The following is a 72,089-nucleotide window of genomic DNA, read 5'->3' on the forward strand; positions in this document are numbered from 1 at the left end:
CAGACCATTCGGTCTCTGGTCCAGCTCTGCCTTTCCCTGCCCTAAACCAGCACACTGGTCTCTGTACACAATCTCCAGTAAATCAGCCGTGAGCAGTTGTGAACCTGGAGAGAGACAGGGACTCTGATTTTCACTCTTCTTGAGAATTTATGGGCTTCATTGAATCAGTTCTGCTGTTTACCAGCCAGTTATTGTCTGAGTACAAGACCCCCAAAAGGGAGACAAAGACGGTTTTTAAAATACTCTTACCACAACAAACTAGCCACATCCTCTCTACAGTGTGCAACTCAGATGAAGTGACTGACACCAAGCCATGTAAAGTCATTGGAACAAAGCTGCACAGATGGTTTTTGTACAGCTCCTCAATGTCTTTCTCACACTGTGCTGGTCTCAGGGCGCAGAGATACACAGCCGTGTCTCCCACAGCAAGATTTGAAATGGTGAGGGTTGTAGATGTTTTCTCTGCAGTGGAACTAAAACGAGCTTTAGCAAACTCTGCAGTGTTAGTGTCACCTCTATATTTTCGGGCTCCTCTTAGCAGAATGTATTGAGGTGGCTGGTCTGAATACTGACGGTACCAGTAGAGATAAACATATTCATCACTGGTGTCATAAGAGCAGTTCAGAGTCACTGATTCTCCTTCTTTCCTGTAGACCTGTGTCTGTAGAGGAGTGATAGAGTCTTCAGCTGTCATGGCTGAGAAGACAGAGAAAAAATAGTGAAACGTCATTAACAATTTCAAGAAAAGTCTTGAATACTAATAATCACGCAATATCAAAAGATTGAAATACCTGATGGAATAATGAACATCAAGATGAAAAGTAATTTCTCCATGCGGAACTGAAAGGTACTTTGAGAGCAGAACAGAATTTATACTTCTTAACTCTCTGTTACTCTTCCTCAGAGCAGACTGAATTACATGTACAGAGTATCTGTGTGACATGTTAAACGTCACATGTCTGAAAACGACTCAGGATCCCCCAGTGTTGAAGAGTGTTTCCTGTTTCACTGCTCTTCAGATGACTGTGCACAGGAATAAACACACTGAGACCTGATGCTCTTGTGACAGATTGACTCTTGTGTTTTTGAGCTCTTGATTATGAATCAGCGCATCTTGCTAAAACAACAAAATGTTTCACTGACTAGCTCACCAACGTCCCAATGTGCTTCAATTTAATTACCATTTAACATTGGTATTACAGTACATGACAGAGGAAAACTTTAATTGGGGTTTTTTATTATATTGTCATGCAGCTTTGATATGTGTTATGGTGGTAACGTTTTGCGTAAAAATGTGAAAGCTGTGGTCTTTAGAAATAAAAATCTTTTAAGGAGTTGTTTTTGAAGTGTGGCCAGCCAGTCCTTGAAGGAGCTGTAGTAACGCCATCCTGCCACCTGAGGGCGCCAACGTGCTGTATGAGCAGCACTGAAGAGTGCTTGTGGCAGCTGAAGGCTGCTGAAAGAGCAGCAGAGAGCTGTGGAGCAGGAGGAGCTGGTGTGGAAGATCAAGAAGCCTGAGTCCCAGAGCCAGCTCAGAGCAGGCAGGCTGGGAACACAGGGGCAGAGCGAGGCGCTGGCTTTGGTCAGGGAACAGGGCCTGCTGGGATCCTGAGAGACCCTGGAGGTGAAGGAGACGTGGCCGCCAGTGTCCCAGGCGTTCCTGGAGGTGGGGGAGAGGTAAATGAGGACTCACTGTAGCCTGAGCCTTTAGAAGAGGAAGACTGCAGATCCACTCTGCTGTCCTGACTTTAGACTCCATAGAAGAAGAGTTCTGACAGCATGTCTGAAAAACACTGGAGAATAAGGGGGGCTGTCAGAAGGTCTTGGGCATCTACCTCAAGCCCCACACATAAAGTAGGGGGAAGGGAGCTGTGAGGACTTGTTTTCACCTATATTCCCTGCTGATATTCACACGTGAAGACAGCTCACCAACATAAACATTGTTTTTCCTATCAGTTCTTCAATGTGAAATTAACCTTTACTTGTTCCTAACCATCAGAACATTGAACATTTAAGGGGGAGTGGACAGTGTTTGTGGTAGAGTGGTAGTGAACTAGCTTTGTCTGTCCTCTGGGATGAGAGCACAAGATGAGAGCAGTGCATCTGGTATGTGGCGAGTGGAGAGAGCTGTTTTTGAGTCCCACACGATTTCACTAATATTGATTTCCTGAAATCTGACTGCTGACAGTCTCTGATCTACTCTGGAGCTCTTTCCATTGCACTCCACTGTAGTGATGTGAAAGAGGGTTTATTAAACCTTAGCACAACCTTCACTCAGATCCAAACAATATCAAAACCTTAAAGCTGATCAATGTGCAATCGGAAGAATTATAATGATTTGTCCAAATTAAACATGATCATGACGCCATGATTAAGTGGTACTGTGTACTGACACCATTTCCCTTACTGATACACCTGTGCCTTTCCCTGCCCTAAAACAGGACATACGTCTCTCTACACAATATCCAGTAAAACAGCCATGAGCACTTGTGGAGACCTTATAGTCTTCACTCCACCTCTCAATGGCTGTATTGAACTATTTCTTCACTTTACCAGTCTGTTAGTTCTCGTCAGTTATTGTCTCAGAACTGTTTTCCAAAGTCAAGGATTTTTTTCTCTCAAAACATTCTTACCCCCACAATCTAACCACATCCTCTATAACCTCGATAACTGAACACATTTTAACTCAAAAGAAGTGAGTGACATGCTAAGTCATGGGAATAAAGCCAGTTTTACACAGGTGGTTTTTGTACAGCTCCTCCATATCTGTCTCACAGTGTGCTGCTCTCAGAGCACAGAGATACACAGCTGTGTCTCCCACAGTAGGACTTGAAATGGTGAGGGTTGTAAATGTTCTCTCTGCAATGGAACTAAAATGTCCTTTAGCGAAGTCTGCAGTGTGAGCAGAACCACTATAAGACCGGGCTCCTCTTCGCAGTATGTATTGAGGTGGCTGGTCTGAATACTGACGGTACCAGTAGAGATAAACATATTCAGTGGTGCTGTTATAGGAGCAGCTCAGAGTCACTGATTCTCCTTCTTTCCTAGAGACTCGTGTCTGCAGAGAAATGACAGAGTCTTCAGCTGTCATGGCTGGGAAGGGAGACAAAACGAACAAAGAAATTGTTAAAACTCAGAAAAAATTTCGGGCAGCATCTTGAAGACTAATCATCTGAGTAGGTCAAAAGATTGAAATACCTGCTGGTATAATGAAAATCGAGACGAAAAGTAATTGCTCCATGCAGAAGTGAAAGTTTCTTCTTTACTTTCTTAGTTACTTCTAGAAACAAATTGAATTTATTTTCCTTGACTCTCTGTTTCTTCTCCTGAGAGCTGACTGAATGAAATGTACAGAGTGTCTGTATGACATGTTAAACGTCACATCTATGAAAACCACTCAGGAGCTGGCAGTGTTGAAGAGGGTTTCCTGTTCCACTGCTCTTCAGAAGTAGACTGTGTATTGTCTCAATGTATTTACACAACTGCCTTGGCCAAGAAACAGATCATCAAAAGAGTATCCTAGTTGTTTGACTTAAGTTGGGTTAAATAAAGTTACTGTTCATTAAATCACCCATGATACATCAACTGTGACCAGAACATGTTTATTGAGGACATTAAGCCTGTCTCCATTGGAATGAACAGACAGGCAAGAAATACACACAAAGACAGGAAAGAGCAGGAGGAAACAGAGGCTTAGGAATATTAGTCTTTCCACAGCTCATCAAGGCATTCCTAATTGTGTCATTAAAGAGCTCGGATGCTGCACAATACCAACATAATAAACAATCCTGTGTTCCTCAAATGGACTTTTCTGCAACTTCCAATTGCCCACAGCAGTCCCACAGTTCAGGCCTTTCATCCTAGATGAGGCCATTGTTCTCTCAGCTTCTCTCTATGATGTTTTTCCACCAGTTCTGAGTTGGTGGTTTCTATTTTTGGGGGGTCGAATCTCCCTTATCTTTTGGCCAGGGCCTGAAGAACGTGGGTTATTATTTTGTGTCTACAATCTGGCTTTAGTTATAGACAGTTAGACAGTACTCCCACAAAACAGAGATATTCTTTAAGCAGGTTTAGTTGACTGTAAGTAAAATACTGTCTCACTGTAATAATCTAACCACATCCTTTAAAATCTGGAAGAGATCAAATAACTCAATGGAAGTGAGTGGGAGTCTGCCATCTTCAGCCACAGAAACAAAGCCAGCTGTTCACAGATGGTTTTTGTACAACTCCTCAATGTCTTTCTCACACTGTGCTGGTCTCATGGCACAGTGATACTCAGCTGTGTCTCCCACCATGAGACTAGAAATAGTGAGGGTTGTAGATGTTCTCTCTGCAGTGGAACTAAAACGATCTTTAGCAAAGTCTGCAGTGTTGGTTCTACCACTATATGATCGAGCTCCTCTTAGTAGTATGTATTGAGGTGCCTGGTCTGAATACTGACGGTACCAGTAGAGATAAACATATTCATTACTGGTTTCGTAAAAGCAGCTCAGAGTCACTGATTCTCCTTCTTTCCCAGAGACCTGTGTCTGTAGAGGAGTGATAGAGTCTTCCGCTGTCACGACTGAGAAGAGAGAGAAAAAATAGTGAAACTTCATTAACAATTTCAAGAGAAGTCTAGAATAATCACAGTAATCCCGCTATATCAAAAGGTTTAAATACCTGCTGGAAGAATGAACATCAAGGTGAAAATTGACTTCTCCATGAGGAACTGAAAAGCACTTGAAGAATGAAGAAAAGGAAAATAAATTAACTCTCTGTTTCTTCTCCTCAGAGGAGACTGAATTAAATCTGCATGTACAAGAGTGTCTGTGTGACATGTAAAACGTCACGTCTAAGAAAACCACTCAGGATCCTCCAGTGTCGAAGAGTGTTTCCTGTTCTACTCCTTTTCTAAAGGAAGACAAGATTGTGTTTTCTCTATCAGGAATTTACCTACATTGGTAAATACACAAATGTATATGCGTTACATTATTAATGTAATACCTATCTTAATACCCATACTAATGTCCTCAGATGGACTTTTTTGCAACATCCTGTCTAATTGCCCGAAGCAGCCCAACAATTGAGACCATTCATGCCAGGTGATGTCATTTTTCTTTAACCTTTTCTGTGATTTTACCAATTTTGAATCAATTCTCAATTAGTAGGATTCAATTCAATAGACACCAATTGGTAGAACTGGCTTGGGGTGGTACTGTATAACCTGGGTGATTATTCAATGTCTATAACTTGGCTGTAGTAATAGTCTATTATCTTCCTAGAACAAACTCCCAAAGAACAGAAACAGAAATTAGAAACTAAAGGGAAACTTTACGAGGTTCAATAGTCTTTAAGTTAAATATTGTCTCACTGTAATAATCTAAACACATCCTTTAAAATCTGTGAGAGTTAAAATAACTCAATTGAAGCGACTGGGAGTCGGCCATCTTCAGCCACAGAAGCAAAGCCAGCTGTTCACAGACAGGTTTTTGTACAGCTCCTCGATGTCTTTCTCACACTCTGCTGCTCTCAGAGCTGTGTCTCCCACAGTAAGGCTTGAAATGGTGAGGGTTGTAGGTGTTCTGTTTGCAGTGGAACTAAAATGAGCTTTAGCAAATTCAGCAGTGTCTGCCAAAGCACTATAAGACCGGGCTCCTTTTCTCAGTATGTATTGAGGTGGCTGGTCTGAATACTGACGGTACCAGAAGACATAAACATATTCACTGCTACTGACATAGGAGCAGCTCAGAGTCACAGAAGCAGGACTGACTACAACATGTTGTACTTACTGGAAGTCTACTGTGTGACAACGACTTGGAGAAGCTTCTGCAAAGAGCTCTATTTTATGCTGAACTACCTCTGCTTTAACTCAGGAAATTAAATTTGTATTTTTGTGCATCTTGAGCACTACAAGATGATAAAGCAGGAAGCAGTTCATCAATGGGCTTCTCTAATGAGGCCGCTTGGAGGACATTAACGTGAGTCTCACTCCATAGCACCTAACAGGAGAACAGGGCCAGTGATGACAGCGGACAACTGATGTCTGGATCACAGGAAAAATCTCTCAGACATGACAATAGGCTGATCAGTGCTGATTCTCTCCTACTGTAGATCAAGACATGGGTTTTCCTTGGCTGCTGTTTGAATACAGCATAATGTGCTTGAAGCAATGCTGTACTAATTCCATTAACACCTGCTCTTATTTTCTATTATACAATACATTCTTCTCTCTGGTTGATGGTGGGAGGGGGGTGGGGGTTTAAATTAATCTCCCACTACCACACTATCAGGATTCTGTTATAGTGGTTAAACTTCTGGAAGGAAGTGGCACCACAAGAAGCTTGATTGGGGTTTGATTAAACACCTCTTTTACCCTGGAGGTTTTTGTAAAGGTGAGACGATTGTCTGTATCACTGTGCTGGGATCAATGGCGCAGTAGTAGACAGCAGAATCAGCAACAGTTGGCTTTATTGTCAGTGATCCAGTCTTTCCTGATGTGTCTAGAAAATACTTGAATTTATTGGAACCACCTCCATATGTGCCAGAGCTTCTGAGTCGATCTATGTACTGTAAAGTCTGCAGATGGGATTGCTTGTACCAGAGCATAGCATAAAAGCTGCTAGTTTTATAATCACATCGGATAAGGAGTGATTCTCCTTCTGTAATCACTCTGGCATCAGGGGTCTGGATCACTTCATCTGCGCTGCATACGCCTAGAAGAGAAATAATCAAACAAGAAATAAAGACGTTGTAGGGGTAGGGTAAAATATTATATAATCTGGTAAAACACTTACTTGGTATAATGAACCAGACAGCTAAGCAGATGAACATTTCATAACCAAAGAGAAAATCCATGAGTTCTTTTCTCTTGCTCTCTCAATTTCAATAGTTCATCACAAGCTTTGCCTTGTCTCTTAAATCCCTAGTCAGGGTGTGTCATGTGTGATATGTTAGGCAGAGAGACAGAGGCAGTGTCTTTCATCTGAGTAAACTTTTTCAACTGTTCACCAGTCACGTCACTATACCATTTCCTGAATTTAAGTTAGACTTCAAATAATTATGTAAATTTGTCCTCTGTTTGCATCACAAAAAATACCTTTCAAAATTGTCTTACCTCAACAATACTCTAACCACTTCCCTTCAGACGTGTAACTGAAAAAATACAGCAATACTTCAAAAACAGAGGCTGGAATCTTGCCATGTGAAGTCATTTGAACAAAGACGGTTTTTCACAGACAGATTTTTGCACGGCTCCTCAGTATCTTTCTCACAGTGTGCTGCTCTCAGAGCACAGAGATACACAGCTGTGTCTCCCACAGTAAGATCTGAAATGGTGAGGGTTGTAAATGTTCTGTCTGTAGTGGAACTAAAACGATCTTTAGCAAAGTCTGCAGTGTGAGCAGAACCACTAAAAGACCGGGCTCCCTTTTGCAGTATGTATTGAGGTGGCTGGTCTGAATACTGACGGTACCAGTAGAGATAAACATAATCATCACTGGTGTCATAAGAGCACCTCAGCGTCACTGATTCCCCTTCTTTCCTGGACACCTTTGTCAGTAAAGAAGAGACTAAGTCTTCAGCTGTCATGCCTGAGGAAGGAGACAAAATAGAAATATGTTGAAACTTCAGGATCAATTTCAAGCAACAACTTGAATACTAATAATGTGATCACGGCAAAAGATTTAAATACTGTACCTGCTGGAATAATGAACATCAAGATGAAAAGTATTTTCTCCATGCAGTAGTGAAAGTTACTTTGAGGACAGAACAGAATTTATGTTCTTTAACTCTTTGCTTCTTTTCTTGAGGGCAGACTGAATTATATCTACATGTGCAGAGTGTCAGTTTGACGTGTTAAACGTCACATCTATGAAAGCCACTCCGGATCCTTCAGTGTTGAAGAGTGTTTCCCGTTCCCCACCTCAAAAGAAGTTGACTGGTTTCATTTAACTCTACACTGGAATAAACAGACACTGAGGCCTGATTTTCCTTTTACTGATTGATTTTAACACTGTTATTCTTAATGAGTTCCATAAGATAGTTGCAGTCTATGTTATACTGGTGGGGTTTTTCTTAGAAATACTGTATATAAGCTGTATTGTATACTGAAAAATTACACTACCATTGGGTACAATTACATTTTCACTTTGATATTGTTACAGTTCTTGGAAGTGGCCACTGAGATGTCTTAAGAATCTAGACAATGGTCAAAGCCTGGCCAGTATCAACTTCTGCACTTCTCAGGAGCAAAGCATTGATCAAAGCAATCTGGTGGTTTACGTTAATTAAGTTCTTGGTAAATCAAGAAGGAAGGAAAGACATGGGATGGACTGAAGGACAAAAACAGAAGAGAGAAGGAGAGCCAGGCAAGAGGATCTGGTTTGGATCAACCATAAAGTCAGAATTTGGTTATTAACCTTGTTAAGAGATGTTGCCAATCTGATATTTTTAGAAAACTTGGGTTTCCTGTATAGAGAATCCCTAGGTTAAAAACAGCCTCTCCTGGTTAGTGGATGCATTTTTAGGATCCACTAACCAGGAGAGGTTTCAAAAAAAGACCGAACTTCAACATAGTCTGTCTCACCACAACAATTATCTAACCACATCCTTTAAAATGTGTAATCAAACAAATGATAACTTAACAGAAGTAACCATGTTAAGGGAACAAAGCCAGTTTTGCACAGATGGTTTTTGTTCAGCCTCTCAATGTCTGTCTCAGACTGTGCTGGTCTCAGAGCACAGAGATACACAGCTGTGTCTCCCACAGCAAGATCTGAAATGGTGAGGGTTGTAAATGTTCTCTCTGAAGTGGAACTAAAACGCCCTTTAGCGAAGCCTGCAGTGTTAGAATAACGACTATTAGAACGGGCTCCTTTTTGCAGTATGTATTGAGGTGGCTGGTCTGAATACTGACGGTACCAGTAGAGATAAACATTTTCACTGCTGGTTTCATAAGAGCAGCTCAGAGTCACTGATTCTCCTTCTTTCCCAGAGACTCGTGTCTGTAGAGGAGTGATAGAGTCTTCAGCTGTCATGGCTGAAAGGTAAGAGAAAAATGAAAAGAACTGTGAAAGGTCAGGAACAATTTCAAGAAATAGACTTGAATACTAATAATCACGCAATATCAAAAGCTGTAAATACCTGTTGGGACAATGAACATCAAGATGAAAAGTAATTTCTCCATGCGGATCTGGTCTGAAAATGTATTTTCCTTAGCTCTCTCTCCTTTTGTTAAAGCAGATTGAATTAAATCTACATGTACAGAGTGTCTGTATGACCTGTTAAACGTCACATCTATGAAAACCACTCAGGAGCCGGCAGTGCTGAAGAGTGTTTCCTGTTCCACTGCTCTTCGGAAGCTGACATACTGTATAACTGTGCAATGAAATAAAAAAAAACTTTGAAATACAGTACCTTTGCAGATTGACTCTATCCTGTGGTGTTGAACTGTTGTTTATCAATCTAAAACCACAGACCTTCTCAATGATATCTCTGTCCCATTGGAATTTATTTTTCTTAAAACTTTGTTAAAAACAACAGAGAGGAAATCTTCTCATTTTGGAGCTCCTGTGAGCTTCTGTGAAGCAGTTTCAGTCTGTGGTGTAGAGGTGTCTTCTTCATAAGTGAATACACTGTAGCATATATTAAAAAAAAGTTTTAAGGTCAATATTTTAAGAAATCGATCTCAATTATTTGTAAAAACTGTTACTAAACTGTAGAAAAAATTAACGCTAAGAAGTACACTAAAATTGCCTTTAAAGTTAATTTAATATAGTATATAATTATAATATACTGTATAGTATATACTGTAATAGCAACAATAATAGATTTTAAACAGTAAACTCCCAATGTTAATCTATTCATTTACTTATCACTTTATAATACAGGGCCACAGGGTATTTTGTACCTAAAATTAAATTTTCAGTTTGACTTTAAAGAATAAATTATATTTACATATTAATTTTCTAATGCCATGTTCTCGATTTTAATTTGTGTTGAAGTTTTCAAATCTGTTGTATTTCTATACACCTTTCAGGCTTAACATTAGTTTCTGTGCTCTTATTTAATCACACTATGAACTTAGCTATTAAATACAGCTTTGGATCCTTCAGTCTAATACTTTTGAAGGGTCTTGGGGGCCCTCTAGTGGTGAACGGAGGAATATTTTCTTCCACTGTGTCACACCCACAAGACAGCACCATTACAGAGTGGCAAGAAGTCATAAAGAAGCCATTTGCTTACCGAGGCTTTTAAGATAGAAAAGATAAGATCACTTTATTGGCCATATACAATTTCTTGCATTAGGAATTTGTATTTTCGCATGCCCCAACTTGCTCTCCATGAGACACACAGACAGGGAGAGAAGCTTGGGGTCAGAGCGCAGGGTCGGCCATTTATACAGCACCCCTGGTGCAGCTGGGGTTAAGGGCCTTGCTCAGGGGCCCAACGGAATAATATTCCTCTGCCAGCCACGGGATACGGCCCGGCAACCTTTCAGCCACAGGCACAGATCCTGAGCCACAGAGCCACCATACTGCCCAAAGGAGAATTCATGCTGTGACCAATATGGTATGAACCGATCAGAGCAAGAAAAGGTGTTCAAATGCTGTGTACACTTAAAAAAAGCACTGACCAATGTAAGCAATGAACAAGGAGACCAATGTCTTTTGAGGACAATACGGCCAACAACAGTGAGATCGAGTTTGGCACTATAGGGTGTCATTGTACATGATACATGATACAAGCTATAATCCACAAGGTGTGTGCTACTGGTGTGGATAAAAAGATAAAAAATCTTTTCAACCTGCAAACTGTATTTCGACTCACATGAACTTGTGAGCTTTCTAGGGAGAGACTAGGAGAGAGACTCTTGGAGATGGGGTGGGGAGACAGGTTTTTGTTCTGTGTGAGCTACAGTCTCACACACTGTGGGGCTCAGAGCACAGAAGTATGTGGCAGAGTCAGACAGCGCAGCTGCAGATATTTTCAGGTCGTAGGTCTTCTCTGTGCCTTTTGTGCCGGGTTCTGCAGAGAAACGTTTAAATCTTGGATCTGGAACAGAGTATGTACCGAGCATATGTTGTGGAGCTTGGCCGTTTTTCTGTATGTACCAAAATAAGCCTGGAGAACCCGTTGCCTCATACTGACATTGAATGGTGGTGTTTTCATTTTCTTTAACTAGAACTGGAGTCTGAGGCTGAGTCACTTTGTCAGCTTGTACCATACCTAGAGAACAAACAGAAGAAGGAAAATGCAATTAGCTTCATTTACAAAACTGTTTAAATTAAAGCAAGTGTATCTGCACTTTAACATGTGCAGATTGGTATTTGCTTGAGGTATAACGTGATATTACAACAGGTTAAGTAATTCTTGTGATGGGAATTAACATTACGAAAATACTAAACCTAAAATAACTCACACACAGTAAGTCCTGTTAAGTTATCTTCTATATTTATGTACACGTATTTATGTTTAAAGAAATAACTGAAGAAATCTGACTTACTTATTAGCACACAATTTAAAGCGAAGAACAAGGCACTCATTTCTCCTCTTCTGTGATTCTGAACGCAGTTAGAGTATAAAACACTCTAGTCAGTTTTGCGAGTAGCTCCAAGACAAATGTCTTTCTTACCCCACCTCCCTCACACCCCACGCTGCCCCACCCCTTTCAGAAAGGGGGTGTTTCATCATTTCTACATAGAAAGGTGATTAGAAAAAAAGAGATCCAAATTTTGGTGAGACACTACCATCTAGAGTTCATGATGTTCGGAAAGTACACGTTACATAGCGTAGTTCTGGACCCTATGCAGACGGTATAATCTGGAAGTAAGTGGAAAAGGACGACGGAGAGGAGACGACGAGGATCAGTAGGGGTTGACAGATGGGGGGGGGGGCTGACGATGGTGAACTGGTGCTCGGGGGGCGTAGCCAGGGTGAACAAGTCCAAGGAGTCGAGGGGGGAAATCCCGGGCGAAGTCCAAAAGTCCAAACGGGGTGATCCAGCTGAGACGTGACAAAACAGAGTTATAAACCGGAATGGGATCCGATACAGGGATGGGGAATTAAAAACGGGGATGACGAGGCCAGGCGCTTTGAGCCCCGGACTCAGCTGGTTGGGGACGTCGATAGGAGGCCTGTGCCCTCAAGCCGCGGGCGTAGGGTGACTTGACGGTAGGCGGGCCTCCCGGCGACCGCGTTCCAATGCAGAGCCAGGAATAGCGAGAGCGCCCAGCTTAAATAAGGAGGGGCAGGATTGGAGGCAGGTGCACATAAACAACTAAAATGTGAAAGAGCCGGAGCGCCCTTAAGAGGAGGGATTACGATCATGACAGTACGCTGCATAATGCTCTCCCACTGTTTGTGGGAATACTGCAGTATGTTTCATTTGCTAGATGGTCAAGAGTATCATATGATAAGTAATCCAATAAAATGCAAGCTACTGCTACTGGGATTTACTGTATGGTATGGTACAGCGCTATCGCCAAATCTGTAATGTAATTCTGATCCTGACCCGCTGTTTGAAATTATACAGTTATTGTAGGTTATTGAATTTGTGAAGCCTTTTTCAGGAACTGAATAATCTAGGATCTTCATTTATAGATGATGACATATGCTGAAATCATGAAGTGGAACCTGTAGTTTCTGGCAGGTGTGCTGCTGGTCCCAAGGTGTTTTCTTTGCAGGATTCAATGAAAGGTTTAGTTTACATTAATTATGTCTCAAACAGATGTGCACTGCATTCGTATAAAACAGTCACACATTTACCGGAAATCTAACCACACAATCCAGTATGGGGGCTGACACTTGATAAAGACAAGAATCTCCTTTTGATCTCTCAACCCTCACTGGAACTCAGCCCAGTGTAGGAATGTGAGTTTTTGTACAGCTTCTCAATGGCTTTTCTGCACTGTGCTGCTCCCAGAGCGCAGAAGTAAACCGCTGAGTCACTCAGGCTGAGCTTGGAAATCGTGAGGGTGGTGGAGCTCCCAGCTACAGCAGAGCTGAAACGGCCTTTAGCGAAGTCCGCAGTGTGCTCTCCTCTCCATGCACCACCTTCTTTATACAGAATGTATTGCAGTGGGATGTGAGGATACTGACGGTACCAGTCCAGACGATAACCAGCACTGCTTGTGGAGAAAGAACATTGAAGAGTCACTGATCCCTCTTCCTCCCCAGAGACCTTTGTCCGCTGAGGAGAGATGGAGTCACAGTGTACAGCAGCTGAAAAAGAATAGAAATTGCAATATGTAATTGTAATGCTACTGAATACAACAGCAAATACGAATCAGACTTATAATTAATGTACTGTAATATGTGAAGAGTACCTGGTGAGAAAATTAAAGTAATACAAATCACCAATAGAACTTCCATTTGAAGAGTGAAAGTGTCACTGCTGAAGGCAGGAGGAGGTGTTTCTGAGCCTGAGCCCTGTTAGAGAATGCAGGCAGACCTAGTTCATCCACAGTGTCTTTGTCACAGGTCTTCACTGTTAGCCAATCAGAAGCCCAGCTCTCTCTTCACTGTCTTATGATTCATGAGAACAGCTGGTCTGACTCTGGGCTGTCTGCTGTAGCTGTTTGTCACTGGTTTGCTAATAACTGAACACCTTTGGCATTGTAACGGCACTCATAGTGGCCAACATAAGAATATGAAAACTGTCATAAGATCAAATGGGTATAGAATGCATTGTTGTAGAACATTCCTAAAGAATTTAGAACATTGCTAAGATGATGCAGTTACTGCCCTCTGATTCTGAAGGAAATCCACAATACTCCCTGGAAATGAGCTACAATGTTTAGAGAAAACTTGTTTACCTCCCCAGTGCACACCAGAGTAACTCAGGTGAGGTTAATGCCTCTGTAACTCTACAGTTTGTGCCCTCTGTGGCACTGATGTTAGTCAAATTTCATGTTAAGTGGTGTCTGCCCATTCCATGCTTTTGTCTGAGGTCTTTCACATTTCCTTGGCCACCCTATTTTTGTTGTCCTGCAGCTTGAACTATTTTGCTTACTTAATTTAGAATTTAAACTGCTGATGATGTTACAAATAAGGAGGGTGTTGTATAGAGATAAAAGCTAATACTAATACACACCCCAATTTTTAATGCCAGATCATATGCACCCTAATGTCAGGAACGAGAACTGCTGCAGCAGATCAAACGGTTTCTTTGTTTCCTGGCACAGTGAAATAACAGAGCGATGAAGAGGCACACAAAAAACACAAATATTTATTACAACACTAATAAAGCACATGAATAGTGAAGAAACCGATATTTCAATTTATTTACAAATTACTTGCAGAGTCCCTGAGTCCAGACCATCTATAGTCCAGCGCTACCCTTATTTGGGTAATAAACATGGGCATTGGCGTCGGTCCCATCGACATGTTTCTTGACGAGATTCAGCGTGATGCACAATCGAATAAGTACAGGTTGTGCAGTAGACGTTTCACACCAGAAATGTCCGATCGTGATCTGCATGCTGTGTTAATAAGTAAGTTGTATTTGTCGGCGAAATCGCCTCAAAGAGGATATGCTGAATTCAATTCAATTGCACTCATTCAAAACAGCTGTTCAAGTGGCGGCAAGAACTATTGTACAGCAAGTCCTTCCAAAATATAAGTCCTGCTAGAAGTTTTCTTCTGGAGGTGATTTACCATAAAATAACCAGCAATATAAACGTTGGAGCACTTTTGCGAAATTTGAAAATGAATGAGTGTATTTCAGTTGGTTGACAGGTTGCTCTTTTTTTGCAATACTTAGATAAAGTATTCAAAACACATGTTGCCTTGTATGTATCGGTTCCTTGACAATATCTAAAATAAACATACTGTAGTAGCAAAATTCGCTTGCTCTAAAGCAGGTTTGCAATGCAACAGGAACGTTTTCGTGTTACCGGAAGTTTTTTTTGCCTCGTTCTGAATCTCGGACAATGACGGCAATATGGTGCTGCGCATTCATAGAAACTCATATGTGATGTAAATTGGAGGTTGTACACCTTACCGTGTACGTCGCAGTTTATTTGTGGTTTGAAATGCACTTAACATTGCCGATTCATCCTAACACCAAATGTAAAAATAGTGTCTACCGAGGTTTAATTGCCTACCGAGGTTGTAACACAGTCTAGAATACAGACGTCCCTTCTAGAAGCGAGTTTGAGACTCCTGTTCTAATGGTTTCCTTTTATTTTTATCCTCATTGTATTCTTAAAGGATCAGAAAAGCCTCTTCATGAATTTCCTAGGTTTTGATGCCACCTGCTGTTTTTCTACAGATACTTTATATCCTCTTTAGTGACGAGAAATTACAAGTTCTTTATTTACCAGTCGTCTATAATGTTTATGCTTCTTAGAATGTTTGAGACCCCTGCTGTTGTTTTTTTTCTGATTTTCTGACCTTTCAGTTTGCAGGACTGAGCCAGTTATGGTTCTATTTAGCCGTGATCAATATGACTGACACACACCTGATCCAGGAGACATGAAAGCAAAATCAGAAAATATTCTGTACTTCCACGCCGTGAATTAAGATTTTGAGAAAGTGAATATTCACTAAAATGCTCTTGGCATTTACCTACAGTAAAACCGGGCAATTGTTTTATTAGCCATTTTTTCTCATAAGCACCAACGCATAGGTACAAAACAAAATGAGAGTGAAGATTAGGTAATTGTATTTACTGTAGCATGCTGTAACCACAATCAGAGCAGCAATCTCACCACGGTATTGCTGCAGTTTGTAACTTGACAAAGTAACTCAGAAGCCTTTTTCATCTTCCAAAACCCATTGAAACGCAGCCAGTTTTTAAGGAAGGAGTTTTTGTTCAGCCTCTCTATGTCTCTGTGACACTGTGCTTCCCACAGAGCGCAGTAATAGATGGCTGTGTCTCCCAGGGTAAGACCTGTGATGGTGAGTGTGGTGGAGTATCTTTCTGCAGTAGAACTAAAACGTCTTTTAGCGAAGTCTGCAGTGATAGTACCACTATTAGAACGGGCTCCTTTTCTCAGTATGTATTGAAGTGGCTGGTCTGAAGACTGACGGTACCAGAAGAGATAAATGTCGTTACTGCTGGAATCATAAGAGCAGGTCAGAGTCACTGAGTCCCCTTCATTCCCAGAGAGATCTGCCTCTTGAGAGGTGATGGAGTCACCAGCTGCCATGGCTGGAAAAAAAAAGAAAAAATATATTGTGGAAGTGAAAAGGAAAGCAAAGAAAATTGTTTTCTCAATAACAGTGTAATAACAATAATCACAATCCTAGAGTACAGAAGAAACACTACCTCCACTGATGATGAAAATCAAAATGTAAAGTGGTTTCTCCATGAACAGGTAAGTGATCAGCATTTCTTTTGCAAGACAGTTTGTTTCACAGGCATCTGAAGAGTTTCTCTCTCGAGTGTAAAAATAAAATCACATCTATAAAAACCACGCAGGAACTTCCAGTGACGCGCGCTGTCAGAATGTGCTCTGTCTGGAAGAAGGCGTTTCTAGTGCCAGTTCTCTTGTGAAGCAGACTAACACTGCAGCTCCATTTTCCAATACAAGAGTGGGCAGAACTGATACAGTATGTCCGTTATTTGCTTAAGCATTCACTGAACATATTTTTCTTGTGATCATCTGACCTCAAGGCTACAGGAATTCAGCAGTGTTTTGTGTTGCAGTGAAACCATCTGCAAAAGTTGTTTATGAATAAAAAGAAAGTTCTTTAAGCTCTATCGGCAAGGACAGTAAGTTTTTGCACTCTTTGGTTACTTCAGTATGCTTTTTAAATTATGGTGACCAGACCAGAACACCATACTCTCAATGAAGTCGGGCTAGTGCATTGTAAGGCTTGAGCACAACCTGCATGGCTTTCAAATCCACACTTATTGCCATACCAAAGATTCTGTTTCCTTTTCAATTAGTGCCATACATTACCTTGATGAGGACATTGAAAGATCCTTTTCTTGTGTAGCTACCTGGAGCTCTGAATTAAGCACCATTTGTATTTACAGTTTATATCTTAGGTACAGTTCACTATCTACAGTACATGCAAAGCTACACTTGTCTACTTTAAACATCACCTGCCAGATTCTGGCCCACTAATGAATTGTATCGGAATCTATTGGAATTTCACCTGCTGTTTCCACAGTGTTGTTCCTCCTAATCCTCCTAAGTTGGTGTCACGTCTGTTACATCTTCTAACTGTGCTGGAATCTAGCTCATTGATATGAATTAGGAAGGACAGTGATCCTCGCACACTAGTACAGCTCCCCGTGGTGCTGCAATAATCTCATCATCCCACTTTGAGTATTCACCTTTTATCTGTACTTTCTGTTTCCTATTTAATAAGCAATTCTCAGTCTAAACACTCACATTTACCTGAATACTTCCCGCCCGAAACCCAACGATGAATATTTTATAATGAACATTACCAAAAATGTTCTGAAAATATAAATATGTATCATATGCTCCGTTTTTAACCAGTACTGCTTTCCTCTTATATTTTTCTCATGCGATTGATAAAATCAGGTGTGCCATGGCTTTCTGGACAGGAAACTGGGCTTGTTTGTTCGTCTCTGTGAAAGTGAATTAGTAATTAATAAGTAATTACAACGAGTAATTGTTTTCTCTTGTGTTTTGCCTTGGATGATTGTGATTTCGATGAATGCCCAGATTTGACATTAATCGGAACGATTGAGTGTCGTTGTTATTCCAACTGGTCTTATGATAATAACTGTGCAATACAATAACTGTATTACACGTTATTGTATTGCATTCTTATTTTTCAAATGCATACCTCCCTGTAGATAAATTCTCCAAATTCCCAAACATACTAATTCCCCAAATAGTAAAACAGGAAGCTTTGAGGTGAATTCTTAAATGCTAGACTAAGACTTAATTGTAGAAACTTGAACAACCTGAACTATTATTACAGAGCTGACAAGCTGAGAGAAAGCATAACGGCACTACCATAAAGCACATCGACAGATCACAAATAAGAAAACTTAACTGGTTGCAGTGAAGTCCAAATGATGGCACAGGAATTTCTCAGGGCTCAATTCTAAAGGGTGGAAGTAAACTCAAGAGCACTGCTGGAAAAAGAAATATCTTTCCGATCTGTAAACTGTATTACAACTCACATAGACTTGAGAGATTTTTTGGGAGAGACTAGAAGAGAGGCTGACTCTTGGGGATGGGCTGGAGAGACAGGTTTTTGTTCTGTGTGAGCTACAGTCTCACACACTGTGGGGCTCAGAGCACAGAAGTATGTGGCAGAGTCAGACAGCGCAGCTGCAGATATTTTCAGATTGTAGGTCTTCTCTGTGCCTTTTGTGTTGAGTTCTGCAGAGAAACGTTTAAATCTTGGATCTGGAACAGAGTATGTACCGAGCATATGTTGTGGAGCTTGGTTGTTTTTCTGTATGTACCAGAAGAGGTAAGAAGTCAATGCTGTCTCATACTGACATTGAATGGTGGTGTTTTCATTTTCTTTAACTAGAACTGGAGTCTGAGGCTGAGTCACTTTGTCAGCTTGTACCATACCTAGAGAACAAACAGAAGGAAAATTAGTTTCATTTAAAAAACAGATTAAATGTAAACATGTGTATATGCACAGCTTAACTTGTATAGGTTATGATTTCCCTTGGTATAATGTGAAAATTTCTAATTTCTAATTTAAGCAATTCATGTGATGGGAATTAAGGGCATGGGAAAAAGAAACCTAATAAACACCCAGACAGTCCTGTTAAGTAATTATTTATAATAATGTATAAGTAGTTAAATTTGAAGTAATTTCTATTTGAAGAACTACGACCTACCCATAAGCACATAAATGAAAAAGAACGAAACAATCATTTCTCTGTTTCCTTGACTCTGCATGCAGTCATTTAACACTCCAGACAGTTCTGCGAGGAACTCTGTGAGGAACATGTCTCTTTCACCTCCTCCTGTGCAGATCACGCTCCCCACCCCTTTCAGAAAGGAGGCGTTTCATCATTTCTCTTTAAGAACTGCTCCAACAGAGCTCCCCAAACAAATATCAAGAAAACTAACTTGCGGTGGCACAAATAATTAAAAAGAAGTTTTCTCTATTCTCTCATTCCTCACCTGAACTGTATTCCAACTATTTTGAGTTTGGTATTGTTCTTTTTTTTAATGTATCTATTTCGCAGATACGTGCATCAAGGGCAACATTAAGTACTTTATAAGGTTTTAAGTGCATGTACATTGTGACAGTAAATAAGATCAGATCAGATCTACTCCAAACAAGGCAGATTAATGAGGGATGGGGGCACTTGTACTCTTCATGGGATGGACAATCTTCACAGCCCTGACGTGTTCTCTGAAGCGGTCTCCGAGTCTCCTTCCTGTTTCACCAATGTAGATGGCTGGGCATTTACTGCAAGAGATACAGTAAATAAGGTTGCTGGAGGTACAAGATGCTGTCTGGGTGATCCGGAATTGTCCTGAGGGGCCTTGAATGAGTGTGGTGGTGGCTGTGTACTTGCAGGTGATACAGCGAACTCATACATCAGAAAGACCACCGAAACTAAAATTATTCTGCAGTTAGGATCACACATTCTCCCTTCCCTTAACGACAGATTACTGTTCTTTTAAATTTTCTCCATTCATTGGAAGTTTCATTTCACACCTCTCTGCACCCATTCTGACTTCACACCTCTTGATTGGCCTCTCTTTCTGTCCCCTGCTCCCGCCTCTCACTCCTCCTCCCTCCCAACCTTTGTTCTCCAGCTACTTTACCTTTGCCTACTGCCCTGTCTCTCTCACACCTGAAGAAGGCTCCACGGCCGAAACGTTGTGTTCTCTTTCTTCTTTTTTTCAGCATGGAATAAACCTATTACTTGTTCCTTTGCAGCCTACGCATGCTGACGCAGCTACCCACCTGAATTGCAATTTGATGGCAACTTCTAAATTATACTGCATTCCCTTTGAGAAAGAAATTGAAATACTAGCTCACTAGACCAGAAGAGAAAATTGGATTGCATTTCATCTCTCTAGGTCGCCTCCACCAGGCGTGATGGTGATTCTGGTTATAGACTGCCACCTAGAGTTCATTACATTCGTCAGTGCAGAGTGTAATGCTCTCCTTCTCTCTGTGCGAATATGTTTCAATTGCTTAACGACAGGAATATCATATCATATGCAATTTAATAAAATGCTACTGCGATTTACTACACAGTGTGGTACAGAAAAGCAGCTTAGTAAAAACATCTGTAACAGAATTCTGTGCCCCGAACAGTCATTTTAAATTCTAGGAATGTAAGTGAATTTGTGAAGCCTTTTTAGGAACGATGTTATTATCAGTTCAAATAGTCTGTCATGTAATGTATTAATGAAAATAACACACTATCAGAAATCAGGTTTTGTAAAGTCGGATGTTGAATTTGATTGTTCGACAATCTACTGTACAGTAGGTAAATATTCCTAATGAATAGAAATATTTGTCGAGAAAAAGGGGTGCAAAATATTTAAGCCAAAGATGTAGCCGTAAACAAAAAGCAGTTTTATAAAGTAGTTTATTTTATGAAGAAATTGTATTCTTGACCAGTGGTTTAAGTATTTTAGCTAATTATATTAATTTTTAAATTTAGTGATATAATACAAAATGTGATTAAGCTCTTGTACTGTGAGGCAAATGTACAAAAGAATAATTTTGTTAAATTACTTTGGGTTTGCTTTATTATTATTGTATCAGTATTGATTGATTTGTGCTATTAGGGACACTAGTTGGAGTGTATTATACTGTATATACTCAATTCAACTGTCAGGGTATTATATTGGAATATGAATATACATATGAAAGCACACTTACAGGTAGGGTTTAGAAAAATGGTACAATATACTGTATGGTAAACACTCGAGAATTTGTATATTGTCAACTTTATTTTATTTACAATAGATATTTTGAAAATGGTATACTCACAATACCAAATTTACTCATTGCTAAAATATACGCGTTTCAGTAGAAAATGAAGAATAACATGGGAAATGTTTTCGACAAGATGGAAATGGGTAATTTAAAAACTGCCTGATGCTCCCCATGACACATCGCATCAGACCGGCTGTAGAGTTTTTGCTGAGCTCACACGGCTTCTCAGCGGCTGTGGGACTCACAGCACAGAAGTAAACTGCTCGGTCCCTCAGATCCACCTTCTGGATCGCGAGTTTAGTTGAAGTTCCTTTGTCATCGCTGTCCATCTCGAAACGTCCAGGAACGCGACTGTAAGAGTGAACTAAGACCTCCGGGGACCGATCTGGTTGCTGCCTGTACCAGAATAACGGATCGTTAGTTGTTATGTTTTGAGTGCATGAGATCTCTGCGTCCTCTCCCTCTGCTGCCTCGATAACGGGTCTCTGAAAGACTTGAGAGTCCGAATAGCGACCTGAAATGACAAGAAAAAACACAAACATTACAAACGTGAAGAAAAGAGAGTAAGACATGAAGACAAAACTGGGGTTAGAAAAAATAATGTACCTACATATTGCAAGTAAACCAAGTAGTACTTGTAGCTTCATTGTACAGTGTGTGAGCTGTGTTTCCCAGTAATGATGAGCAGAGACGTGTAAAGTCTTTTAATGTGACCGAATTCGGAGCGGGAGGGGCTGCTGACGATTCAGGTGGTTGGTCTTCATTGATTGACACGTCTCCTCAGTGTCATTCCTGGTGCGATCTGCATGACAGAGCGACGAATGTGCGCGAAGACTGTAAACATACTGTAGAAACAGACATTATTCAATTACTGTACTACAATGTAACTAAGTTTATTATTATTTTTTGCCTGATGTTTTGATCAAATGTAACATGCAACCGTTCGCAATTTTCATTATGTTATTTTTTTGTATTGCATTGGCGAGAAAAAATACATGGAAAATTAAGTTTTGAATGAATGCGGTTTGTATTCTTCTGCAGAAATAGCTGTCTGAAACGACGAAATTTGTAGTTAGCATGTGCTAGAAATGTTTCTTTCCTCACGGGTGCTGTAGGTTTATGTTTGAAGTTCAGTATTTTATCGTTATTGTTATTTAATGATCAAGTCCTTTGAAATAACGTAATTTATCATTTGCGTCTTTACATTCGTTTTTTAAATTTTCATTTTCAGCTCCTGTAATGTAATGTGCTTGAAGCCACCAAACTTTGTCTTTGGGCTTGACGGCTGAAGAATGTTGTGTCTCTTTTTTTTCTGCATGGAATAAACCTTTACCTATTAGTTTTTTTCTGTTGACAACTAACGCCTCGATTAATCTGCATTTCCAGTAGATTTTTCGAAATGTTGAATTTGCACCAGATGGTGGCGTTCTTGTACTACTTTTGTCTCTGATAATACGAAATCTAAAGAGTGGGTGTAAAGAAAGATGAAGGCACTGAAATCATTCGTATATCATTCGTGTTTCAGAATCCCATCTCCTGTATCCTCCTGTATCTCCTGTATCCTTTAGAACAGTTAATAGGATCCCATCAGAGAGTAGAGATTTATTCATCTTGACTGTTTCTAGCCCCTTAAACACTTACTGTATGTCTCTTATTTGCTATTAGTATTAAATATATTAGTATTAGTGTTTATACACCTTTGTTATATTCATTAAATATATCAGCTATTTTTCTTTCTTTATCTACCATTTTCCTACTATTACCCTGGAAGCATTTTATTTTATCTTTCACTCTTTATTGCTGTCATAAATTCATTTTTATTATTAATTTATTTTTTATTTTTGCCTCAATTGATCAATTCTTTTAGACCATAACTAGCAAAGTTCATCTCATTAGCAATACTCCAGCTGTTAAATTTGTCTTAAAGTCCATTTTCTGAATAGATTTTGTGATATTTGGTGATGGAGAGAATATGTTTAAATTCTGTGTTATTAAACCCATTGATTAAATAAGAATTTGGAAATCATGTTTAATCTAGTCTGTCATACAGTAGGTACAGTATGTTTCTGGAATACGAATGAGTTTGAGAGAGAATGTACTGTGTTAACAACCAAAAAAATGAGAGGGGCTGTGAAGGTTATCTTGTGTTTTAATCTCTTGTACAAAATACATGAACTCTGATGTTTTAATATACTGGTAACTAGATTATCAGCACCTGATACTGTTACTGTCAGCACCTTCCCTGACTGTGTTCTGTACTCATATTCACTCACTGCACACACGCTGTATGAGATCTAACACTGACAGAGGGGGTGGAGAGGAGTGTTAGAACTGTAACTATAACTGAGGGTTTTTGTCACATCTCCCCATAGAGCTGAAACACTGTGCCTCCACAGCGCAGAAATAGGTCCCTGAGTCTTCCAGCTGAGAGCTGCTGATCTTCAAAACCCCAGAGCTGCTGCTCTTATCCAGTGAACCACTGAACTGGTTCTCTGTGCTCTTGTCTCCTCTTATGATCAGAACATTTTGTGGGCTGGTGTTGGGCTGCTGTCTGTACCAGTGCATGTAGAAGACATTAGAGATGGTGAAGGTACAGTGGATGGTTACTGCTTGTCCTTCAGTCTGGGTCACAAAGGGAGTCTGCGATACTTGTTCTTGAGAGCTCACACCTGTTTCACAGAGAGATGCACACGTGATATCATTATTACCATTTACAAAGACCTCAGTTTTGCTACAGTACATGTCCTGCTGATGCCCAAACACAAATTAACAGAGCATATGGTAAATTTCATTTGCTTATCAACTCTTCAGTCTGTTTGTAGTTAACATAGCTTTGGATACACTTCTATAATCACAGTCTATGAAAGTACCTGTACACCTTAAATCCATTTAAAGTTTATTTCTAAATGTAATGTAATCAACATTATAGTATGTAAATGGATTTTACTGTGCAGGTGAGAAGGAATGGAAGTGACAGCAGTGAATACTTACAGTGTAAGAGCAGGGCTGTGTGCAGAAGCAGACAGAACAGTCCTCTGCTGTGCATGTTGAAGTCGCTGTGGAGTCAGAAAGACGTGTGTGCAGTACTGTCTCCAAACTGCTCATCACACCATGTAGTCACTCCTATCTCCTGCTCATTGTTTCCTGTCTGAACATCTGAAAGCGGTCATACAGAAGACTGTGTATATTTTACAGAAATACTCCTAGAGAGTCTTATGTCTCTGACACCATCCTTCATGTTAGTGCCATTTGTAAAAGTTTTCTGTAGTACAGTTTACCATGATAAAAGCAAGGTTCAATACAGTATATAGGACAGGTTAGAAACAGGAGCAGAACATTTGGCTGAAATAGTTTGTTTGATTTATGGTGAAGCATTTAAATAATTTTTAAAGTGTGGTAAAAAGAGATATGGCTTTAGTGTCTAGGGTTAGTGGTGTTGGGTGTTCTGGCAGAAAGGCAGAGTTAGTTTGAAATAACTGACTCGAGGCTTACTGGATTTTGCAATGGCAAAATGGGTTCAGTTATCTGGTGAAAAGAAATCAGTTTTAAGTGACCTATTGGCTGTTGTGCTCTGCACCTGACAAGGCAGTAGGGCAGTTCTTAAGTCCTTCATCTGTGCATTAAATTACCATTGCAAAAGAATAATTTTTAGTGCATATGAATTACAGGGAAGGCTGTGTGTACTGTAAATTAATATCTCAAACAGATTCACACTCTCTCCACATGAAGTCATGCATCTACCTGAAATCTAACCACACGTGTTGGCTCCCTATAATAACACTTGATAAAGACAAGAATCTCCTTTTGATCCCTCAACCCTCACTGGAACTCAGCCCAGTGTAGGAACCTGAGTTTTTGTACAGCTTCTCAATGGCTTTTCTGCACTGTGCTGCTCTCAGAGCGCAGAAGTAAACCGCTGAGTCACTCAGGCTGAGCTTCGTAATCCTCAGGGTGGTGGAGCTCCCACTTACAGCAGATCTGAAACGGTCTTTAGCGAAGTCTGCAGTGTGATCTCCACTCCATGTACCAGCTCCTTTATATAAAATATATTGCAGTGGTCTGTGAGGATACTGACGGTACCAGTACAGACGATAACCAGCATTGCTTGTGGAGTAAGAACATTGAAGAGTCACTGATCCCTCTTCCTCCCCAGAGACCTTTGTCTGCTGAGGAGAGATGGAGTCACAGTGTACAGCAGCTGAAAAAGAATAGAAATTGCAATATGTAATTGTAATGCTACTGAATACAACAGCAAATACGAATCAGACTTATAATTAATGTACTGTATATACTGTATTATATGTGAAGAGTACCTGGTGAGAAAATTAAAGTAATACAAATCACCAATAGAACTTCCATTTGAAGAGTGAAAGTGTCACTGCTGAAGGCAGGAGGAGGTGTTTCTGATCCTGAGTCCTGTTAGAGAATGCAGGCAGACCTAGTCCATCCACAGTGTCTTTGTCACAGGTCTTCACTGTTAGCCAATCAGAAACCCAGCTCTCTCTTCACTGTCTTATGATTCATGAGAACAGCTGGTCTGACTGTGATGTCTGCAGTTACTATTAGTTGCATGATTTCTAAAAACTAAACTCCTTTTCAATATATAAACAAATAATGCTGCAACAAAATATGTATGTGTAATACTGTATGCCATGACGTAGTAATGAGTTATGCATGTGTAATAGATGTGATGTATTTAGATGTACAGACATGCTGTATGTCCATAACTATTTCCCCCTTTAAAATAAATAAAATACTGTTAAATAAAGTTTCTTATCTTTCTTATACACATAGTATGTCTGGTCTTATGAGCATGTACAGTATATGAGGAATTAGGATTAGTACAGTAGGTACTGTAGATTTATGCTGGATAGGTACTAAAAACCATGTTCATGGACCACTTTTTAAAAGTTACAGTATCTTGGAAACATGGAAAGTGTCTCTTAGAGACAAGAGTCTAAACAGAATATTCTTGTCTTTTCATTTCGTTATCTGTTATGTTGTAAACAATGATAATTTGATAGGCACCACCAGTCATTAACCACGTGACTCTGGTTATGTTTTTGTAAGAAACGATTTTATACATATTGTTGAAAAGAACCCATGCTGGAAAACAAATTATTAAAGATTTTCAGTCCCCTGTACATTTTGAATATCTAAGTCAAATCCCAACACAATCTCCTCCTTTTAGCACTTAAGTGACTCAGGATTCCTTTCCCTTAACACAGAGGCTAAACACTCAATTCTTAGAGGGAGACGTCTTCTGGTTTGTGTTGCAACCATATTCTCAGTTACATAGTTCATCTGATTATTTAATTTGCTACATTGTTGTTATACTTCTAACCAGACTCGGGGCGATTGTATTTTTAACATGCCTTTAATAAAGTGAATGTCTTGGTTATTCAATTGTGATCGACCAAACAAACTTGTACATAGATCTAACTCAGAAAATAATTAAGTGAATCGTTTAAATGACTAGTCGAGGTTGGAATACAATCCAGAAAACACAGGGCCCACATAAAAGTGAGTTTAAGAACATGTGTCTAATGGTTTCCTCTCATTTCTACCCTCACTGTGTTTTTAAAGCTTCAGAAAAATCTGCTCATGAACTTCTTAGGTTTTGATGCCACCTGCTGTTTCTCCACAGATATCTTACATTTCCCTGTTCCACAAGAGGCAAGGCGCCTGTTCTGAGCTTGCAGTTGTTTAATTGAACTCATCTTACAGTAATTAGCCACATGATTGATCATCAATGTGATTGATGCAGCAGAGGTGAGAGTAAAATCAGCAATTTCCCTCATCATTGCTAATGGGTGTATACTGTATGTGTCCATACACAGTAACTGCTTGTCACCCCAAACTCTCAACCACCAGGGGATCAGACTGTGGAATAGTTCATCCCAAAAGCTGAAAAACTTCTGAATGAAAAACAAGTTTTAGGAAGAATCTGTATATTTACGAAAACTTTTTTAGAGATTATAAGAATATAAGTGATAAGCTAAGCAAAGTACAAAGCATTTAACATGAGATAAGGTTTTCAGGGCTCAAAGTGACTTAGTTACCCTGAATATAATGGGAACTGTCTGACTAACACTAGCAGTGTTGTGACTTCCATAAGATTCAGTAATTACTAATAAACATTTTATACTGGATATCATGGACATACACAAATATTTTAAAATTGATTTTTCTACGTTTTGTACACCAAGATTTAGGATTGTGAGAAAATGAATATTCACTAAAATGTTCTTGGTGACCGGCCTGTTTTTCTTGGTGTTTTCTCATAAGCACCAACAAATAGGTACAAAACAAAATAAGAGTGAAGACTAGACATTTTTATTTAGCATGCTGTAACCACAATCTGAGCAGCAATCTCACCACAGTATTGCTGCAGTTTGTAACTTGACAAAGTAACTCAGAAGCCTTTTTCATCTTCCAAAACCCTTTGAAACGCAGCCAGTTTTTAAGGAAGGAGTTTTTGTTCAGCCTCTCTATGTCTCTGTGACACTGTGCTTCCCACAGAGCGCAGTAATAGATGGCTGTGTCTTCCAGGGTAAGACCTGTGATGATGAGTGTGGTGGAGTATCTTTCTGCAGTAGAACTAAAACGTATTTTAGCGAAGTCTGCAGTGTTAGTACCACTATTAGAACGGGCTCCTTTTTGCAGTATGTATTGAAGTGGCTGGTCTGAAGACTGACGGTACCAGAAGAGATAAATGTTATTACTGCTGGAATCATAAGAGCAGGTCAGAGTCACTGAGTCCCCTTCATTCCCAGAGAGATCTGTCTCTTGAGAGGTGATGGAGTCACCAGCTGCCATGGCTGGAAAAAAGAAGAAAAATGTGTTGAAGTGAAAAGGAAAGCAAAGAAAATTGTTTTCTCAATAACAGTGTAATAACAATAATCACAATCCTAGAGTACAGAAGAAACACTACCTCCACTGATGATGAAAATCAAAATGTAAAGTGGTTTCTCCACGAAGAGGTAAACGATCCGCATTTCTCTGCTGCCCTTCTGCTCTTCTGCAAGACAGCTGGTTTCACCTGAGTCTGCAGAGTTTCTCTCTCGAGGGTAAAAAAATCACATCTATAAAAACCACACAGGAACTTCCAGTGACGTGCGCTGTCAGAATGTGCTCTGTCTGGAAGAAGGCGTTTCTAGTGCCAGTTCTCTTGTGAAGCAGACTAACACTGCAGCTCCATTTTTAGAATGTAAGAGTGGGCAAAACCGATACTGCATGTCTGTTAGTACATTAGACTCTTGGTTACTCAGGTCTACTGAAGACACATTGTCTTTTGCTGCGAGCCCATCTGTAAAAGTGATTTATGAATATTTATGAATTTACGTTGTTAAGTTGTTACTGTAAGTCTTTGAGAGACGAATGAGTGTTTGTACTTTTTGGATACTTTTGTCTAGTCCTTTGGATCTCAGTGTTGGGGACAGCATCTCTATTTTCAATGTGAACATGAAGAATGGGAATGTGTCAGGAGAATTAAAGTTAAAATTATTGGAAACATTTTGGTTTAAGAACACTTGGAAATCAGCAATGACTTTTAAGAAAATCCTGTAGCATTATTTTGCAATAAAAGAGCTGTCCATCACCACACAATACTATCCATTAGAATGTTTTCAAACATTTAATTTATTCTTATCTAATTTGAAATTTGGGGAATATTTAATTCTTATGGAATATGTTGAAAAATATGTTTTATAATCAGAAATGCAGGAGGTAACACTGTTTTTAAAAAATAGTAGCAGTCATGTGCCTTCAGAAATACTAAACAAGGGAGAAAGAGATGACATTTTGATTTGATTAAAAGGGTTTTCTTTTATTCATAAATCAGAATCACATGGCTGATTTTTCTAGTCTTCACTGAAACAGTGATGTTCTTCCCCAGTCTGATACATGAGCACTGACAGCAGGGCAGCTGTGTCTGTGACTGGAACTGAGGGTTTTTGTCACATCTCCCCATAGAGCTGAAACACTGTGCCTCCACAGCGCAGAAATAGGTTCCTGAGTCTTCCAGCTGAGAGCTGCTGATCTTCAAAACCCCAGAGCTGTTCTGTTTGTAGTGTGAACCACTGAACTGGTTTTCTGTGCCTGTTTCTCCTGATATTAATAAAACTTTCTCTGGGCTTTGGTTCGGTCGCTGTCTGTACCACTGCATAGTGTACACACTGGCTGTTGTGTACTGACAGTGGATGGTTGGTGTTTGTCCTTCAGTCTGGGTCAGAAAGGGATCCTGAGATACTTGCTCTTGAGATCTCACACCTGTCACACAGAGAGGACGAGTTAGAAACACCCTTGAAATACGAATATACTGTTTTCTGAGATTCTTAGGACTTCAGCTTTCTACAAGACACCTGAAATGACACACAACAGCAATTAATCTGGCACAGAATACAGTATATGGCAATTTGTACCCAACTAATAAACATTGTTAATTTTAATAACATATATATTTGTTATTAAATAGTTCTATCTGTTCAGTTTTTCTATATTCCAGATCTGTGAAATTACACATTAGGGTACATTTATTAAGCCTAAGAAATACTATTTAAATACTGTATACTTTACTGTATATGTATAATTTGGGGAAAAGATGTCAAAAGATACTTAATATCTATCTTTTAATCAGCATAGATTAATGACATCAGAATATCTGACTGGAAAATCTCAATATTTTCAAACGAGACAAGGGAGAGTGAAACTGGACACTTACTAGGCAGGAGTGTGGCTATATGTACCAGCAGACAGAGCAGCAGTCCGTGTGTGCTCATGGTGAAGGTGGCACGACTGTGAGCTGATGTCTTTCTGCTGTTTACATCCTAGTACACAGTCCCTCCCTCCTGCAACACTTCACTTCCTGTCTGAATAACCCAGCTGCTACAGAAGCAAGTCTATGCTATACTGTATATTAGAACACAGTGAAACACACCCTGCTACTTGCATAGCAGTTTGATTTGTGAGTAGCTGTTAATTCACGTGGTGCAATCGTTTTTATTAACAGTTCATTACTGCAGCCTCCTCATTCAAACCCTGAGTCCACACCTCACTGATCTGCTTTCTGATTGCATCTTTGACAGATTTCTGTTCTGGCTTGTGCAGCTACAGGTCTGTTGCAGTGAATGGATTAGTAAATTAATTGGTTGGTCTTGAATTGTAAATGAATTGCTTGAATTGGCGTTTGTCTGTCATAGCGAATGAGCAGAAGAGTAACCTGGGGCTGTACATGGATGTTAATGATCAATACTTTGTACTGCAAAACTGTTAAATGAGATACAAGAATGGAACCAGGTTTGTTCTCCTGATGTTTGATTATGTGTGAGAATTTGAACATCATTCCTATGCCCACTCTGACTTCGTCTGCTAACAAGTAATTATTATTAGCAATTGTTTTCTTAAGATTGTGTTTGGCTTTGACTCATTGTGACTCCAGTGAATGCCCACATTTTACATTCATCACAATGATTGTGTGTGATATGGAAAATGACTGCTGTTTATTATTCATACTGATGGTTTGAGTGTACCTGTTATTTACATGCCATTATATTACATTCTCATTTTTCAAATGCAAACTGTGCTTCCCTGTACATAAATTCTCCAATCATACTAATTTCTAAAACAGTATAACCGTAAGCTTTGAAATGATTAGATAATACAATGTAATTGTAGAAACATTAACAAACAGAACTATTCTTAAAGACCTGACAAGCTGGGAGAAAGCATAGCAGAATACTGTACCTTAGAGCTCATGGTCAGACCAAAAAAAGAAAACTTATCTGGTTGCAATGAAGTCCAACTGATGGCACAGCAGTGGAAATAAATTTGAGAGAACTGTTTCCAATTCAATAAAAATATTTCCAATCTATGAAGTGTATTACAACTCTTATAGACAGGATTTGTTTTAGAGGAGACTAGGAGAGAGACTCTTGGAGATGGGGTGGGGAGACAGGTTTTTGTTCTGTGTGAGCTACAGTCTCACACACTGTGGGGCTCAGAGCACAGAAGTATGTGGCAGAGTCAGACAGCGCAGCTGCAGATATTTTCAGGTCGTAGGTCTTCTCTGTGCCTTTTGTGTTGAGTTCTGCAGAGAAACGTTTAAATCTTGGATCTGGAACAGAGTATGTACCGAGCATATGTTGTGGAGCTTGGCCGTTTTTCTGTATGTACCAAAACAAGCTTGGAGAACCCGTTGTCTCATACTGACATTGAATGGTGGTGTTTTCATTTTCTTTAACTAGAACTGGAGTCTGAGGCTGAGTCACTTTGTCAGCTTGTACCATACCTAGAGAACAAACAGAAGAAGGAAAATGCAATTAGTTTCATTTCCAAAATAGTTTAAACTAAAAGAAGTGCCTATGTATTGTTTAACTTGTAAAAGTTAAGGTAAAGTAAAATGTGATAGGAATTAATAGCATAAAACTACTAAACCTAACAAAATAACCAAAATGCCAGTTATTCCTTATAGCTATTGTACTGTATGTATAGTTATACATGAAGGAATAACTGAAGAATTACAACCTACCTATAAACAGACAAATTAAAACAACGAAAAAAACATTCATTTCTTCTGTTCTGTGATTCTGAATGCAGTTATTTAACCTTCTAGTCAGTTTTGTGAGTAACTCTGAGAAGTATATGTTTCTTTTACCACCTACGACACACCCCACACTGCCCACCCCTTTCAGGAAGCACAAAGGTGGGTGTTTCTTAACATCTCTTTACAAAAGATTGTGATTAAGACTCCATTGCCTGCCATCTAGAGTCTGATTTTACACGTATGCTGTGTAATACTCTCTGTGTAAATAGTATGTTCAAATTGCTTAATGACAGCAATATTATATGATATCATATGATGTTGTAATTTTAAGAAAATGCAGGCTACTGTTACTGGGATTTAGATAGATAGATAATACTTTATTAATCCCGTAGGGAAATTGATGTATTACAGCAGTCCAGCCCAAGACAAGCAAAACAGACATCAGAATAGTTATAAAACAAAAGACAAACTAGATAAATAAAAATAAATAAGTACATAGGTGTGTGCAAAATGTGCTGATCATAGTCACTGTAAAAACAATAAACAATAGTAATAATTTACTGTAAGGAGCCCAAACAGCTCAAATGTAATTACTGTATATAAATGCACAGTTAATGAATTTGTGAATTCTTTTTCAGGAACACTAAAGGTATCAGTTCAAATAGTCTGTCACGCAATGTACTGTATTAATGAAAACAACATACAGTACCCTCCGAAATCTGGTTAGATAATTTCAGTAAAGTCTGTTGGTAAATTTGATTTTTCAACACCACGTAATTAATAGGAATGTTTACCTAGAAATAATAATAATAATTGCTTACAGTTATATTCAGTAGCACTTTTCTGGACACTCCACTCAAAGCGCTTTACAGGTAATGGGGATCCCCTCCACCACCACCAATGTGTAGCCCCCACCTGGATGATGTGACTGCAGCCATAGTGCGCCAGTACTCTCCCCACACACCAGCTCTCAGTGGGGAGGAGAGCAGAGTGGTGAAGCCAGTTCAGAGAGGGGGATTATTAGGAGGCCATGATTGGTAAGAGCCAATGGGAAATGTGTCCAGCACACCAGGGTAACACCCCTACTCTTTTCAAGAAACACCCTAGAACTTTTAATGACCACAAAGAGTCAGGACCTCACTTTTACATCTCATCCGAAAGCCAGCATCTTTTTACAGTCTAGTGTCCCCATCACTGTACTGGGACATTAGGACCCACACAGACCGCAGGGTGAGTACAGGGCCCTCCAAAGGTCCCTACTGTGACACACCCACAAACCCGACATACAGTACTGTACGTTTGTGCACTGAAAGCTTTTATGTTTTGTTCTCTAAGTTCAAACACCAAAAAAACTTTCTTCACAGAAGTCTGTAAGGTATAATGCTAATGTTTCTATTTCTTATAAAATTATCTGTTGCTTTCTACCAACCGTGCTATGATTTATACTATTGGGGATAGTATAGATGGAGTGTATTATACTGTATCAACTGATGGGGTCTTATATTGGAATATGAATATACAGTACCTATGAAAGCACACTTTCAGTAGGGTTTAGAAATATGGTTCAATATGCTGTATGGTACACACTTCCTTCAAAGTTTTGGTTGTTGTTATATTTATTTAATATACATGTACAATATTTATTTTTGCAAATGGTTAAGCACAATACCGAATCTTCTCATTGCTAAAATATACGCGTTTCAATAGAAAATGATCAATAACATGAGAAATGTTTTTCGACAAGATGGAAATGAGTAATTTAAAAACTGCCTCATGCTCAGTTTTTGCTGAGCTCACACGGCTTCTCAGCAGCTGTGGGCCTCACAGCACAGAAGTAACCTTCTCGGTCCCTCAGATACACCTTCTGGATCGCGAGTTTAGTTGAAGTTCCTTTGTCATCGCTGTCCATCTCGAAACGTCCAGAAACGCGACTGTAAGAGTGAACTAAGACCTCCGGGGACCGATTTGGTTGCTGCCTGTACCAAAATAATTGATCATCAGTTGTTATGTTTTGAGTGCATGAGATCTCTGCGTCCTCTCCCTCTGCTGCCTCGATGACAGGTCTCTGAAAGACTTGAGAGTCTGAATAGCGACCTGAAATGACAAGAAAAAACACAAACATTACTAACGTGAAGAAAAGAGAGTAAAACATGAAGACAAAATTGGGGTTAGAAAAAATAATGTACCTACATATTGCAAGTAAACCAAGTACTACTTGTAGCTTCATTGTACAGTGTGTGAGCTGTGTTTCCCGGTAATGATGAGCAGAGACGCGTAAAGTCTTTAATGTGACCGAATTCGGAGCGGGAGGGGCTGCTGACGATTCAGGTTGTTGGTCTTCATTGATTGACACGTCTCCTCAGTGTCATTCCTGGTGCGATCTGCATGACAGAGCGACGAATGTGCGCGAAGACTGTGTACAGTATTTAAACGCAGAAATTCACACTAATTAAAAGTACCATTAACTAAATTATTATTATTATTATTATTATTATTATTATTATTATTATTATTATTATTACCTAACAAGACATGACGTTTGCATTGTGAACGATGTCATTTTCAATATTGCATTGTCATGTCCAATACATGATAATAAAAACAAATTGTATTCTACTGCAAAAATCGCTGTCTTAAATGACTAAATATTTACTTAATATGGCTGGTTTATGTTTTAGATATAAAACTATAACATATATATATACAAACATATAACATTTATTTATCATGTCATTCAATAACAGCTGTTTTAGATAAATTAACTTATCATTATATTTTATATTTTTACAATATTTTTTAATTTTCTTTTTAATGTTCAGCTTCTTTAATGTACGGTGTCTAGATGTACAGCATTTGTTTTCTTATTTCAACTATACTTATACTATACTATAACTATACTATCAGCAATTTCAGAACATTTTTAAAATATTGCAGCTCCACCACAAGGCGGCGGTGTTGTACTAGTTTTATTAACGCTTTTGCCTCTTGTAACGTCAAATAAATATGGTTACAACTAGAAGTGAACATACACGAAGGCACTGGAATCATTTATGTACCAGAGGCAGTCAGGATAAATTGAAATTCTCAGAAGCAGTAGGTCAGTCCGTCAGTGATACACTAATATATTGAGAGAGGTATTTCACAGGAGCAATACTTTAGGAGAAACTTTATCTAACAATTTTATCTTTATCTAAAAACAAAAATGTGCTCTCTCTTATCATGTTGTTAAAGCACAACCCATCTTTTCATAATCCATGTTGACTACTGTCCACTAAGATACAAATTATACATAGTTTAGTTCGAATGATTGTTTCCGGATATTTAATAGAAGTCAGACTTACTGCTTTAATATTAATGGGTCAGTTCTGACACCCTTCTTGTGACATCCTGAGGAGTTGGAGGAGTTGTATAAATGCTTTCTGAATATCATCTCGTTGCCTTTAGAACAGTTAATAGGATGATCCTGGAGATTTAATAATCCTGACTGTTACTAGTATCTTAAACACCACTACCTCCTCCTTGCTAATAATATGAAATACAGAACTTCCACTTTCTGCGTTCTAAGATGTTGTTGTTCATTTTTGTCCTTGTTGAACAACTCAAAAATACTCTTTAAGGACATCAGCTATTTCCCTTTTCTTGTGTAGAAGCTTACCACGATTATCGGGGATCCTTTCCATTATACAGGATTTCTTTCACTGTGTATTGCTGTTATAAATAGACCTTGAATATTTCGTTTCTCCCACACTAGCCAATCTTCATAGTAAAAGACCACGAGTCATATTTTAGTGACCGTGAATTACAGCTCCTTAGGGAATACTGTGAGGAGGAAAGATCTGTTACCATGGCGACGAGAAGAAAGCAGCATCTAAGTGAAAGCTAGAGAAGACACCTGGCACAGAACTGCCATTGAACTGAATGTGGAAGTTAATCACGTAATGAAATGTCTTGAAGGGGTATAAACTGTCTAAAGTTTACAGATGATGGCACAGAGAAATCTTGAAGGAGAAAGTATATTTGCTGTTAGATACGTCTGTGGTTCAAGGTGCTTTTTTTACAGGAATCAATGAAAGGTTTAGTTTACATTAATCGTGTCTCAAACAGATGTGCACTGCATTCGTATAAAACAGTCATGAATTTACCAGGAAATCTAACCACACAATCCATTATGGGAGGCTGACACTCTTGATAAAGACAAGAATCTCCTTTTGATCTCTCAACCCTCACTGGAACTCAGCCCAGTGTAGGAGCCTGAGTTTTTGTACAGCTTCTCAATGACTCTTCTGCACTGTGCTGCTCTCAGAGCGCAGAAGTAAACCGCTGAGTCACTCAGGCTGAGCTTGGAAATCGTGAGGGTGGTGGAGCTCCCAGCTACAGCAGATCTGAAACGGTCTTTAGCGAAGTCCGCAGTGTGATCTCCACTCCATGCACCACCTTCTTTATACAGAATGTATTGCTGTGGGATGTGAGGATACTGACGGTACCAGTACAGACGATAAGCAGCACTGCTTGTGGAGAAAGAACATTGAAGAGACACTGATCCCTCTTCCTCCCCAGAGACCTTTGGCTGCCGAGGAGAGATGGAGTCACAGCGTACAGCAGCTGAGAAAGAATGGAAAAAAAATCTAAAGTAATAGTAATAGTACTCAAAAGCAAATAATTACAATAATGATTAATGTATTATATGTGAAGAATACCTGGTGAGAAAAGTAAAGTAATACAAATCACCAATAGAACTTCCATTTGAAGAGTGAAAGTGTCACTGCTGAAGGCAGGAGGAGGTGTTTCTGATCCTGAGTCCTGTTAGAGAATGCAGGCAGACCTAGTTCATCCACAGTGTCTTTGTCACAGGTCTTCACTGTTAGCCAATCAGAAACCCAGCTCTCTCTTCACAGTCGTATGATTCATGAGAACAGCTGGTCTGACTCTGGGCTGTCTGCTATAACTGTTTATTGCATGATTGTTAAAAGCTACACAGCTTTTGCATTGTAACAGCACACATACTGTACTGTAAAAATATGACAACAACATAACAATGTTTCATCTTCTGTGGAGGAAGAGAAATAATTCACTTACAGTAAATTAAGTTTACATAATTTAAATGTTTTTGTAAACAATAGTTTAACTATGATAAGGTATCTTTTTTTAATTTATATAAAATAATTGACTTTAATTAAATTGACTTCAATGCTTTTGTTAAGTTTATACCATGTGATATCAATGTATTTATGATTTTGTTCTTGGAAAGAACCTGTGCAGAAAAACTAATTATTCAAATGTTTTTTTAAGTGGTAAATGTTCTCTCTGTCAAAATCTTCCTGTTTTCAGTGTTGAATACTTTTGCTTGAATTTTTCACTTTTGCACTTGGTTATTCATTTCATTTTTAACCTTCACAATGTCCCTTGGTTTCACATTGTCAGTACCACTTATCAAACTCAAATCCCCACACAGTCTCCCCTGTTTAGCACTTACTGTAAGAGATTCAGGATTCTTTGCCCTTTAGCCAGGGGGTGAACACTCACTTCCTGCAGGGACTGGTGTCTTCTGGGTTTTGTTCCAATCACAAGCTCAGTTACAGGTCTCATTATTTAATTAGCTGATTGCTTGTAACATGTCTAACCAGGCTTTGGAATTATTTATTGCTAAATGTATCTTTATTGAAGCCTATGTACTTTGAAAACATGTTAAGAAATATGATTAATATGTCTATTTTAGAAAATAATTAGATTAATTGAGTACTACTCAAATTGGAAAACAAAGTCCTCCTGGAACTGAATCTGTGAACCCTAATCTAATGTTTCCTTTTATTTTTACCCACATTGCATTCTTAAAGGATCAGGGAAGTCTGTTCATGAATTTCGTAGGTTTTGAGCCCACCTGCTGCTTTTCTACCCATTTCCCCTCAGTGATGAAAGCAAGCGAAACACCGGTATTTACTGTACCAGTCATCTATGATGTTTAAACTTTTTAGAATACTCAAGCCCCCTGCTTTGATCTGTCTGTTTGAGATAGAGAACATCAGTCCTGTTCCAGAACAGGCACGTGCTCTGCTGGTGTCTATTCTGACTTTGTAGTTGTTTAATTGAACCAAATATGATCTTAATTAGCCAATGTGATTGATGCACTCTTGATCCAGCAGAATTGAGAGTAAAACCATTACTTTATTTGCCTCACCAGAGATGGAGAGATGTGTCCATACAGTATAGAGTAACTGCCAGTAACCCAGAAATCACAACCAGCAAGGGATCAGGCTTTGTTGGATAGTTAACTCCAAAAGCTCAACACACTCAGCTTGTGCAGAGTTCTGCTACTCAGACAGAAGTTATGAAAAACAAGTTTTTGGAAGAATTGGTATTTATTTTTAAGAATCTTTTTAGTGAGTATAAGAAAAAGGCAGGAGACGCTAAGCAAGGTGCAGAGTTTAACATGAGATAAGGTTTTCAGGGCTCAAAGTGACTTAGTTAACCTGACTATAATGAGAACTTTAATGAGTTTTAGCACTGACACAATAAATATTTAAAAAATGATAGTTTCTTCGTTTTTTACATTGTGATTATGGATTGCATGAAAATGAATATTTACTAAGCTGTTTTTGGTGTTTGTCTAAAGTGGCTGATCAATTGTTTTTGCTAGCTGTTCTCTCAAAAACACGAAAAGATAGGTACTGCACAAAACATAATGAAAATGAAGATTCTACATTTTAGTTTAGCATGGTGTAACCACAATCACAGCAGCAATCTAACCACAGTATTGTGGCAGTTTGTAACTTGACAAAAAAACCCATTGAAACGCAGCCAGTTTTTAAGGAAGGAGTTTTTGCTCAGCCTCTCTATGTCTCTGTGACACTGTGCTTCCCACAGAGCGCAGTAATAGATGGCTGTGTCTCCCAGGGTAAGACCTGTGATGGTGAGTGTGGTGGAGTATCTTTCTGCAGTAGAACTAAAACGTCTTTTAGCGAAGTTTGCAGTGTTAGTGTCACCACTATATGAACGGGCTCCTTTTTGCAGTATGTATTGAAGTGGCTGGTCTGAAGACTGACGGTACCAGTAGAGATAAATGTTATTACTGCTGGAATCATAAGAGCAGCTCAGAGTCACTGAGTCCCCTTCATTCCCAGAGAGATCTGCCTCTTGAGAGGTGATGGAGTCACCAGCTGCCATGGCTGGAAGAAAAAAAGAAAAATGTGTAGAAGTGAAAAGGAAAGCAAAGAAAATTGTTTTCTCAATAACAGTGTAATAACAATAATCACAATCCTAGAGTACAGAAGAAACACTACCTCCACTGATGATGAAAATCAAAATGTAAAGTGGTTTCTCCATGAAGAGGTAAACGATCCGCATTTCTCTGCTGCCCTTCTGCTTTTCTGCAAGACAGCTGGTTTCACCTGAGTCTGCAGAGTTTCCCTCTCGAGTGTAAAAAAATCACATCTATAAAAACCACACAGGAACTTCCAGTGACGTGCGCTGTCAGAATGTGCTCTGTCTGGAAGAAGGCGTTTCTAGTGCCAGTTCTCTTGTGAAGCAGACTAACACTGCAGCTCCATTTTTAGAATGTAAGAGTGGGCAAAACCGATACTGCATGTCTGTTAGTACATTAGACTCTTGGTTACTCAGGTCTACTGAAGACACATTGTCTTTTGCTGCGAGCCCATCTGTAAAAGTGATTTATGAATATTTATGAATAGAAGTTGTTAAGTCTTTGAGTGACGAATGAGTGTTTGTACTCTTTAGATACTTTTGTCCAGACCTTTGGAGCTCAGTGTTGGGGATAGCATCTCTATTTTCAACGTGAACACATGAAGAATGGGAATGTGGCAGGAGAATTAAAGTTAAAAATTGGATAGACAACATTTGGGACAGGGGTTAGCCCGGGCTCAGCAGTTCAGGAGTTGTATAGAAACCTATGCCCTCAGGCAGCAGACGAGGGGCGACCTGGTGCTAGGCGGATCTCAGGACATCCGAATGTCAATGCTGAGCAAAGAGGAATGAGTGACCTGGAAATATGTAGCCCCAGACAGAGAGACACCAGAAGGACAGCAAAGCATAGGAAACTAGGGACAGGACAGAGTAGGAGCGCCCTCTGGCTGCAGAGGGTGTGATAGTAACATTGTTTATCCTGCAATAAAACAGCTGACCATCACCACATAATACAAAATGATCAACATGTTACTGTAAAAGTGTTACAGGAGAAAACACTTTGTTTTATTTAAAATATATAATAGCCCAGTCATAAACATGAATTCAAAAATGCTAAACAAGGGGGAAAGAGATTATATTTTGTTTTGACCGAAAGGGTTTTCTTTTCATTCATATATCAGACGTAAACAGCTGATTTCTAGTCTTCATTGTAACAGCGATCTTCTTCCCCAGTCTGATACATGAGCACTGACAGCAGAGCAGCTGTGTCTGTGACTGGAACTGAGGGTTTTTGTCACATCTCCCCATAGAGCTGAAACACTGTGCCTCCACAGCGCAGAAATAGGTCCCTGAGTCTTCCAGCTGAGAGCTGCTGATGTTCAAAACCCCAGAGCTGCTGCTCTTATCCAGTGAACCACTGAACTGGTTCTCTGTGCTCTTGTCTCCTCTTATGATCAGAACATTTTGTGGGCTGGTGTTGGGCTGCTGTCTGTACCAGTGCATGTAGAAGACATTAGAGATGGTGAAGGTACAGTGGATGGTTACTGCTTGTCCTTCAGTCTGGGTCACAAAGGGAGTCTGCGATACTTGTTCTTGAGAGCTCACATCTGTCACACAGAGAGATGCACACATGAATTCATCATTACCTTTTACAAAGACTTCAGTTTTGCTACATGACCTCCAAAATGATACCCAGACAAGGTCAAATATACTAGAGCACACAGTACATTAAGTATGATATACTTCTCAGCTAGCAATTTTATAATGACTAACATTGTTAACATAATGTTAACATAAATGTGGATACAATTAGCATCTTGGTTTGTGATAGTACACCTCTTGTACATTTTATTTCCAAATGTAGATTGTGAAAATATGTTTCATATATAAAGAGTAATTTACATTATAGTCATATCTCTAACGCAGAACTGATTTTACTGTGCAGGTGAGAAGGAATGGAAGTGACAGCAGTGAATACTTACAGTGTAAGAGCAGGGCTGTGCGCAGCAGCAGACAGAACAGTCCTCTGCTGTGCATGTTGAAGTCGCTGTGGAGTCAGAAAGACGTGTGTGCAGTACTGTCTCCAAACTGCTCATCACACCATGTAGTCACTCTTATCTCCTGCTCATTGTTTCCTGTCTGAACATCTGAGTGCAGTCATACAGTAGACCAGACCATGCATATTTTAGATACATTTCCTTGGTGAATCTTGCTTTGTTTTTTGTATTTTATAGAAACTGAAATAGATCAATATCCCCATCAAAAATTCACATTTGTAGAGAAGTGACTGTGCTTTTCATTGTCACCCCTGTCTAAATGATCGTTTTTAGAATATTCTGTTTCATTAGATCATTGTTTCTGTTTTTATTCAGATATATTTTTTTCTGCATGAAAGTACAACAGGTGGCACATCATATATTAGAAATAATGATGGCATAGTGCTCTGAAATTATTGTTTTATCTTCCAGTGAATACTGGCAGTGTCTTGTTTAGAAGAATTGGTTACGTCACAGGAGACTAAACTAAACACTATGAGTTTCAACAAGCTTTTACGCACTTAACCAGTCATCAGGGTAACGGTTTGAAGTGGTGCCAATCCATTGAAATTACCCCGATGTCCGCTAGTCTTTCAACCCGTCCTGTCGTCGAGGTCGTTCAAAAAGCACCGCTTGGCGGTACGGCTTTGCGTAGTCGGCAGGATTCGAACCTGCGCGGGGAAACCCCAATGGATTTCAAGTCCATCGCCTTAACCTCTCGGCCACGACTACGTGCTGATCCGGCTCTCTGCTCGGGTCTTTGGGAGAATCACTTGAATTCAGCCAGCAGACGTCGACTTTCTGGAACGCATGAATGACACCCGTCCCTCCTTGCTTTTACATCACTTGAGCTGAAAAGATGAAAAAAAAGACACGACACCCGCTGTTTCCAGCACATGGTTCAGGCCCCTTGCTTCGAGTCACTGTGCGCTCCTAGAGAGAAGCCGGCGAAACACGGAGATCGGAGGTTGTTTCGCCTTAAGTATTGTGCCAAGAAACATAACACGGTATAAAGAGTAAACTGGAGCGGCTTTTGGCGAAAAGACGGGTCTGCAAAAGACCGCGTCCCACTCTGTCACCCGGGCTGCACCACAGCAGCTGTCCCAGCACGCATCAGCACGGGGGCTTTCGCCTGCTCCGTTTCCGACCTGGGTTGGTTCACCCCTCCTTAGGCAACCTGGTGAGCCCAAGCTCCCTCGGGCTCACCATATTGATGCCGGTGACGCTGCGGACCCCCGATCAGCACAACCCACCGCCGCGCAGAGCTCCCGAGCGCAAGCGGTCCTGCGGCCTCAGCCTCCCGGCAGCTGGGATTACAGGCGTGCGCCACCACGTCCGGCGAGGAACATTGTCGCTCTTTCTCTGATCTTCATGTGCTTTCAGCCACGTCCAGGGGACAGCTCGGTGTGTGACACGACTACGAAAAAAAGTAATGTTAGAGTGGAAAAGGGAACGGAGAAAAAGGAAGGCACCGCCACACGCCAACGAAACCAGCAAGGCACAAAACTCAAGGAGTGCGCTGGAAAACCAGCGCCAAGCCCACAGCCCTCCTCTCTTCGTAGTCGGCAGGATTCGAACCTGCGCGGGGAAACCCCAATGGATTTCGAGTCCATCGCCTTAACCTCTCGGCCACGACTACACCTGGAGAAAGAGGCGCCCCTTTGCGCTCTGCAGATGGGGAGAATTGCTGTCATTTAGCCAATACGCGTCGCACGATTGGAATTAGAGCGTCAATCATCCCCGATCTTTTTTTTCCATTATTCGCTCCAGCGTCCAAGAAATCACGAAGCACACTCGCAGTTTTCAGCCCTTGATTAATTCAGAAGCTACAGTATGTTGATGGTTGCGACAGGCTATGTAGTGAAAGGTATGTAATTGCAGCTGACCTTCCACTAGAGGCCGCTATAATGCCTTTTAACCACCTGAAAATCGTCACGGTGGTGATTAATTAGTAAAGAGTTTAGAAATGCACATTCCCACATGGTTGTTAATCAGTATTTAAGCATATAAAGGGCATGCTTGGGGAGTTTGTGGTCTGAAAGGCCTAAAAAAGCTCTTGAGGATAGTTTGTAAAGCAGGTTTAGTTAGCTGGAATGAAATAACTTGATAATGTTAGGCTTCCTTGTGTTGGTGACACCATTATGTAGCTTCAGCTAGCTGGTGAAAGCAAGTCAGTTTTACGCTGCCTACTGAATTAGCTGTGTGCTCCACTCTTGAAAAATGCAGGACAGCGGAACATTTAATCCTTCATCTGCTCATGCAAAAGCTGTAGTAAATCATCAGCCTTATTTCATTTGAGCATGAATTACAGCTCATTATGGAATACTAACAAGAGGGGAACACAACCACAATGGTTATAGGAGCTAAACAATGTGGGAGTCAGTAGGACATACTGTAAATATAAAAAGCACAATAAATAGTTGCCTACAAAAAAACTGTCTGGTACAGAGATGGTCTGATTAAAGGAGGTCGAAACAGTTACAGGGAACTTGATGTATCCCAGTCCAGAAGTCCATACGTTTTGAAAAATTCTTGGATTAGAGTATACAGTACATTACTCATTTCTCAAAAACAAAAGACTCACTCTCTTCTTCCAGACATGCAAGATCAGATTTCAGAAGCTTTTCAGAGAGACAGACAGGGGATTTTCATACAACATTTTAGCAATAGAGTCTTAGTAGGCAGCAATTCCTGGATGTCTCTGGGTAGTTCAAGAACACGCAGTAACAGAAACGGAAGATAACAGCCAGTGAGATAAAAAAATAGACCCTGTAGTTTCTGGCAGGTGTGCTCCTGGTCCCCCTGCTGTTTTATTTGCAGGATTCAATGAAAGATTGTGTGTATATTAATCACGTCTCAAACAGATGCACACTCTCCCCCCAGAAAGCGGTTTTTCGTTTACTAGAAAGCTAACCACACACCTCAGTATGTACAGTATGGGAGGCTGACACTTGATAAAGACAAGAATCTCCTTTTGATCTCTGAGCTCTCACTGGAACTCAGCCCAGTGTAGGAACCTGAGTTTTTGTACAGCTTCTCAATGACTCTTCTGCACCGTGTCCCTCTCACAGCACAGAAATACATGGCTAAGTCGCTCAGGCTGAGCTTGGAAACAGTGAGGGCGGTGGAGCTCCCATCTTCAGCAGAAGTCATACGGTCTTTAGCGAAGTCTGCAGTGTGCTCTGCACTTGCTGCGCCGCGGACTTTATACAGAATGAACTGTGGTGGTCTGGGAGTATACTGCCGGTACCAGTACAGCGCGTATACAGAACTGCTTGAGGAGTAAGAACATTGAAGAGTCACTGATCCCCCGTCTTCTCCAGAGACCACTGTCTGCAGTGAAGAGATGGAGTTGCAATGTACAGCAGCTGAAAAAGAACAGAAAAAATTCTACTATGTTATTATAATAATAGGCTCAACAGCAGACAATAATTACATTATTGATAAATGCATTACATTAAAAAAAACTACCTGTTAAGAAAATTATAGTCATACAAATCACTGATAGAATTTCCATTTGAAGAGGTAAAATAACACCCCTGAAGGCGGAACAAAGTGTTTACGATTTGAAAAGTTAAATCTGAGTCCTGTTCGAGGATGCAGGCAGGCCCAGTTAATCTGCAGTGTCTTGGTCACATGTCTGCAATGGTAGCCAATCAGAAACTCCAGCACTCGCTTCACTGCTTTACTGTATGTTTCATGGTAACAGCCGGTCTGACTCTGTGCTGTCTGCTGTAGCTGTTTGTCACTGGTTTGATCATAAACGAAGTACCATTTCTATTGTAACAGAACTCAGAGTGTCTATTGTAAGAATATAGCTATTCCAAGAACAATTAATAATAAAATGCATTGTTTTAGTACTTTCTGCTAGAATGATGCACAGCCACTGCATGGATAGGAGCTACAATGAGAACTTTATATTGGATAGGCACTTGACTGAAAAGTCAAACCATATTCATGAGATATTATATCCCTCACTTGCCATGTTTAACATACAGTACAGTACTTTGACCACTTTTCCTGAGAATGGGCATGGATTCTTTTTTGTCTTCATACTGTATTTACTAAACTGGACTGGAGCACTGGAGATATGTGTACAGTATAGAAGTAACTGACTCTCACTACCAGCCGATCTGACTCATTGGAAACACAAAAGCTTGGCTTGTATACAGTTTTGATACACAAGCAGCTATGAAAAATACATTTTATGAATAATTAGAATTTAAAGAAGCCTTTTAGGAAATATGAATAAAGAAGGCATAAGCTGAGGAATACTGTAAACACATTACACAGGTTTTAACATGAGGTTTGATAGACTCAAAGTTACTTAGTTAACTTGAATATAATGAGAACTCTCCAATACCAGCAGTGTTCACAAGGTTCAATAACTAAATAAATACATTTAATTCAACATATTAAGCTATTTTTATGAGCACTAACAAAATGTTTTTTAAATTCTAACACCCCACAGTATAATATTGTATTCTCTACATTTATATCCCATGATATTGGACTGGAGTTTTTCTATATTGGCTATCCGTTGTTTTTGTTAGTTGTTTTCTCCAGATGTCATTTGTACCTAGGCTCTTGAGATAATTGTTTTGCTAAAAAAATAGTGAAATCATTCATAAATACTAAACAAAAGGGGAGATTTTATTTGACACAAAGAGGCTTTCTTTTTCTTGATAACTTAATCAGAATCAAACGGCTGATTTTTCAGAAATACTAAACAAGGGGAAAGAGATGACATTTTGATTTGATTAAAAGGGTTTTCTTTTATTCATAAATCAGAATCACATGGCTGATTTTTCTAGTCTTCACTGAAACAGTGATGTTCTTCCCCAGTCTGATACCTGAGCACTGACAGCAGAGCACCTGTGTCTGTGACTGGAACTGAGGGTTTTTGTCACATCTCCCCATAGAGCTGAAACACTGTGCCTCCACAGCGCAGAAATAGGTCCCTGAGTCTTCCAGCTGAGAGCTGCTGATCTTCAAAACCCCAGATCTGTTCTGTTTGTAGTGTGAACCACTGAACTGGTTTTCTGTGCCTGTTTCTCCTGATATTAATAAAACTTTTTCTGGGCTTTGGTTCGGTCGCTGTCTGTACCAGTGCATAGAGTACACACTGGCTGTTGTGTACTGACAGTGGATGGTTGGTGTTTGTCCTTCAGTCTGGGTCAGAAAGGGATCCTGAGATACTTGCTCTTGAGATCTCACACCTGTCACACAGAGAGGACGAGTTAGAAACACCCTTGAAAAGCTACTGTATTAAAACTTTACAATTTTCAGGACTTCAGGCTTCTACAACACCCCTAAAAAGATGCACTACAACAATTACTCTAATCTAGCTCGGAATGTAATTTCTTCCTAAATAATAAACATTGTTCATTTTAATGACAGACATTTTCATCATTAATAACGCAATTCTAAATATCCAGTTTTTCTGCATTTAAAAGGGAGAGTGAAACTGGACACTTACTAGGCAGGAGTGTGGCTATATGTACCAGCAGACAGAGCAGCAGTCCGTGTGTGCTCATGGTGAAGGTGGCACGACTGTGAGCTGATGTCTTTCTGCTGTTTACATCCTAGTTCACAGTCCCTCCCTCCTGCAACACTTCACTTCCTGTCAGACTAACCCAGCTGCTACAGAAAACACTACTAGCCACTAGTTTCTGGTAAAGCTTCATTGAATTGTTTTTCATTATCCAGTGACAAGTTAATACCAGCAAGTAGCTGATGTATCTGTTGAATGAAGTCCAGGAGACTTGGCCATTTTAGTGCACCTATGTAGCTTGAAGAAGATTCTCCTTCACCTTGAGCATACTGTACTTATATTTAATAAGTACAGTATGCTCAATAAGTTTATTCCAGTTTATTAAGTTTAAGATTTAATAAGTTTATTCTAGTTACAAGAGTGAGTCAGAAACAACAGCTGTTTCCTAAGTGAGGCTTAGGAAAAACAATACTCAATGTCAACTGGCACATAAGACAATATATCAATAATATTCTTTGCAATAACGCAGTGCACTGCTGGGAGTAAGTGTACTTTTTATATTTTTCTTGTGTGTCAGAAAAATGAATGAATACAGAAAATGAATTGCTGTCATCACAAAAAAGAAAGCAGGAAAAAGTGAGTAAAAGTAAGTGTAAGCTGACATTTTATTGAAAGGTCTATAATAATTTGATGACACAAAGATGATTCCAGTTCTATTGTATTCTATTCAAGGATTTGTATATTTGATTTAGGTTTGTAGCAGAAGAGCAGGTTTTTGCATTAGTGCTCCCAGGTCTGTATCACTGTGTCCCCCAGGGCACAGTAATACACAGCGCTGTCTTCCTGCTTCACTCTGGAAATTGTTAAACTTGCTAGACCACTGTTTTTATCAGCTGTGGACGAGAACTTTCCTTTGGCAAAATCAGCAATGGAGTTACTAGACCCATTGAGCAGTATAAACTGAAATCCTGTGTCTGGATACTGACGGTACCAGTGGATCCAGTAGCTAGCACTGCCTGTACTGAATGTGCATTTCAGTGCAGCGTAATCGTCTTCTGTCTTTACCACTGCAGCTGAAGTCTGGTTGATCTGGTTTCCAGAAGAAATACCTGTTAAAAATGAAATGTGCAGTGATATGCTGTAAGAGAGAATTATATTCCAGAACAAACTATGATTACCTTCCGGATACAAAACTACTTACAGAACAAGGTGGTAAACAGCAGCCCTACAAATATCAGCATCTTGCTGAATCTGCTGGTTTCCTCTCTTTAGGAGAGAAAAGCACAGAACAGCAGTATAGAAAGAACTAAAACCAGGAGGAGGATGTGTCTCCTCCCCTTTACTGAAGGGGTTTAAACTTACTAACAATTCCTCCATTTACAGAAACCTCTCCTAAACCCTCTCATGTTTACAGAAGACTTTAGCTATTCCAGTTATTTAATTTGGGGAAAGATAATTACCATTCTGTTGAAAGAATTAGGAGGGTTGCACTGTTTTATAAAGTTTAATTTTAGGCATATTCCTTTTGACTTTTTGGCTATACAGAACACTAAATACAAGATCCAGATTAAAAAAATGTTCAAATTACTCATGATTACACACTCTGCTACTGAGTTCCTTACGTTTCACAATGTTTTTTTCCTCCATCATATCCTATGTATCACATTTATTTTAGTCGGATTGCGTACAATTTGAAAACCAATGGGCTGATTGAGCTACAGCCTTATTGACTATCCCAAACTTTAAGGCTAAACGTTTGAAAATGTTAGAATGTTTTCAAACAGAATGTGAGATTACTGCCATGACTCTGGTTCCCCAAAAGAAGTGCAGTCTTTTTCTCCTGGGGTGGTGCCTTTTCTTCTGCCTCTTCACTGCGATTGCATAGGAAAGTCACCCCATCAGACCCTGCAGTTCCACACCGCCCTGTACGTCTCCTCTGACTGTGCTAGCACGGTTCAGTAGCTTAGCAAGACCCTGACCGAGGCCACAAGGGACCCCCTGAAGGGTCAAGTCAAAATGCAATTCTCATTCATGGGGAGACAGAGACACTGGAGGTCTTGCAGAACAAGAGGGCAGGTATCCAGAGTCTACAGTGATGGAGAGTGCAAGACTAGACCTGATGGAGGGCTGGGTCACATCCCTAATGTTCAACATGTAGAAATGGACATGGAGGTTGAGGTCTGCAGCCTAGTGAAACCACAGGCTCCTGGCTGGGCTGTGCTGCCATGTGGCTGCCCTGACAGTCTGTATGATCCACTGAACTTCCAGCATCACTCTCGGCCCAGACCCTTGCATGAAAACTGCTTGGACATGCTGGAGCTCATAGTCCAGTGTGGCGCCAGAGAGAAGAAACACCCAAAGTACACCAATGAATGATGAGATGAACAGGAAAGGCAGAATGGGTTTGCATCCACCCTTTGATCCTGAAACAGATGTGTTTATGTTCTTGCTGTCACTTTTTAACATAACCATATGCAATTGCACCACCTAGTGTTAAAGTGATAAAGAACTCCGACTTCAAAATATTTAAAAATACAGTATGTAAGTTTTTCCTGTGGTCCTTCTTAAAGTGTAGGAAAGTCACATTAAAGTGTAAGATCTTCATATGAACTCTGGATGTTTCTTATGAATGGCTGAAAATTCATTTGCATTTGGTTTGATTTACAGAATAATTTGCATTTAACTTTAATTATTTTTCCCTTTAATTTATTAAAAATCCTATAAACTAATATATACTGTATATATAAAATCTCAGGTAGAATGTACTGTATCTAATAGTACTTTATTTTATTCAAGTTATATTTTTTGCACTTGATGGATGTATTTTGCAGAAAGTTTCTTGCATGTTTTGTGACTTGACTGACTTGATTTTAAGTACAGTCATTACAGGAATTTGTACAGCTGCTCCCCTTCCTGAGTCACTGTGCCCTCACTGCGCAGTAGAAAACTGTCTCAGAGTCCCGAGCCTCAGCTCCACTGATCTGTAGAGAAGTGGAGAGATTCTCCTTGTGGGCAAACATGGTGAATCTTCCAGAGGTCTCTCGAGTGTTATAGGAAGACAAAACAATGACTGGGCTCTGCCCAGGGCTTTGCTTGTACCACTGCATGCTCTGATACACTGAGTCCTCATGCCTGCAGTTAATTTCAGCAGTTGCTCCTTCTTCAAATTGAGCTTCTGGTGTCTGATGGATTTCTGAATTGATACAAAGAATTGCTAGAAAGCAAAAAACATCATAATTTCATTATCTGAAAACAGTATGTAAACATACAGAACACATTTTGTATGTCATATGAATTTAAAAAAAAAATAATTTGCATACCCATGCAGAAGAAAAGCAAAGTTAGACCCATTTCAGCTGCTGTATTTTTCAAACACAGAGAACCTTATGTGAGAGAATTGTGACAGTGACATCCTAAATAATGAGGGTCAACAGGAAATGATGAGTGTGTGATGAGCTCAGAGACGTTAGTGAAACTGTATGGCTTTGAGATGGATTCCTTAAGGTTTATGACACCCTGAGATATCACCCTGAGAAACTCTAGATCTGGCACATAGTCTACCTTTAAATAAAAGACAAATGAAGAATATGGGAAAGAAAGGTTTCCTAATTAGAACCTTTGCAATCTTTAAAATGAAACACAACCTACTGTAGATCTGGCACATCTGGCAAGTCTACTACTGCTTTAAATACTTTAATTGCCAAGACTCACAGGATCATAGCATTATTTTCCAATGTTGCTATTTAAGATGTAAAGTAAGAAACATGGTGCTATCTACAGTTTTGCATACAATGGTGTAGTCATACTGTATGTATTCTGACCGAAGTCTCACATTGCAGTTATACAGTATTTGCGGTGATCTGTTTCTTGAGAAGAAGTACTGTAAGTCTTAGTAAGATACAGAATGAGATCAGGATATACCAATACATATGTACCGTAGTATGAATATGGGGAAAGTCATTACAGAAGAACATTGCACCTGTTACAACCTAGGCAATTTATAAGCAGTGATTGCAAAAGTTGCACTTATACATTTCCTTATACATTATACTAAATATCACAATTATTAAATTATATTGCAGTATTTGATATACACTATTTTGAGAAGTAATACACAGTGCATGTTACAAGCTTTCTCTCAATGTAAATAGCCACACTGGGTGTTAATTTTATAGTTTTGATGGTATTTCTTTAGTTGTGGAGGATCCTGTAAAAGGCCTGTGTTAAGATTCTGCACCAGCTTTGATAACTGTCAAGAGTTATTTTTTGTATGCAAACTCTTCGGGACATCCCTAATGGAGGGTGGGCTGTGTCACACTAACTTACCTTGCAAGCTGAAGTTTAAGGTCCTTGAAGGACTGTGTGCTTTGTATCATACTCACTCTTTTTATCAGAATAAAGCAATGCTCTGTATAGAAAGACCAGATGCTAGCTAAAAATGATTGAAAAGTCTTTTTAGTAACCTTCCTGGATAGCTCAGTGTTTCAGAATATCTTCCATTCTAATAATGAGTCATAATATTCATGTTATAAATGATATCGAAATTGAACGTGATTGTTCAAGACTGTTTGAAACTTGTTGGAAAATCCTTGGAAGTTGTTAATTGAAAGAAGAAAGGCCCTGTTGTTCCTTTATTGTCCATATTTTCCAATGTCAATTAGAACACTTTTTTCTTAATTTGAAACAAATGACCTCAATAGTGCAAAGTGGTAATAATGTGTATTAGCAGATTAATTTTGAAGATTACAAGCAGAATCAAAGCCAGATCTGTGTCTGCCATTATTTCTGAATAAAACAATTAGCAACATATGAATGATCATCTGAAGCATCTACAATTATCTGAGAACTCTCCTACTGTTTTGATAGTGTTTCAGATTAGCATATTACTGTATTTACTATATTGCTTATTTTCAAGTCATGTTTCAGTTTTTAGCATTCTTTTATCTTCTCAGTCTAAGCAGAAATTCTTCTTTGGAGAACTAAACAAATCTTATTTAATTTTCTTTAATATTTAATCTGCATTAATTCCCTTTTGTTCATGCTGATTTTTCCAAGAGTAAGAAATACGAATGTACAGAAAATCTCATTTAGTTTGTTTTTTGCACACTTTTGGTTGTTACAGTATAAAGGGAAGGCTTTATTGCTCACTCCACATTGTACACTGCTTACCTCAAATTTTAAATTTGTTTTCTGGAAAACTGGTGAATTTTACTGTGGCTCTGTGTAGTGATCTAAACCGGTAAATTTTGACTTAACAGAACTTTGGGATTTCTTATTTTGTGTCACTGTAAGTCACCTGTTTCTTAATAGTATCTCTCTAGACTTGCATTAAAAAATTTAAAAACTGTGCTCAAAAGAGTACAGTGAAGTTGCTGTATTAATAGCCTCTCAGTAGCATGTTTTGCTAAAAACATTTTATCTCAAACACCCCAATGTGTTAGAATAACAAATGTTAATGTTCACTGATTTTTTTACATAAAAATGTACATAAACATTTGACATTTTTTACATTATTTTACTGAAATATTTGATGCATTTATGAATGATTTTTGTAATCTTATTTTAATGACTATCGGAAAACTACAATTTCATTTTTTATTCCATTAACTCACAAAATATTGTGTGGACTGTCTTATTCTCACTGTGGGTCTCAGAGCGCAGTAGTACAGCGCAGAGTCAGAGATCTCCGTCTTCTGTATTGTTAAAGGGATGGTATTTTTGTCGAGAGTGGCATCAAATCTCTTCTTAAATTTGTCAGCGTTTTCTTTATATCCGCTTGCAAGTCTTCTCAGCACGTACCTTGGAAAGTCGTTGCTGTACTGTACATACCAGAATAAATAAGGAGAACTATCACTTGTGCTGTAACTACAGTTGAGTACAGCTGCTTCTCCTTCAACAACTTTCAAACTGCCCGGAGACTGGGTCACCTTGTCTTCTGCTCTGCATTCTGCAAGAAAGAAAATCGATCATGTAATAAAGCTCCAACAAAAATCTTGTTTTGTTTTTCTAAATAAACACAAAAGTAAATGCATAAATACCGAATATTGCCAAAGCAAAAATCACAAATTTATACGCCATGTTGGGCAGTGAACTTTTAAAATCCACCTTACAAGCTGTAAGAAAACTTGTGAATGACTGTAGCTCCAACAAAAATGATATTTTATGTGAGTGAGTCAGTAAACCAATGTCCTGTGAGTGTCACCTCATTTTACTCTTTACGCATACTCAAGTGGTAAAAATGTTACGATATCTCCACCTGCTGGACAAATTCACATTAGGAGGACCTAAGGAAAGGTACGTGCCTTTGTACCTCAGACATCTGTGAATGTCTGTGTTGAATTTTACACTGCAGGTTCTTTCTTTATTTTTTTATTGAATGAGCTTGTTGTCTATGTTGTTTCTATTCCTGTTGCCTAATATGATACTTATAGCATCTTTAACTTTATCTGGTGAGAATGCAGGGTGGCATGTTGGCGCAGTGGTTAGCGCTGCTGCCTTGAGCTCAATTCCAGAACTAGAGTTCCCTATCCAGTGTACTGGCCCTGTCTAGTTGCACTTCCACATAGTTTTCACCTGTTCCCAACAGTGATTATATTTCACTTCACTGTAGGTTTTGAAGAGGTCAATTGAAATTGACTTTGTCAGAGTCTTTGAAGATTATGAATAGTCGTATGAGGTTCCTTGGTAGACATCTCGTTTCAAGAATAAAGAAGTCTCCAGTTCCTTCAGCCTGTCAACCCGAGATACCCGAAATGTATCTGGTATCTCTTCCCTGGAGAGTATTTTTAATGACACATACTACAGCAATACACTGCCCGTATAGACTGATGTGCAATTTATATATTGTTGCCACACCTGTAACATGATCGACATGTACTGTATGTCGATTTAAATGTATAAGTGCTGTTTACGTATATACTTCAGATTAGATCCTATGAACTGTTGATCTTTGTCTCCTACATTCCTTGTCGGTTTCATTGCAGACAGTCTTTTACAGGTTAAACTGGGTCACAGTGAGATTTGGTAACACGGCTCTGCTGCTCTAGATCACTGTGGGCCTCAGAGCACAGTAATACACAGCACGGTCTGCAGCTCCAGGCTTTGTGATATGCAGCCAGACTTTGAAGTTTTTGTCGTCCACTTGTATCTCATAGCGACCTTCCTTCTTGCTTCCACTGTAAGTGTGCACTATGTATTCAGGTCTTCCATTAGAAGTCTGCTTGTACCAGTACAAGGTAGGAGTGTTTGTGCTGGTAGCTTTGTAATCACAACTCAAAGACACAGTTTGTCCTTCTTCAGTCAGCATCTCATTTTCTGTTGGTGTGATCGAATCCCCAAAGCACACATCTGAAACATAAGACTGCTTGTTAGTGGTGAAAAATTCTCAGTAACAGTAACAAATATTAGTGAAAAGAAAAATGCGAAAAATGTTAGATATACCACGCACCTATTACTAAAACTGCCATTACATAGAATAAATTCATGTTCACTGTAGAAGGCTACGTGTCTAAAGCTTTATGAGATCACTAATTCGTTTTCCTCAGTAAGATGTGCCTTTTACACTGCCTTGTAAAAACCCAAATCTAGGTTTGTATTGTACGTTCTTGAGTTGCGTCTGTGAGCACAGAGGAGGTGGAGTAAAGTAACGTGACACCTCTTTTATAGGATGACAAGTTTACTCCACTGTGTCTGCATTTCCTTCTATGCAGCTGGCATTGGACTTTGTTCAAAATATCCTGAAACAAACTGATATTTAATCATTACATCTTGAGCACAGCAAAATGTTCCCTTTTCTAGATTGATTGATTGCAACTGGCATGTGGCACATGTAATGGCGGTTATATACTGTACTGTACATGTTTCTACATGTTTCTACAGAGAAAAACAGACTACTAGGAGGCCTGATTCACACTTTTCAATAGTACTGACACGGTCAGCCCAGAAGAATGAACTTCTGCAGTTCCAACAGCGAAAAGACGTGGAAACAAAGAGGAAGAGAAATGAAGGCAGAAAACAAGGACACGATTCCTTACAAAAAGGGTTGCAGGAATCTGGAACAAACAGCCAAGCACTCAACTGCTGATCCACTGACTTCAGTCACCGATCATGTGGACGAGATCCCTGGATCAAATATTAGTAACCAGCACAGTATGTGGATGTCACGCAGAAGTCTCACACTCAGTTTCCTGAGGTCCTCTTGTCTTAATTAGCTGCATGAGGTGATTGCACATTTAATGAAGTGAATGTCTTGGGCAATTTGTCTACTGCAGAAAACAGTTGCATCTATCTGGTTTCTAACTGCTTCATCTAGTTCAGGGTCACTGGGGAGCCTGGGCCTATCCAGGCAAGCAACGGGCACAAGGCAGGGTACACTCTGGACAGGACGCCAGTCCATCACCGGGCAACAGTTCCGTTAGTTGTTTACATGAATATTGGGTTTGGAGCAAAAAAAAAAGATAAGTCCTTCTTGAAGGGAATGTGAGACCCCTGGTCTGTTTGTCTGCTCTTAATTTTAACCTCTTTGTGTTCTTAAGTGAAAAGGATAAGAAAAGACTGTTCATTAGTTTCTTAGGTTTTGACGCCACCTGCTGGTTGACTACAGACATTTTCAGTGACAACTGCAGCAGGAATATATTTACTCATCGCCTGTGACAAATTTTAAGTATACAGTAGATCTTCCTGTACTTGATTATCGTTTTAGGTCACCTCAATTCTCGTAACCAGGAAACCATTAAAATAGCTCAAAGGGCATTATGTTTCACAAAACACTTCCGCACTGTATGTAGATTTTTAAAACCGATTTGTTTTCAATTTGACCTTCATTCAGACTTTCTGCTGTATGAAGTTTTTCTGCTGTTTGCAGGATGTCCAAAGTGTTTTTCTCTGTTGTTGTTGATGTTATCTTACCATTTACCGGAATACAAGCTGTACAGCAGTGATGCTCAGTCCAGGTCCTGCAGAACACTGTGTCTTCTGGTTTGTGCTTCATCCACATCACAGGATCAGGGATTTCATTTTTCTGTTTTAGGTGTGAGACCTCTTTACCTTTAGATTTAGAGGGAGGCACCAACCTGCTTGGCCGAAGCACACAAAAATGTAGAAATCTTTAATGACACTTAATTCTAAGTGAAATACATATAATAGGCCTTGTCACTTCAACAGGCAAGCAGATAATTTAGAGATCATTTACTGTACATGCAACATTTAGATCAGCACTGTTGATTAAGAGACTTGCTGGACCACAAACCTGCAGGCAGTGGTCCCTCTGGACCAGCAGCGCAAACCATCGCTCACAGGAACAATCCACCTGCCAGAGCCAGAATCACTGACTCACTCACCACCTTCTGTATGAATCTGAAGAGTCTTGAAGTCTGTCTCTTCAGATGAGTCATGCTCACAACAGTTCACTTCTTAGTATACTTCTCTTTCCTTTGCCATTGAGCCTAATTAAAAAAAAAACTTTCTCTCTGTATCAAATAAGAGAGATTTTGCATGAGATCATGTGTGTACTTAAGCAAAAAGGTGTATCAGAATGATAAAGTTAAAAAAATGTAATTTGTTAATGTTCCCTAATTTGTATCAAAAAGTTAGTTTATTTTTCTTCTAAGCTGTTAAAAGGATTACCATGATAACATTATATGTCCTCATCTGTGATTTCGTCTGTTTGAATTGTTTCCAAATATCATACTTGCAGGTGTTGAGGCTAACCTCAGTGTTGTTGCGGTGTCTGATCTTCATGAACATCAGAGTTTTCTGACAGCACAGCAGGTTTTTGTATTAGTGCTCCCAGGACTGTATGACTGTGGGCTGCAGGGCACAGTAATACACAGCGCTGTCTTCCAGGACCACTCCAGAGATGGTTAAAGAGGTTAAACTGGTGCTTTTATCTGCGCTGGAGGAGAACCGTTCTTGAGCAAAATCTGCAGTGTGCGCTCCAGTCCCTCTAAATAGTATGAACTGTAGAGGCTTCCCAGGATACTGACGGTACCAGTGAAGGTAGTAGAAATAACCGTTGGTGCTGAAGGTGCATTCCAGTGTAGCCTCTGCATCTTCTGTCGTTATCACTGATGTGCCCTTCTGGTCAATCTGGTTCCCAGTAGAAAGGTCTGATGCAAAATAAGAGAAAGATCGAATTTGGCATCGGTGAATGAGCGATGCATGATGCAAAAAAGAGAAACACATCAAGAATACGTACAGATCAGGTTGCCTAAGAAGAGTCCCAGAAGAAGACACATCTTGGTGAGTCAGCTGATTACCAGGGGATTGCTGCGCACTGAGGAAACAGTATAATATATACTGCACTGTATGAAGAGGAAAAGATGGAGAATGAAGAGATAGAGAGAGAGGGATACTGTAAAAGCCTCCACCCTCTTGTAAAAGGCATTCACTTGAATGCGGAAGATATCAATACTTATGTCTCTGCAGTGGGTCCAAAGAGTTCTTTAGACAAAAACTAAAACTATGGTTTTGAGTGAATGTCTCCACGTTTACGGCAGGTTGAGAGATGCTAGATTTTCAGTTAACACCTGAGTGAGACAAATACATACTCGTACAGTACATTACTTACTTTCACTTGTCTTGACACAGCCTGTCCAGCTGCTACCTATCAGCTGGATATGTGCATCTGGAAACTAAACTTATGGAAAATACTGCCAGCAAAAAGAGCTATGATTATAAAGTTGCTGGTCTTGAACATTCTAACTATAAATCACCATAAGCCCTGATCATTGGTGCTTTTAGCAGTGTATGATGTAGCATAATCATAATGCCAGATTATGCCCCAGTATTGCAACCAGATCACTCTCTGAAATAGGAATAGCATGTCAGAGCAGTGCACAGCATCACCAATGTCACCTGACAGAGACCTGCTTACTTTAGACCCCCACCTTTACACTGACACCAGATATTGGTATCCTCTCAAAGGAATTTCATTCCGGCTCATTCACAAAGTAGTTGACTGTATATTTATACAGGAAATTGAACACAGTATTTAAGATTATAAAAATACATACAGTAAATTGATTTTTTATGTTATCTGATCTATGAAATGAACTAGAATCCTGGTTATTCATCAAGGTAAATATTTTAACAGCATAAAAAAGGGAAAGTTTGGTTGCCGTACTTTAAGGAAATAATGGAACCCTCAAGGATTTAACCCTCTGTGGGACTTTGTCATTAAGAAATGACACAAGGGAAAGTGCACTTTAATATAATAAAAATTAAAGTAAATTATTTTGCAGCACAATCATATTTGCCATCACATTAAGAATTTGATCAAATGAATAATGGAAATACATTGAAGCAATAATTAGGACGGAAAAAAAACAGAATGGAGTTGAGAAACACTGAATGCAAGAGACAGTTAGGTAGTTACAGTAATAGTGTGATATTTTAGATTCCTACAGAGGGTTTTGTGAGCAGCTGCTCCTTAATCAGTCTCACTGTGGGCCTCAGAGCACAGTAGTAGAGAGCGGAGTCAGACAGCTGTGTGCTTGAGATTGACAAGTAAGTGAACTTTGCATTCAGATCCAAGTGTCCTGTAAACCTGCTGTCAAAGTCTTCTGATTTAAGCCTTTCAGTTTTGGATCCTGATTTGTAGTGATGGAGAATATATCTGGGATTCCCTCCTGGTCTCTGCTGGTACCAGAACAGATACTCAGTGGTAGAGCTTGTCAGAGAGTAATTGCAGTAGATCCTGGTCTCCTGGCTCTCCTCAGATGTTTGGATGTCCTCCCATGGATACACCTTATCTGCATAACTCATACCTGGACAGGAATCAGACGTTTTAGAAAATATTCAGTGCTGCCCATTGTGGTACAGGAGTCGACAAGACAAGAAGATGATACAGAAAAACATTTACCACAGTAGAGCAGAAGCAAGGAGGAGAGAGTCACAGGACACATTGTTGTTCTTCAGTCTAGGGAGAATGTGATGTGTGCTTGTAGCAACCTGTACTATAACTGTGCTCTGCTGCCTGATGCAGACTAGGCTCCTCCTCCAGCGGAGCTCAGATGAGATCTAACAAAGAGCAGTGTGTAGTGCCACCACTTTTATAACCAACAGACCAGCATTATATTCTGCCAGATATACTAATATGATCATAAAATGGCCTCCAGTCATTCGCAAACTTTATGATCTCTACTGTGTTAACACAACCTTCCATTACATTCTACACCTGCCTCCAGTGAGGAAACACTATTGACCAAATCTTTTTCACTTACACATTAATTTTTATTTTATATTAAGATCAAAAGTGACCTTAATATTTCTGACATAACATTACCTTCAGATAATGTCCTTCATGTATAGATTGTGACTCTTTCTCCTTCACTACAAAATGTTTTCATTTGTATGAGGGTATTTCATTAAAAAAGATAAGTCAAGCTCCAGGGTAACAATTTCTGTTCACATGTTGTGACAGGGTATGGGGTAAAACTGTAGGGGAAGTCTATTATGGGTCTAGGATTTGGCAATGTGATACAGCAGGATAGAACTTTCTCACTTTTGTGTCTGTAGGAGAAAGAGCCATCAAGAGAGGCTAGAACTGAACTTCCCAATGGGCCAAGAGACAATAAGGTCCAATTGTAGGGTTGGTCCTGAATTAATAGAACACGATGAAGTCCTGTGCTCAGTGTATATAAGGGTGTAGCAGACCCTGCACTCAGTATATAAAAAATATATCAGACAGCTGAAATAAACACCAGTCACAGGAAAGTGTTTCTTGGAGTGATGAAGCCACTGTACATGTGTGATATTTTATCTGATTTTCTACAGAGGTTTTTGTGAGCAGCTGTACCTTGATCAGCCTCACTGTGGGCTTCAGAGCACAGTAGTAGAGAGCGGAGTCAGACAGCTGTGTGCGTGAGATTGACAAGTAAGTGAACTTTGCAGAAGTATTTAAGTATCCAGTAAATCTGCCATCAAATTCTTCAGATCTGAAATCTTCATTGCTACTGCCTATTCTGTAGAGAATGTATCTGGGATTCCCTCCTGGTCTCTGCTGGTACCAGTATAGATACTCATTAGCTGTGCTTGTAAGAGAGTAATTGCAGTAGATCCTGGTCCCCTGGGTCTCCTCAGATATTTGGAAATCCATCCATGGATACACCTTATCTCCATAACTCATACCTGGAAATGAATCAGAATTGTAAGAAAATATTCAGTGGTACCATAATTATGTCTCAGTTAAGCAGAGAAGAAGAAGACAGAGTAAAAAAATATTTACCACAGTAGAGCACAAGCAAGGAAATGAGTGTTACAGGACACATTCTTATTCTTCAGTCCAGAAAGAATATGATATGTGTTTGTAGCAGCTTGTAATTGTGCTTTACTATGTGATGCAGATACAACTCCTCCCCTAATCCATTCACCACAAGCTGAGTTTGAAAGACAAGGGATGTTGACAATACCAGCTGTATCGTAACCAACATAATACTTAACACCAATATTCAGACAGCAGACATGAATCTGTCTTCAGAGTGCTCACTGCAACACTTTGCAAATTGTGGAAAAATGAAATACTGTAATGTTGACAGTGTCTGATTTGCAAACATTCTTATGCTCTATACTAAGAGGCATTAAAAACACAAAAATGCTATTGGTTCCCATACTGATTTCTTGTGTTTTGAATGCCTCTCAGTATATACAGTAGTATGTTGTAATGTTTGAAGTTGGATTTCAATTGTTTATTACTTCTTGGGGAGCACCAGCAACAAAATGTGATTTTATCAAACCTAATGTAGAAAATATTTGAGTGGAAATCTTTACAGTACAAGGCCAGTTTATTTAGAACTCTGCTTATATTCATCAGCATACTATCCTTCAACTGGACGTCTTAATCACAATTCCATATATGATTCAAAGGTGTTATAGATTGTATTGCGATGTAAAAGTCTGAGCACAGCAAGAGCACAAAATACTGTTGTGGGCTGTGCTTGTGTTAGGCATTGAAGTCAAAGTTAACAGAAAAAGCTACAGCTCAGTTCCTGATGTCTTCTAGGTGTTTTTCCCTGCAACATGAGGGTGTAAAGGTATCACTGAGGATAATTCACTTGTCTTCCCTTTAGTCTCCCTTTATAAACAAAAAGGCTTCAAGCGATCAAGAGAACGCTTGTTTCTGAGATCCTAGTGTGGGTCTGACTGCTACATGGAGAGAGTTTATTAGGATGGTGCTCAGATGACAGTGGTCATAAAACTCCTTCATTCCTCATTGAGGAATTTCAGTCTCAGAATTTCTAGCTGGTTTAAGCCATTGGACAGCCTGTTTGTAGAATGAAAAAAAGATTAGAATAACTGAGAAACGTAGATAGGGTTTTACACTTTTTAAAATGTATTTTTTTCACATGGAGTTTGTCGACACCTGGTGGCGTCAGTAGATACTGTACTTCAGGTTTTAAATCGGGGGTCATACAGTATAACTCATGTCAAACCCCTGAAGCCAAGACATACTGTACCAGTGTATTTCTCTGCGGAAATGACTTTTGTCCAGCTGCAAATTGTCGGATGGACAAGAGCTTCTATAAGAGATTAAAGAGATGGACTTTTACTGGCAGCCAGAAAACAATTGTGAAACTGGCACTCAAGCAATACCAGGGCCTGGCAGTGTGAGATTTGCAGAGCAAAGTATAATCTCATATTGCCCAGATTGTTTTCTAGCCTAAATCACAAAACTGTAAACTGAACTAAAATCTCAAATTAAAAAAAAATCAAAATTATAAAAAGAAACATATTTTTAAAAAGTATTCTTAATGTTCAGGGACATCTCAATATATAATTAATTAATTAAGAATAATTGCTTACACTTATATAGCGCTTTTCTGGACACTCCACTCAAAGCTCTTTACAGGTAATGGGGATCCCCTCCACCACCACCAGTGTGCAGCCCCACCTGGATGATGCAACAGCAGCCATAGTGCGCCAGTACTCTCCCCACATACCAGCTCTCAGTGGGGAGGAGAGCAGAGTGATGAAGCCAATTCATAGAGGGGGATTATTAGGAGACCATGATTGGTAACAGAAATATAACAAAATATTTTCAGGACAAAATTGTTTAAAGATAGCTGTTCCTCTTCCTGCGGAACCTTTAAATCATCATCAGAACTGTTCTTGACCCAAAATTCCTCATTACTTATACTTTCAATGTTTACTTTATGGGTACTAAGAACATTGTGATCAAGGAATTCACTGCCCCAGTTTCTAATAAATTCTAAATAAACAAAATGTATGTGGACATAAAGTAAATACAACAAGAACATTTGCTTAGGGGAATTAGAAATTGAACAAATCAGCATTGAAAGCAATAGTACCTTATATGTTTTTAATGCATCTTAATATAGAACATGATAAAGTTTGCAAATGAAACTCATTTTCTCAAAATTTTGCCTATGCAGCAAATTACAAGGCTGAATATCCTGTTATTTTCTATTGATTATAATACATTAGTTTTTGTCAGCACGACACACTGCTCATAATCTGAACTCATTCAATGTCAGCTTGCGGTGAAGGTGCAAGTAGGACAAGTGGATCTGAAAAAGACACTGGTTGCAAAAGAATTTGACTTAGTGTGATGAAGCTACAAATGTGATATTTGACATTAGAAAGTTTTCTACAGTTGTTTTTGAGCAGCTGCACCTTGATCAGCCTCACTGTGGTACTCAGAGCACAGTAGTAGAGAGCGGAGTCAGACAGCTGTGTGCTTGAGATTGACAAGTAGGTGAACTTTGCTGTGAGATTCAAGTGTCCTGTAAACCTGCTGTCAAAGTCTTCAGATTTGACCCCTTCAGTTTTGGATCCTGATTTATGGTGATGGAGAATATATCTGGGATTCCTGCCTGGTCTCTGCTGGTACCAGAACAGATACTCAGTGTAAGCTTTGTTTGTCAGGGAATAATTGCAGTAGATCCTGGTCTCCTGGGTCTCCACAGATGTTTTGATATCCCTCCATGGAAACACCTCGTCTGCAATACCCAGACCTGGATATGAATCAGATTTGTTAGAAAATATTCATGGTATTATAATAATGCCAGAGTCAATCATGATACAGTAAGAAAATATTTACCACAGTAGAGCAGAAGCAAGGAGGCGAGAGTCACAGGGCACATAATTGTTGTTCTTCAGTCTAGTTAGAATGTGATGCATGTTTGTAGCAGCTTGCAATAATGTCCTACTGTGTGATGTAGACAAGACTCCTCCCCCAGCACCTTCACCGCAAGCTGACATTGAATGAGTTCAGATTATGAGCAGTGTGTCGTGCTGACAAAAACTAATGTATTATAATCAATAGAAAATAACAGGATATTCAGCCTTGTAATTTGCTGCATAGGCAAAATTTTGAGAAAATGAGTTTCATTTGCAAACTTTATCATGTTCTATATTAAGATGCATTAAAAACATATAAGGTACTATCGCTTTCAATGCTGATTTGTTCAATTTCTAATTCCCCTAAGCAAATGTTCTTGTTGTATTTACTTTATGTCCACATACATTTTGTTTATTTAGAATTTATTAGAAACTGGGGCAGTGAATTCCTTGATCACAATGTTCTTAGTACCCATAAAGTAAACATTGAAAGTATAAGTAATGAGGAATTTTGGGTCAAGAACAGTTCTGATGATGATTTAAAGGTTCCGCAGGAAGAGGAACAGTCAGATGGATCTGTTTGAGCTTACCCGATCTATGCCAATAGGATATTCTTTTAGGCACAGGAAGAGGGAAGGGTTCTGTGATTAGAGTTGTGCTGAAGTCGTGTCTTCCACTGGAGTGCATGGAGACTTAGATGGAGGGAAACTAAGAAAGTCTGCTTGCCCATATCTTGTACCTGCTACTCTGAATATTAGTTGATATTCAGTGGTGTCTACAAATGTTCTCCAGTATTATGTTGGTGCTCATGCGGAATCACAACTGGAACCTAATCATAAAACTGCTCGTATTTCCGAATAATTATTTGGTCAGAATTTTGGTTTACGTTGGGTTCTTGACCCAGCTGTTACTAAGTTTGGATGGGATGCCATTGCGGTTCAGACAGCAGTGATCACAGTCACATGACTAGCTTGTTGTCAGGATGTCAGGTTCCCAGAAGCCATTGCAAACTGCTGGGCAAAGGCTTTTAAGTGGAGCCATCATGGGTTGTGATTGGCTGTGACATCATACATGTTCCTCATTGGTGGATCACTCTGACCCTGTCAGTGGATTTATGGCTGCAAGTGACCTTACAGGGATCCAGGTACACATGAGTCTGTAAGATGTACAGAAAGAACAGTAAAATGTACTTTGTTGAGAGGGAGTGTGTCGACACCTAGTGGTGTCAGTAAATGCTGAACATACTGTACCAGCTTTGTGTTTTTACTTGTACTATGCTTGAAACATATTTTGTTGATGCAGAAAGACATACTGTATAAGACTTGATATGCTACAGTATGTTAAAAATATTATCTTAATTAACTGATACTATTAACTTTAAGGAAGAAATACCAGAGAATAAATATGTTGGTTAACTGGTTGTAAGCAATTTGTACTTAGGTGAGGCCATATCAAACTCAGGTTTACATGAGGTGCACTATAATATAATGGGTTTTATTATGTGACTTACATAGAAATGCAAAGGAACAAGTAATAGGTTTATTCCAAGCTGAAAAAAGGCAAACAGTAGAATATGCACACAGGCAGTGTGTGCCTATTGTGTGCATATTCATGTCCTGCTGTGTGCATATTCATACATATTCAGGCATTGCAGTAGCTCTTTAACTGCACTGTGAGTTTTTGTCAGCTCCTCTCACAGGATTCACACACTGTGCCTGCACTGCGCAGTAGTAGGTGGCAGAGTCTTCTGCTTGTGAATTGCTGACATTCAGAACCCCGATCCTCTTCCCTGTGTCCAGAGACCCTCTGAACTGTTTGTCTTCTTCTATTTTATCTGTGGTCAGTATCAGCACTTTCTCTGGGCTTGCATTGGGTTTCTGTCTGTACCACAGGAGACTGTAGAAGTTGTTAGCCGTGTAGTTACAGTGAAGAGTCGCAGTTCCCCCTTCAGTCACAGTCAGTGAAGCTGGTCTCTGAGACATCTGAGTCTGAGATCTCACACCTGCAAGAGTATATTTGAAAGAAATGTAGTGATTTCTCAAAATCGAATGCGCAATGCTATAACTTTGTATCAGAATGCATGTATAAATGACACATATTTATGAAAGTGCACCACATGCTGTAATAATAAGAATGTGAATAATCTGTATATTGTTTTACCAGATTTAACATAACTACAATGAAAGGAACAAGGCTCATAAACTAGGTGTTGATACTTACAGTGAACGAAAAATGCTGCACTGATCACTAAGTATAATAATCCTGGTTCTGGGCTCATGGCGGAGGCTGTTGAGGTGATCAAAGAGAAAAAGCAAAGAAGAAAACATTGCAGCCCAGCTCTTTACTTTTCAAATGTGTCACAGTGCTGTAATCCCTCCCATCTCTCTCTTCCTGTTAGACAAAGGTGAATGTTTTAGCGTATTTGAACTGCTGAAGCATCAATTAAGGTTTTCACATTACAATTACCGCAGGTCCGTTTGTAATGTTATAGAGGCAACGGAGAAATAAAATACTGTAAGTCATGCTATCTGATATTAGAGAGTGTTTGTGCTCTTTTCTTGTAAACAAACAAGTCTGCATGCCTCCCCCACTTGAGACATCTCTCAGTAATGGGGGCATTTGTTATCCCTGTTGCTCCACAATGGCCAGAAGAACTGTGAACCTTCTTCTCAAACAGACATATTACGTGCACGCACAGACAAGGCCATAAAATCACCTGGCCATGAATCAGGGGGCCTGTTGATTCTCAAGTCAAATGAAGAGACCCCCTGCTCCAGAGATAAGATCATAAGTTAGGGTCATATAATGGCAAGGAACACAAGAAAGGCTTTTGGTTAAGGTTCGATTTTAAGAAACTGGTCCAAAATACTGTAGACCTCTGGTTTTCCCTTGCACAGGTTGCTGTATATTAAGAGTGGCAGGAGGCTGGAATTGCAGGTCACTGGTGTATTTGCCCCTTTTCGGGTCCTGCCCTTGTGTTTCTATCATTCTCCTGCTGAAGGGCGAATCTTTGTCCCAGATTTTGATCTCAAGCAGGATTCCATCATGACCTGTAAGATTTGAGAGTGTTTTAGTCCATTTATAGTATGTTTATATCAGTCTTGACAAGTTTTCCAGTCCCTGCTGATGAGAAGCAGAACTATAACAGAATGCTGCCACCACTGTGCTTGATACTTTAGAGACGCTGTTAATATCCGGTAGATGCAGAGCCTGTGTAATATGCAGCACTTTGCATTTAGACCAAAAGTTCCAATAATGTCTTCTCTGACCACAAAATCTTGTGTTTGCAGTATCACTTAAATGCTTTATTTAAAAATCCTTGCAGGTTTGGAGATTAGGTTACCACTCTGACATCCAGGCCAGTTTAGTGGAGTGACCAGGTAATTTTTGACTCATGGTCATTTGTCTGTCATCTCAGCCATTGAACTCTGCAGCTCTTTCAAAGTCAGCATTAGCCTCACAGCTGCATTCCTCATCAGTTTGAAATGTGCGATTGTCTGCTCTCAAATCCTCTCTAGAGTGTCACTAAGCTGCCCTCTAGTGGCTTAGACTGACACTGACACATCCATTGCTCCATCACAGATATAGACATACTGTAAGGTAAAAGTCCTTCTGAAGAAGAAGGTTTTCTGTGTGGATATGACAGTGCTAAGGGAAGGTGATTCTCTGACATCCTTGGGGATATCGGATCTCAGAGCTCTAGGGTGCAGCAAGAGCTCACCCCTAGAGTGCAGACAAGCCTGGGGGACAAGCAGGAGACCAGATTCAGACAAACAAAGGTTGCGAGGTGGGGAGTAGGAAGATAATTAATCAGATAGGTGCTGAGATGCCAAGCCATGTAGAGCCTTATAGGTATGCATGATGAGAATGTTTTACTCTCTTGAAAGAATAAAAATACTGTATAATAGGTACCTGAAGTCTGTGCATTTCCTTCTAGGCTACAATGGCTTGAATATATTGTACTATTATTTATACTGCTGTTGTTTAGAGTATTCACTCTTACAGAGCTTTTAACTATTCTAATGCTAAACCGTGATTGATAGAGTGAGTCGGGCGACCATAATTTCGATACTTCTGGTTTGTAGAACAGCCGCTAGATAGCGTATGATTATTGATTTGGAGTCGATCGCAAAGCATGTTGTTTCAGCTCTTTTTTCATTAGTCAATAGGGTTTCCCTCCTTCGTAGGCCCCAAAAATTTCATAGGCCCTAGGCACTGTGCCTACAGTGCCTCATGGGAAATGCTCAAATTTTCAACATACTGAAAATGAACTCTGGCAGCAGTTGGGACAGTAGGTTAGTGCTCTGCGTGTTTGGGTTTGCAGTGGAGCTAGTTTATTGACTCTGCCAGGTGTTTGTGTCTTATCCTGTCACAGCTGTGACTCACTGTGCCTCCACTGCACAGTAATAGAGGGCTGAGTCCCCTGTCTGTGAGAGGCTGATGTTGAAAACCCCGAACCTGCCCTTGGTGTTTAGCCACGCACTGAGCTGATTCTCTCTCTCGAGGTCCCCATACGAGCTTATCACTTTCTCCGGCTTTGTGCTGGGCTGCTGTCTGTACCAGTGCACCACGGTGACCCTGGAGTCGGTATAATTGCAGTGAATGCTAGCTGTTCCTCCTTCAGCCACAGTCACTTGTGCAGGAATTTGGCTCACCTGCTCTGCAGACCTGACATCTGTGGAAGACAGCAATATGAAGAAGTGGTTGAATTTCATGATCATCCATTTTGCTTAACCAGTTGATCTAGTACAGGGTGGTGAAGGACGCCCAGCAAGCAACGGGCACCAGGCGGGATATATCATAGAGCGTTTTCATGTCCAGCAAATTTAAATAGAGGAGTTACTTAGCTAGAGGTCTGAACACTGTTTGATCCTTTGCGAATGCCTGCCAATAGCTAACTTGGTCAGTGATCTACTCAGACAAGCAGCGTAAAAGCAGAAACCTGATGAACTGGATATACAGCAGAACTCTGGACACTTACAGTGAAGATGTGTAACTGTGTGCAGAAGGAGAAACAGCCATCCTTTTTCTGAGCCCATCGTACAGTGTGAAGGAGAGTCGCAGAAGAGCCAAGAGTTTTGTGTAAGCACATGTCCCTCCCACCTGCACCACATCACTTCCTGTCTGAAGACAGATTTCATTGCTTTGAATTATAACAAAATACTTCTTTGTAATGTTAAGTGTATTTTTCTTAACAAGTGTGCACACCACAAATGAATGTGGATTTCTTTGTGACAAAGTAAGAATTGAGTTGTTTAACTAAAATGATCAGGTTATTTTTATAGCTGTGTATTTTCCTACCTTAGAATTAATGCAAGGATAACCACTGGTGGCAGAAACTGCTTCATTCAGTCTTTCAGTCTGAAAATGATTGTCATACTGCACTTGGACATTCACATACTGTACATTACGAACTGTTCAATTGTTCGTTCTTGCTTCAGATTAGTACTTCTTAATATCTAATACTGTACTCTTAGTCTGACACATTAGAAAAATTTCCCACCTCAGCACTGAAGAGACTGAGACTTCCTCTTTCAGGATGAGACTGTCTTTGCTGCTACACTAGGTTGAAATGAAAGGCTTATAAAACAGCAATAAAGTAATTCTAAATGCATACCTTACAGTAGGTAGAAGATGTGTTTCTGTTGGCTGTTGTTAAATATGACTAAATATTTTACTAGACTTTGCCAACAATTGAATATAGAACAGAACTTTTCCAAACCTGGGCTTTATATTATTTAATGAAATATTTCTTACTGCTCCTCTTTCTCTTTTGAGGATCTTTCCCCCCCCACTAGAGGGCAGTACATGCTCTTGTAACACAAAATAAATCCATATACAGGTAAGGCGTGTGAGCGCTTTGCCTTCACATTCTCTCAGTTTCTCCATTGTTCAGGCCATCATGAGATCTACAGAGAAACTAGTGAAAACATTCATTTCTTTTCAATGTTATTGAAGATTACTTTCTGGAAAGTGGAGAACTTACATTTGAATTATTTAGACTAGATTATTGGTATTATAGACAATCTAGATTAGATTAGGGCTTTAATGGCACAAAATGCATGTGCACCAGAATACATGTGTGCTCATCACATTCACCATTTCTAGAACACAATGCAGGATAAAGAAGAAGGGACAAAATTAGCAGCAAACACTTCAAAACTTTACATGCATTTCACAGAAACACAAGCCCCCAATTAAAGCAAAGTGTAAATATGGTAAAAGTGTGTATTTATTAAAGTGTAGATTTGTAGTGTATGATCAGAAATATTTCTGGTTCATTACATTACAGTTCATTACAGAGTTTCATTTTCTATGTCTTTATGGCCCAACACACAATAACAGCAGTGAAGGGGTTTAAGTCAGGAGGAGGTTTCTGTGTGGCGTTGGTGCAGCTGCTCTCACTGTGGGCTGCAGTGCACAGAAGTAAACTGAAGAGTCTGAAAGCTCCACAGAGCTGATCTGAAGATGGAATGTATTCTCCTTTTTCTCTGCCGAAAGACGGTTTTTGAACTTTTCAGGGACACTTTGCTGTTTCAATAGCTCATTGTATATGAGGTATGGAGGCTGGGGGACAGTTTGAATGTACCAGAACAAGTACGAGGTTGTAGACCCATCCTTATAAAAACAAGGAATTGTTGCATTTTGTCCTTCTTTAGCTGTGATTGAAGACATAGACTGGTTCACAGACTGTCCCCTTGCGTGTTCTAGACATAAAGAAAAAGAAGAGGTTAATAAATCAGTTGAGCGGTTAATATGATATAAAACAGTAACAATGGTAAAAGTAAGGTCCCACAAACCTTTTCTGAAGCAGAGAACTATGATGACGGTCCAGTGAAATATTTCCAGTTTCATAGCTGTCCTGAGTGTTTCTCTCTGTGTGACTTATCAATACAACCTCTATTCTCGTTTTTTCTCTTCATTTGAACAGCAGCCTGTATAACCACACTCTCACACAAAGACAGCTGTCTCCACCCCTTATGACAGAGAAGCAGGAACTCCATCACTGCTTTTAGATGACAGAGGTACCAAACCTCTGTTTACTTCCAGTGTGTCTCCACAGTCTTCCCCAGGATATTAGAACACCCAGCTCTCTTTAGTGCAGTACAGATGAGGTCATAGAGTGTCTCTAATATCAGGGTACAGTCATGAATCTGTAATCTGTTATGTCATCTTAAACTTCAAAGAAAGGTCAGAGAAGAGGAAATGTTCTTGTAATGTTTTTTTTCACTATAGATCCCTGAAATGCTCTGCTAATTACATGACCAAAGTCAGACATTTTGCCATTATCTTTACTCTCTGCTTTTTATAACCGGTTCCCAACCCAAACACACACATTCCCACATCATTAACAGGATCTATCCAGGTAAAAAAACTAAAAGAACCAGAAATACTGTAGGATTTAAGAAGGGGACTTGTCTCTGTCTTTCTGTAAAAACTGCAGTTTTAATCCCTTACAATGAAAGTATTGGAGAAAACAATTAAATGTCAGAGAAAACAATACATTTCTACAATATGAAAGCAACCAAAAAGCTTCTCTGTACATGGTGTTCACTTCACTTCATTTTGACTGCACATATTAACATATGTGTTGCCAGTTTCTGCATGGCGTTGCTGTGAGTTTCCTGTCACTGTGGGGCTCAGGGCGCAGTAGTACAGGGCTGAGTCTGTCACTGTAGCGGAGGAGAGCTTCAGCTCCACACGTTTCTTCTCTTTATCAACTGCAGCTGAGAAGCCAGGGATTGGGGGGCTGGCTTTGACATCTGTACCAGTCTCATAGATGAGGATGATGAATTCCATGGTTCTTCCTGGAAGCTGTCGATACCACTGTAAATTGTTGACATCACCTGTGTAGTTACAGATGAGGGAAGTGCTGTGTCCCTCGCTGACAACTTGTGATTTAGATGTTGGGACAATCGTGTTTGCCCCACTCTCTCCTGACAACATAAAAAAGAGATTGTCATTTGACAATTCACATACACTTCTCTTATTCCCTGTCTTAAGACTTTAGCTTAGATTCTCTTAAAAATTTGATTTTGCCCTGTGCCCTTTGCCAAAATGTACAGTGCCATTTTGTGCTTTCCATTACTGTTGAATCAGAGAATCGTGTTTTAAAGGTACAATAATACAGTACAATAATACAGATGTTCACATGATAAACCAGATGTTCACATGATAAACTGTGGAAAACCAAAATGAAATGTGTTACGGCATAGCACAATCGATTTAAAATGGAGAAAATACCCATTTTTAACATATTAAATCCGCTGACTGTTAGACAGTAATTGTACTTACCTGATATAGTCAAAACCAGAAGAATACAGAAGAACATCATGATGATGCAGAAACACTGACAACCTGACTAACTCAGAGTATGAGGTTTCTGTGACAGCTTGCCTCAGAATGTAAGCTCTCAGGGAAGTCCTCTCTGAAGAAGTAAGGTTACAGGGGCCGCCTCTCTCAGACATGAAGTGATGGCCTCTCTCAAACCATAACATCTCAGTGACCTTAATGATCAAGTGTCTAGGCCTCCCAAACGTCATTCTACCCTGCCTGAGCTAGATGGAGTTTAAAGGTTAAGAAACATTTATCTCTATATAAGACAAGTGTTGTGGAAAGTCTTCAGCAGAGTAGCAGGAGATGGCCTTGTGTAGTTTTAGTCTTTGTTGAGCTCAGTGCACACAGCAAAGCAATGCTGGGACTGCCCTGCAGGACAAACAGACTGGAGGTACTTCCCAAGACTTCTTTAAGGTACAGCTGCAGGTGGAACATGGCAGAGGTTAGTTAGGTGCAGACTCAGGCGGTTTTTGTCCTGTTCTTCTCTTAACAAACGTTGGAAGCAATCACTTTTGGCTGCTTTAGCAAAGTAATTTGTTATCTCACTTTGACAGATAATTTTGCCTTGATGTTAACTGCAGGTATTAAATGGTCACATTCAACAATGCACCTTCTGTAAGCACTAACACTGTAACCTTAAATATACACAGATACGATTGTCCCACTTCATAAGTGGTGGGATGTTAAATATCCCTCTGAAGTATGAATGCCTGCAATTGAAAAGGAACCAAATTCTCTGTACTAAAAATGTACTGTATCACTAAAACCGGAGCATTGTTTTTAGCCCTAGAATTCCACAATATAGGAAATCATAATTTCCTAATATAAATACCATAGCAACTCCTCTTGTAAAGTTCTAAGCCTGGTGTTCTTTATAGTGCCCACATTACCTGGACAGAATCTGGTTCCAAATCTGATTGGAAAGAACAGCTCTGTGATTACACAGCTTTGGAGGAATAGGGGGTATTGATTATTTTTCAAATATTTAGCTTAATTTATATTTGTAGTCTTACTTTGAACCATATCAGTTTAATTTATTTATCTTGTATGTGTAACCTTAGAACACCAGCAGGTATGGATGTATTTTCCGAATGTTTCAATTGCTCTCTTTAATTTTATCTTTGATATTCATGCTGTATGTCAAGTCTATTAAAATAGAATAAAAAAATCATATTTCTTACATTTGAAATCATCTCACATTAAGGCAACTGGTAGAATACAGTAGATCAAATTGAAAATGTGTGATTGCTTCAGTAAGCTCTGAGCTCTTTTTCATAGTCATGTAAGCACATTTGTTGCCATGTCACTGCATTTTATCCACTGACATCTTCACAGTCTTCACCACTGTGGGCTGCACTGCACAGTAGTACATCACAGCATCTTCCAGCTGAGTGTCACTGATGTGAAGCTCAGTTACAAGATTGATCTTGAAGGTCATTGAGAAACGTCCCTTAGGTTCAGCTGAATTGTATCCATAAATCAAGAGCTGAAGAGCTTCACTGGGTCTCTGCAGATACCAGTACATACTGTTATAGTTTGTAAAGCTGTGGTTACATCTCAGTACAGTCTTCTGTCCTGTAGAGGAAAATACCTTGAAGGGCTGATCAATTTCAGCCTTTGT

The 72,089-nt window shown here is 39.6% G+C and overlaps 2 protein-coding genes, 1 long non-coding RNA gene and 3 other non-coding genes across 6 annotated transcripts; all 6 read right to left on the bottom strand.

The window, feature by feature from the left end:
• Positions 1–11,124: 11,124 nt before the first annotated feature.
• On the bottom strand, positions 11,125–25,374 carry LOC148640139 (uncharacterized). Its single transcript, XM_088621605.1, has 4 exons — positions 25,158–25,374; positions 24,668–25,042; positions 11,486–13,203; positions 11,125–11,208 (listed from the first exon to the last, which is right to left on the bottom strand). Exons 1-3 carry the CDS (start codon positions 25,201–25,203, stop codon positions 12,818–12,820), a joined length of 807 nt encoding a protein of 268 aa, XP_088477731.1. The 5' UTR covers positions 25,204–25,374; the 3' UTR covers positions 11,125–11,208; positions 11,486–12,817.
• On the bottom strand, positions 20,840–21,617 carry LOC148640140 (uncharacterized). Its single transcript, XR_015930633.1, has 2 exons — positions 21,455–21,617; positions 20,840–21,358 (listed from the first exon to the last, which is right to left on the bottom strand). It is a non-coding gene; the product is annotated as an uncharacterized LOC148640140 (long non-coding RNA).
• Positions 25,375–28,645: 3,271 nt separating the features above from the next.
• On the bottom strand, positions 28,646–33,703 carry LOC148640141 (uncharacterized). The gene is made up of 5 exons (XM_088621606.1): positions 33,578–33,703; positions 33,176–33,481; positions 31,373–31,501; positions 30,589–31,132; positions 28,646–29,115 (listed from the first exon to the last, which is right to left on the bottom strand). The coding sequence occupies exons 1-4, from the start codon at positions 33,612–33,614 to the stop codon at positions 30,762–30,764; spliced, it is 843 nt and encodes a 280-aa protein (XP_088477732.1). The 5' UTR covers positions 33,615–33,703; the 3' UTR covers positions 28,646–29,115; positions 30,589–30,761.
• Positions 33,704–41,210: 7,507 nt separating this feature from the next.
• On the bottom strand, positions 41,211–41,292 carry trnas-uga (transfer RNA serine (anticodon UGA)). The gene has a single exon. It is a non-coding gene; the product is annotated as a tRNA-Ser (tRNA).
• Positions 41,293–41,614: 322 nt separating this feature from the next.
• LOC148640143 (signal recognition particle RNA) lies at positions 41,615–41,900 on the bottom strand. The gene has a single exon (XR_015930744.1).
• Positions 41,901–42,117: 217 nt separating this feature from the next.
• On the bottom strand, positions 42,118–42,199 carry trnas-cga (transfer RNA serine (anticodon CGA)). Its single transcript has one exon. It is a non-coding gene; the product is annotated as a tRNA-Ser (tRNA).
• Positions 42,200–72,089: the final 29,890 nt, after the last annotated feature.

This window comes from Lepisosteus platostomus, chromosome 26, assembly GCF_059453375.1.
Source record: "Lepisosteus platostomus isolate fLepPlt1 chromosome 26, fLepPlt1.hap1, whole genome shotgun sequence".
NCBI classification, from domain to species: domain Eukaryota; kingdom Metazoa; phylum Chordata; class Actinopteri; order Semionotiformes; family Lepisosteidae; genus Lepisosteus; species Lepisosteus platostomus.

Coding starts and splice junctions, on each gene's coding strand:
- LOC148640139 (XM_088621605.1), bottom strand. CDS start 25,203: ATGGAAGTTCTATTGGTGATTTGTATTACTTTAATTTTCTCACCAG. Junction 25,043..25,157: donor TACTTTAATTTTCTCACCAG/GTACTCTTCACA, acceptor ATTCTTTTTCAG/CTGCTGTACACTGTGACTCC. Junction 13,204..24,667: donor CTACACTGGGCTGAGTTCCA/GTGAGGGTTGAG, acceptor ATTCTTTTTCAG/CTGCTGTACACTGTGACTCC.
- LOC148640141 (XM_088621606.1), bottom strand. CDS start 33,614: ATGAAGCTACAAGTAGTACTTGGTTTACTTGCAATAT. Junction 31,502..33,175: donor TGAGAAGCCGTGTGAGCTCA/GCAAAAACTGAG, acceptor GGTGTGTCGTAG/GTGGTAAAAGAAACATATAC. Junction 31,133..31,372: donor TTTAATTTGTCTGTTTATAG/GTAGGTTGTAAT, acceptor TTTGTTCTCTAG/GTATGGTACAAGCTGACAAA.